General features: G+C 40.3%; 1 protein-coding gene and 1 long non-coding RNA gene across 2 annotated transcripts; one reads left to right on the forward strand and one right to left on the reverse strand.

Moving 5' to 3' along the window:
- Positions 1–878: 878 nt before the first annotated feature.
- Positions 879–2,275, forward strand: LOC138885697 (uncharacterized). Its single transcript, XM_070166674.1, has 3 exons — positions 879–1,227; positions 1,332–1,505; positions 2,076–2,275. Exons 1-3 carry the CDS (start codon positions 879–881, stop codon positions 2,273–2,275), a joined length of 723 nt encoding a protein of 240 aa, XP_070022775.1.
- A 9,993-nt stretch (positions 2,276–12,268) lies between these two features.
- LOC138886406 (uncharacterized) lies at positions 12,269–40,628 on the reverse strand. Its single transcript, XR_011405127.1, has 3 exons — positions 40,541–40,628; positions 23,052–23,114; positions 12,269–12,375 (listed from the first exon to the last, which is right to left on the reverse strand). It is a non-coding gene; the product is annotated as an uncharacterized lncRNA (long non-coding RNA).
- Positions 40,629–72,089: the final 31,461 nt, after the last annotated feature.

Raw genomic sequence — 72,089 nt, forward strand, 5'->3', positions numbered from 1 at the left:
TACCAAATCCTCTCTGAACTCAAACTGATCAATCCGATCACATAAAACTCGGATGGCGAAGCATAAAGAAGAGAAATGGGGGAAACAGAGTGGTAACTCATGAGACAACTGGTTGGGTCGTCACACACGACATCTTGAGTACTTAATATAAAAGAAATTGAGTTTATTAATCATATAACGTTTAGTGATTAAAGGTTATAATGACATCTATTTAGTCCATTTATATTATTAAAATGGTAACCCGGCCTGAGAGGGAGGTAACCATTTTGGTGAGATTAATTGAAGTGATATAGTAAACCTTTAAGTTAAAATTATCTTATGCCCACAGGTACGGATAAATTTTTATGTATTTTGGTTTACTAGTCTAATAAAGTTAGTAAATTCTATGCATGGGTTGCAACCTCTGCCCACAGGAAGGTCTAGAATTTACTATGAATCGGTATTTTACGTGATTCACCTTTGATGGATTGTACTTTATAGCTTATGTATGTTTATCCTTGTTTTGCAGTCTTAACCGCTATTTCTACTGCTATTTTTAATGAGAATGCTCGAATTCCAATACTTTCTGGTGACAATTATACTAAATGGAAGGAGAAAGTCCTTCTCACTTTAGGGTGCTCGGATCTGGACCTGGCGCTTTGTGTGGATGAACCACTTATCCCCACGGAATCAAGTACGCCAGCTGCTAAGGCTAATTATAAGCGGTGGAAGCGATCTAATCGCTTGAGTTTAATGCTCATAAAAGCTCACATAAGCCAAAGCATTAGGGGTTCTATCCCTAACAGCGATAAGGTCAAAGCTTACGTGAAGGCAATTGATGAACAATTCGTAAGCTCTGACAAGGCATTGGCCAGCACCCTTATGAATGGCTCTCAAGTATGACTTTCGATAGAAGTCGTACAGTGCGTGAGCACATTATGGGGATGAGAGACATTGCTGCTAAACTCAAGTCCCTTGTGGTGGATATGTCTGAACTATTTCATGTGCATTTCATTCTCAACTCCCTTCCTGCGGAATATGGTCCATTCAAGATTTCTTACAACACACATAAGGATAAATGGTCAATCAATGAACTTTTGACCATGTGTGTTCAAGAAGAAGAGAGGTTGAAGCATGAGATACCTGAAAGTGTTAATATGGTGACTCGTGGTAAGAGAAATGCAAAGAAGGGCAAAAGTGTTCCCATGAAGAAGAAAAACACCTTTGACAAAGATGTTTGTCGTTTCTGTAATAAGAAGGGAATTGGAAGAAGGATTGCCTGAAATACAAGAAATGGCTTGAGAAGAAAGGTAATTTTACCTTTGTATGTTATGAATCTAATTTTACTGAAGTTTCTGATAATACATGGTGGATTGATTCTGGTTCTACAATTCACATTGCCAAAATCATGCAGGGCTTTCTAACTCAGAGGAAGTCGATAGGAAGTGAACAATACGTCTATTCTGGCAATAGGACACGTTCACGTTTGGAAGAAGTGGGGATTTATTGGCTCATTTTGAAGGACGGTTTTTACTTAGATTTAGAAAATACTTTTTATATTCCAGAATATTCTAGAAATTTAATTTCTCTTTCAAGACTATCGATTAGTGGATATGATTTGAATTTTCATTATCCTTCTGTGAAACTTTTGAAAGATAATAAAGTTATTGGTTTGGGAAATTTGAATGAAAATTTATATAAATTTGAGATAGACCCCACATTTGAATGCAATGTTTTAACTTTGCATGATAAAGAAATTGGCACTAAGTGATGTATTATCAATGAGAACTCATCTAGTCTTTGGCACAATAGATTAGGACACATATCTATTGATAGAGTCAAAAGGTTGGTTAATTATGGAGTTCTAAAAGCTCTTGATTTTTCTGACTTTGGGACTTGTGTGGACTGCATAAAGGGTAAGCAGACCAACAAATCAACTAAAGGTGCCAAAAGGAGTTCTCAATTACTTGAGATCATACATACAGACATATGTGGACCTTTTCCTACCCCTTGCTTGAATGGTGAGAGATATGTTATCTCGTTTATTGATGACTATTCAAGATATATGTATCTCTATTTTTTGTTTAACAAATCAGAACAACTTGATGCTTTTAATGTTTACAAAACAGAAGTAGAGAAACAAACTGGTGCTCAGATCAAAATTGTAAGATCTGATAAGGGTGGAGAATATTACGGTAGGTACACAGATAAGGGACAAGTTAAGGGTCCATTTGCTGAGTTCCTTGAAAGTGAAGGTATAATTGCTCAATATACTATGCCAGGAACACCACAATAAAATGGTGTGGCAGAAAGAAGGAACCTGACATTAATAGATATTAAGAAGCATGATTAGCAGATCAAGTTTACCTTTATCCTTATGGAGTGAAGCCTTAAAAACCACTGTGTATATTTTAAATAAGGTTTCATCTAAGGCTGTCCCCAAGACACATTTTGAGTTATGGAAAGGATGGAAACCTAGTTTAAATCATTTACACATTTGAGGATGTCCAACTGAAGTGAGGGTTTATAACCTACAACTAAAGAAGTTGGATGAAAGAACAATAAGCGGTTATTTTATAGGCTATGCATTTAACTCTAAGGGATTTAGGTTTTATTGTCCTTCTCATTCTCCTAAAATTGTTGAAGCTAGAAACGCTAAATTTCTTGAGGAACATGAAGAGAGTGGGAGCGGTTTGACTCAAAGGGTGGAATTGGAGAAATAAGGAAACCACCTATGGTACCTTTATATATTGGGAACTTGAATGTTGCTCAGAAAAATTCTCATGAATTATCTGAACAACAACAAGTTCAAGAGCCACCACCACTTGAGGAGCCACATGAAGATCAACCTGCTTTACCTGAACCCACTGAAGAAGTGTCTGAACTAGTGGGAGTGAGAAAATCCTCAAGAATTAGAAAATCAGCAATTTCTAACGACTATGTTGTATATCTCCAAGAGTCTGATTATGATATTGGACTAAAAGATGATCCATGCTCATTTTCACAAGCCATGAGTGGAGAAAACTCTACACTTTGGTATGATGCCATGAAAGAAGAGTTAGAATCTATGGCTAAAAACAAAGTCTGTAATCTCGTCGAATTACCAAAAGGATCCTCCACCATAGGTTCCAAATGGGTTTTTAAAACTAAAAGAGACTCATTGGGTAATATCAAACAATATAAAGCCAGACTTGTAGCCAAAGGTTTTACTCAAAGGGAAGACATTAATTACCATGAAACCTTCTCTCTAGTATCAAAAAAGGATTCATTGAGAATAATTATGGAATTAGTAGCTCATACATCAATGTGAAAACTGCTTTCCTAAATGGAGATCTTGAAGAGGAAGTATACATGAGTCAGCCTAAAGGATTTTGTGATAAGGACAAAAGTCACCATGTTTGCAAGTTGAATAAATCCATTTATGGGCTAAAGCAGGCTTCCCGCCAATGGTATATTAAATTTCATAATGTTGTTTCTTAATTTGGATTTACGGAGAACATCATTGATCAGTGTATATACCTTAAGCTAAGTGGGAGCAAATATATTTTTCTAGTCTTATATGTGGATGATATTTTGCTTGCAAGTAGTGATTTGGGATTGTTGTACGAGACTAAACAGTTCCTTATCCAGAATTTTGAGATAAAGGATATGGGTGAAGCCTCTTATGTCATTGGCATAGAGATTCATAGAGATAGATCTCAAAGATTACTTGGACTATCTCAAAAGGACTACATTGAAAAAATTCTGGAAATATTCGGGATGAAGAACTGTTCACCTATAGCAGCACCCATAATTAAAGGTGACAAATTCTCATTGAATCAATGTCTACAAAATGCATTGGAAAAGGAGCAAATGAAAGACATTCCCTATGCTTCCCTTAGTGGGAGTCTTATGTATGCACAGGTCTGTACTAGACCTGATATTGCTTTTGCGGTAGGAATGCTTGGCAGATATCAAAGTAACCCTGGTCTTGACCATTGAAAAGCTGGTAAAAAGGGTCTTGAGATATTTGCAAGGAACCAAGGATTTTAAGCTCACATACAAATGCTCTGACTCATTGGAGGTGATTGGATATTCAGACTCTGATCTGGGTGGATGCAAAGACACTGGTAAATCTACTTCAGGACACATTTTCCTTCTTGTTGGAGGTGCTGTGTCTTGGAAAATGTCAAGCAGACCATTGTTGCAACATCTACAATGGAACCTGAATTTATAGCATGTTATGAAGATACATCACAGGCGTTATGGTTGAAAAACTTTATTTCCGGCCATAGGATTGTCGATTCCATTTCAAGGCCATTGAGATTTTTTTGTGACAATTCAGCTGCAGTTTTCTTTTCTAAGAATAATAAAACTGGCAGTTGAAGCAAGCACATCGACATAAAGTACTTGATGGTTAGAGACTATGTGAATAAGCAAGATGTGAATTTTGAGCATGTTAGTACTACCTTAATGATTGCTGATCCTATGACTAAAGGTTTACCGACTAATATTTTCAAGGATCATGTAACCCATATGGGTCTTAGTATCTCAATTTAGCCTTGCTTTATTCTCTAACAGTTTTTCTAGACATTATATTTATTTTGATATACATGACAGTGCACACTTTGATTTTTCATGTATTAATTATTTTGTGATCATTGGATCAATAAAGTTGGACTCTGAATGACATATATTAAGTTCATTCATAAAGTTGCTGACACTTTGTTAGAATGTATTGTGCATTGTAATACATGGAAGGAAGTGTTTGTTTAAGAGTATGACCGCCATGATTCATATAATGATATGTTCTAGCTAAAGTGATTGTTGTATAACTTTTAGTTGAGTGATAAAGTCTATGGTCATATTATGTGTTTATCTCTCATAAAGGATTATCTGATTTTAAATATGTGGTCCAAGTGGGAGAATGTAACAAATTCACCGTCTCTTTCTAGAGATTTCTAGTGTGGCCCACATATAAGGTAATAAATTATTTACCTTGTCTCCCAAAGAAAATAATATATCAGATAATATTCTGTAGTTATGCATATATGGTAGTTTCTTTGATGGAAAGAAATTACCATATATTAGGAGTCCCTAGGGTAATTATAATTTATGGAGAAGTCCCTAGAGCTAAAGTATTTTGCCTAAGAGTCCCTAACCTACCTATAAATACGTCTGTGACTCCATCAGTCTGGCATCCAACAATAGGCACAGGTTAGATGACTCCTAGGTTTTCTGTCAAAGTTTTTACAAGGCGATTCTACAACACTTCAACAACTATGGCTGAAGGTACGTTCCTTGTTTAATTTCCGCTGCGTTGGCTCTGTGTTTGTATTGGAATTTCAACAAAAATATCATATGACACACAAATTTTTTAGTTCAGGTCTTGGCTTCTCTACTCTTTTTTATATTTGTGGATACTTGTTTGAATATGAAAATGCCATGTAGCACGCACACTATATTTATCTCCTAAAGTTTTTCTAGAGTCGATGCTCACCTGGAGTTAAACACAGTCCTCTTGCTACTATTTTCTGGACCCATTCCCACTAATCTGAATTAATTATATGGCTAGATAGTTTTGAGTTTTTTTTCCTCTGGGATCAAGTTGGGTCGCTTGCTGACAGTTGTGTCTACTTACGAACTCAATATCAGCCTTGGAAAGGTTGCGTATTTTCTCCAGCTAGTCTTAATTTAAAAGAGTCTCTTGGATTATATATGTTACTAATATACGTAGTCACATACACATACAAACCGAGAGATTTTATTGACGTATTTCATATGTATTTCATGCATTTATATATGCATATTGACCCATAACCAAACGGCATTATATATGCGTATATATGTATATATATACATATATATGTATATATATATGTGTGTGTGTGTATATGTATATGTATATGGGATAAGGGAAAAGGTTAATGTAATTTCTACTTATGTGGAAGGGAAGTTATGGAAGAAACAGAACGTACAATGCAATATGAGTAAGATAAAGATGAAGAAGATACGAGATATTCAAGTACAAAAGGTTGTGAATAGTCTAGAGCTCAGGTAGAGGTTGGGTTTTAGTTTAATATACACATGAGACCCTAGCAAAAGTTTTGAAAATCTCAAAGAGTTAACATTTGCGGACGAATGTTTCTAAAAAGGGAAAGAATGTTACATCTCGTACCATAGCATTAGGATGTGTCGTAGTAAATCCACATGAGTTCAAAGGGATTATGTCATTAGGAGGTTATAGAAGGTTTAAGATATTATTATTATGAGACCCTGTAAGTTTACAACCTTGATACTGTTAGATATTATGTTAGTGTGGTATTTTCTTTTAAGTAAAGTATTTTAGTAAAAGTTTTATATGTATAACTTTGGATAGTTACCATTATTACTATTTTCTGATATGATAAATTATACACCTAATAAGAGTAAAGTTTGTAAACGAGATTTTCTTTATTGTAAAAATAGAAGTTTTTTCCTCACAAAAGAAGGTTATGTTTTTACCATTTTAAGAATTAAGCGTACGAAAATTGGTACTCTCATGAGATTAGGACAATTCGAAGTTGAGAAAATATATGTAATTTTACGTGAATGTTTTAATGAAATAATAGCGTATGTATTTATTTTATATGGTACCACATGACCACGATAGTAGGGTATATATATAAAGTACGTTAAAAGTGGTATATATATATTCTAAGCAATTTGAGATATTTCTTAATTATGTGGGTAATTAATTAATTATCGGGTAGCGGAATATTACTGAATTAACTAATTAATTGGCTAGTGGATAAAGATTTTAAATCTCCCTCCTCGTGGCAGTGGCAGCCATATGATATTCATTTGATGACTCCTAAACTATAAGTTGCAAGATGGTACTTTGATAAATGAAGTGAGAATTGGTATGCTGAGGTGGAACTGTAATGTGTAAAATATACTCTTTAAATTAATCTTACTATCTATCTATTTATTACTTTTTGAAGCTGGAGGACCAGGGGTGGCTTGGAAATCATTTTTATGCTTATCATACTTTGTAGTAGAAAATTTTTTCACTCTATAAAGTGAAATTTGAAGAGTTCTTTCGAAGCTAATAATTTCATAGATAACATACACACACACACACACACAAAAAAAAAAAAAAAAAACATATATATAGTATAGATCCAGAAGAGGCCTAATTTTCTGAAAGTTATAGGGTGACTTCTCTTTTTTTTATTGGCATTTTTCTTTTGGAAGCCATTATGGATTAAACGGCTGAAGTGTTGCTGCCATCCTCAATGCTTCCAACTTCTTGCTTTCTTTTAAATGGAAAACCGCTAGAGGGGACGTCTAAGGACAGTATGCAGCAGCCTCCCACCAATACCACTAAAATGCTCAAATATGGTGTAAATATTCTACAAGTTGTTGGACAATTTAATGGTCATTATATTGTTGTAATTGGCATAATGAGCTTACTACCTTCTTTAGAGTCTCATGGGATAAAAGATTGTGGTAGACCTCTTCCTTTAACTTGTTTAGATCTGGAAATTGTTGAATTCATTAATTGGCCCATCAGGTAAATTATCATATTTTATACTGACTCTGTGCATCTGCCAAATTTCGATTAATATGTCGTCTTCGTGCAATTGAGTAAGGACAGGACCTTCAAGTTGCTCGTTTTCACTACACGACCAATAAAATAATGAGTTTCTCAAATCCATATAAATTTTATCACTTCACTTACAAATCATAATGTGTTGATATCCCATGATGCACATTATCCTGTTGATGATGACTTATGGATGGACCACCATGATCCAACACACCAAAGCTAGGCATATTCCAACTGGTCGTTGGTTCATAACTTGTAAAATTCATATCTGGATGGTACTCATTGGGGAATATATGAGTGTTAATACAAATTCAATACATAAAAATAAACATCGTAACACAAGGAAAATTAAAGTTTACCACTCGGCTTGTGGATTATGTAAACTTGGGGAGAAATTATTTCCTCGCTCCTCATTCTCCCGTGGAGATAAGTTTAGATCAGGCTAAACTCTTTCACCCGGAACCTGTTCGGCTAAAATTGCTCCAAAATAACCATCTGAAACCTCATTATTGCGAACGTCTTCAGTCTTGACGTACATTTCCAATATTTTTATCACAAGAAGTCTCCGGTGTTCATCCAGGGTATGAGCGCCTTATATATGCGCGATATACCCTCCCGCCATTTTAAGCTCAAATATAACGCGGTTATTCACCACGCTATACCTTAACAGACAAATGTACCGTTAAAGTATAGCGCGGTGAATAACCGCGCTATATATATAATGGTGCCTAGTCTTTTTTTTAACCTATTTTGGTCGTTTGAGTCCAAAAAGACCACAGTTAGGTTTTGGACTCCTATTTTTTCAGCTAGGTCTTGTATATTCACTTTTATTACGTGGAAAAAAATGAAAATAAGAGAAACGTGAAAGGAAGAATCCCAGCTCATAACAAGAGCTTTTTGATGCTACAGTTGTACGACCCATGTAGACTTCTTTCTGCCTTTGGGACTGTCTAACGTATGCACTAATTCTGGGAGCAGCACGTCCACCTTCCTCTTTTCCTTTGCTCATGTCTGTGCGGGAAATTAAAAGTGAACTTTAATCCCATATAATCCCAACTTTGTAATTCAGTTAATTAGCTTTTCTCTCCAACATGTCTAACGTATGCACTAATTTTATTCATAGAACGAGGCCTTCAAGAAATCAACCATCTAATGCTTCAGAAGTATATATAGTTAACTAAATTTGTCGAATGATTGGTTTCTGGGTGCAGCACGTTCACTCTCCTCTTTTCCTTTTCTCATGTTTGTACGGGAAATTACAAGTGAACTTTAAAACCCCGTAATCCCAATCTCATAATACTACGAAAGGCTACAAAGTACAACATTGTGATCGAGTCTTTTCAAAGAATAATTAAGTACGTAGAGAGCCATCAAAGAAGAGAAGTCATTATTGTCATGAATTTATTATTTGAATGTCTTTATTTCTTATGTTGCAATAATAATGTATAGCATTGATACTATATATGTTGGTTCAAAAATTTCATGGCTGCAAGGGATGACTCATGGCTAAGGCGGATTTAAGCTATCAACATATAGCGCATGCAATCGGATTCACTGTCTTCGCTTCCAATGAAATTTTTCAATAAAGAAATAACAAAATATTTCTTCAAAACAGTGTTGGGACATTCTAATACAAATTAAATATACAATGTACTCTTCACTGTTGTAAGAGTCAGCAGCTCCCTGAAAAGGCCCAAATAGACTATGGAAACTTAGTCAGCAACAGGCTTATTGGGCTAAACATAGTAAAAATAGTATGGGCTAGCCAGTTTTCAGACTGGTCATTCAAAAATAGCCAGCATTTACAAAGTCATTGAAAAATAGTCACTATTTTGCTGCAACACGGAAAGTTCCAGTATAATATACTGGATATCGGTGCACCTGTGTATGAACTTCCAGTATATTATGATGAAACTCCAACACGCAGAAAGTTCTAGCATAATATACTGGAAATTGGAGCACTTATGTATGAACTTCAAACATATTATGCCGGACCGATATATTATACCGGAACTCCAGCATAATATACGAAAATTCCAGTATATTATGCTGGCGTATTTTCCGGATTTTGAACATTGTTTTCATCAGATTTATCTTTACATAAAAGAGTGGCTAAAATTCGATTATTTTTTAAACTGTGGCTATTTTTGAATGATCACTTATAAATCTGACTATTTTTGAATTTCTCCTCTATACATGTGTACCATGCCAGCCCAGTCACTTTTGCATTTTTAATTATTATTATTATTATTATTATTATTATTATTATTATTATTATTATTATTTAGGTTTAAGGAAGTACTAGAAAAAATATCCAACTAAAATACTAGGCTAAGTGGACAGGACAAACTCTAGAATCCAAGTATAGTAATGAGATTTTTATCTAGCTATATTATATTAAAAACTTATTTTATATTTTGTAGTTTTTAGTATTAAATTTTTCTTATAAATTGTATACATTGCTTCTTAAAAGGCTCACACCCCATTATTAGTGCCTTTAATTAAGGGATTCAATTACATCCTTTCATCTCTTTTTTCCCTCTCCTCTTCTCTCTCCTTCCTTTTCTTTTACATCAAAATCCCTTATCTACCCCGAGAATCTCCATCTTCTTTCTTTCCACCATTGCAGATAGCTTTATATTATTAAAAAACCATCAATTGCATCGTTCTTTTGCTGGGAGACTGGACAACACTGAAAATGAAGAAACATTCAGATTGTTTCTAGAATTATTCACAGTGTCATTTCATTAAAAAGCTTTGAAGCTTTGAATTTTATATTCAGATTTTCAGTTTTTGTGATTTATTTGGATTGAATATTCTTGCAAATGATTGAGAATATATTTTGGAGTTTATATCTCAATTTTGAGAGAGATTAATTAAGTATACAGTTGGTTTTAAGTAAAATTTCATATTGAAACTCGGGAAAAAAAAATTAGGAACTGCATGATAATTGTATTATAATTATATTTGAAATGTATCAGATACATCAATGCCTAAAACATATATTTATTGTATCATATTGTATCACAATCGTATCTAACTTGTATCTGGTGCATTAGTACCCAAGACTAAACCTGATTTAAAACTAATAAATTAATATACAACTATCATATATTTGCGATAAAAATTGTGAAAATGGTCACGAACTCACAATTGCTCGTAACGATATACAATGATTACACAATTATCATAAATTTATAATACAATTTATGCAACAATTATGACACATATGCAATATTAATACAATCGCGATGTATTTCTAAAACAATTATGATAAAATTATGATATTCATCTTCTTCAAGTTTCAATCACAACTCTACATTAAAAATCTAATATAATCGTATTATAATTGTATTAGTATTGCTTTGGGTATTGATGTATCATATACAAGTCACATACAATTTTGATATAGTTGCGATACAATTCTAAAACAAATATGATACAGTTATCATATAATTCAGATTTTTTACCTATCAGTGAAGAGAGTGCAACTGCAAATCGCAGTTCAAACCCGTAAGATTTTAGTGAAAATATAGCAATTTGGGAAAATTTCTATAAAAACAAGTCATATAATGATTCTTATTGTTAGTGAAGACATTTGTTAATGCAGAGTAAATCGTGAAAGAGAGACAAAATAAAAAAAGAAAACAAGAATTTTAGATCAATATTCTGAATTTCGTCTGCAATGTATCAATAATAAAGAGAGATTTTGGGTTATCAGTAAGAAAGAGAGAAATTAAGTTTGAAAACCTTTGAAAAAGGAAAAGAATTGACGATTTGGGGAGGGAGGGGAGTATAAAGAAATAAGAGAGATTTTGAGTGATTATTAAGAAAGGGAGAAAATATTTTAGAATTTTTTTGGAAAAGGAACATAATCTTAAATGTATGGGGGTTATTGAAAATAGGGATGGGTGTATGTGTAACTGATATACTAAAACTAAGGGATTTTGAATTTTCTTCTTTGTTTTATGGTTTTGCATATAACTTGTAAATATAGATATATATGCAAAGTAATTAATAAGAAACCTAAACAAAGATGATATATAAATTTCTATTATAATATAGCTAGGTAAATTTTCTATTAGTAATCCCTTTGTGTTTACTGCAAATGTAGGGGAGTAATAAGATGGGTGCCTAACGGCATGAGCCCAAGCCATAGCCCGTGTGAAAATTAAAGAACATGTTATTTAATTCAAAAGATAGCATATGGTATTTAATGACTACTATGATGTGTCAAACTCTTCTTCAAGCAACTCAATTAGAAAGTGCCCAATTAATTAAAAATTATGTGAAGGGAGAGAGCAACGAAAAACGTTTTAAGAAAAGAAAGGAGAAGTATTATGTATGCGATTGCGGAGGAAAGACAAACACCAGTAAAACCAGTTATCACGATCCAATTTTAACTATAGATCGTGATGACGCCCAACATCGCTTCTATAGGCAAGCCAATAGTGAACTACTTATTTAATATCTCATTTTAATGTTTTAAAAGTCTTTGATTTTTTATTTAATAAGGAAATGAATAGTAAGTGAGCTAGTAATGTAAAGCATAAAGTAAATGAGAAAGTAAGATAGTGAATTAAATAATCAAAATCATAAGTCTCTACTAAAATTCCCAAAACCCAGTGTCACAATTGTACGAGCATCCAGTAGAATATACAAAACTTCCTAAAATTACTGTCTGAACAGAATAGACATAAATGATAAACATAACAAGAGAAGGCTCCCGGTGCTGAAGAACGGAGCATGAGAAGTAGCTCACCACTAGGCCTCCGAGTAGTGCGAAAGCGCGCCCGGACGAACTTCAAATGTACCTGTTTCAGAACCTGCACAATATGTGCAGAAGTGTAGCGTGAGTATGTAAACAACGTGTACCCAGTAAGTATTTAGTCTAAGCTCGAAGAAGTAGTGACGAGGGGTCAACATCGATACTTACTAATAGACAATATATATAACGTACAAGAATATTAAATAGGCATGAAATACAACATCAATAATGGAATAAGTGGCAACAATTGAATGACCTTTAACAAAATAACAAGTAAAAGTCCCCAAATATCACATGCAAATCTCAACAAGTAAGGGCCAACATGTATTTATAAAGTCTCAAGTCATGAGAGATATGTCAAGTATAATCGGGCTCCTAGTGACAACATACACGAGTTATGCCGAGGTCATACGGAACGATCCATATATGTGTGTGTGTGTGTGTGTGTGTTGCCGAGGCGTTCGGCCCGAACCATAAGAATATAGAAATTTTTCAGATTACGAATTATGTATTAAAAGAATGTTTTAAGTTGCGTGTGGAACTGTCATTAATGTCTTTCGGCGAATTTTATATCGGTGTTCCCTTTTTTATCGATTGTTAACTTGTAGACAATAAATTTGCATCGAGAAAAATAAAATCAAGATCAAAAATATTGCAACAATCGTAGTATTATATTTCAAACAATATGAGTGTACAATCTCTATAAATCCTCTGATTCTACTTTTCAACAGTTAATAAAAGAGCCTTCGAGCTTAATCTTGAATTTTATTTTATTTTAATCAAAGTGCTTGCCCTTCAAAAAGTGCCTTAATTTCTGCTTCTAATGATCCATTTGCGTATGTAGATTTTTTAAAACCAACCACCCAACTTCCTTTTGTATTATGGAATACACCTCCCAGGTCACTCTTTTGATAGCTGTCTTTGAAGCTAGCATCAATATTTAATTTAAACCAGCCCTTACGAGGTTTATGTCATTTTACTTGGAAGGAAATTTTCTTTAGAGGGACAAAAAAATTCAGTAAGAAGAATTAATTCAGTCGCTTTTTGATTAATGAGGTTTATGTTAATGGGGTTGCTAGTGTTGTTTTGGTTGTTTGTATTTCTGTTTACCCATATATACCAATTGGGATCCTATTACTATAGGATGGAATAGTCAAAAATTCTCTCACTTATTTTTCACATACGATCTAACTTTGATGGCTAAGGCTAATGATAAATCTTATCAAGCCATAAAAAATAGTTTAAATAATTTTTGTAACTTATCAGGTCGAAGTATTACTATTACCAAGTCAAAAATTATCTTCTCTAACAATTGTCATCCAACAGTGTTAAGGACATCACAAACACCTTGGGTCTTAAAAAAGGTAACTCCTTTGGAACTTATATAGGATTTCTAATTTTAGAAAGTAACCCAAGACCTAAAGATTACCATTTCATCATATACAGGATGAGGGCTAGATTGGCAAACTGGAAAACAAAGTTTATCAATATAGCTGGAAGAACCACCCTAGCTCAAGCATGCCTAAATTCAATTCCGAATCACTACATGCAATACACCTTACTACTAAAAAAAAACTTAAAGAACATAGACAAGATCCAAAGAAACTTTATATGGGGTTCTACTACGGAGAAGAAAAAACTTCATTTAATTAAATGGTCTACAGTTTGCCAATATAAGCCCAATAGGGGGCTGGGTATAAAAAATGTCAGTGCAAAAAATCTCACCACCCTAAAAAGCTTAGCATGGAGATTGCTCACTAATACAACTATTATGTGGGCAAATTTAATTATCATCTCCTATGGTACTAGCAAAGCCAAAAATTACCACTTGTTTGTCTGGAAGAGCATTTTGAAAGGTTGGGAATATTGCAATAGAGGTATCATTTGGTCACCCCATCTGAATTTCAACATGGATATTTGGCATACAAGCTGGATTCCTAACATTAAAAATCTTAAAAGCACAGTAGAGGGTCCTCTCTCTTTCGATGATCTTTCTCTAAAAATTAAAGACATATATAGTAATCACGATTGGAACCTCGATAATTTATCAATAGAAATACCTGAGGATATTAAAGAAAATATTTATAAGGTTAATATTCGTACTAGGGGTGCGCGATGTGACACACCCATTTGGTCAAGAAATACAAAGGGTGTTTTCACTATAAAATCTTGTTATGAATTAATTGAATCACCTAAAGATAGTGATATAGATTTCGATTGGATTTGGAAATTAAATTGTCCAAAAAAAAAATTCACTTCTTCTTATGGCAATGCCTTCACAATAGACTTCCATGTAGAGCATACCTAGCATATATAGGGATCAACATAGACCCCATGTGTCCAATATGAAAGACAAAAGAAGAATCTATTGAGCACATTTTCTTTGATTGCAAAGCAACTAGTGCCTATTGGAATAACGTGGGATGATCAAAATATTGTAATCTAACACAAACAAATTGGCTTGCTAAAGTAAGAGATTTTAATATCGATTTACACCATAGTTGTATCAACTGGAATGGTCTTTTCCCTTTCCTTCTATGGAACATTTGGGTTAATAGAAATAATAATAATTAAAACAATATTTCCAACCCAATAAATATTGAATTCACCATGCAAAGATCCATAGAATACAAGCTGCTAACCGGGAATCATCACTACCCTCTCAAAACAAAATAACAATCAACATAAAATGGTTTAAACCCTAAAAAGATTGGTATAAATTAAATATTGATGCTAGCTATAAAGTAAACCACAAGAGCGGCCTAGGATGCGTATTCAGGAACTCCAATGGGAATTGGATAGTAGGATTTACAAAATGCACTCATACAAATGGCTCATTGGAAGCAGAACTAATGGCTCTACTGGAAGGACTATAAATTGCTCAAGAATGGAATTTGTTCCCGCTGGAAGTGGAATCAGACTCCACTGAGGTAATACAATCCATTCACCAAGGCAATCAAATGTATAATAATATTATTAACACATGCAGGTTGTTAATCCACCAAGAGAAGGAAGTGATTCTCAGGCACGTGTTCCGGCAAGGAAATTAATTGGCCCATCAACTAGCAAAGATGTATGAAGAGCAAACAAGGACAAAAAAATATTTTGTGCAATCCCTTTTTTGTGTTGAATCCTATGTAATCAACGACAAGAAGGAACAATATGTTTTTGTAAAGCATCTAACTACTGATGCTTGTAATGCATTAGCATCACTGGGGAATTAATGTGTCCAATGTGACACAAACAATATTTGCAATATTTTAATTCCGCCATAATACTAATATAAAATATCCTGTTTTGCTCCAAAAAAAATCCAAAGTAAGCCAATAAAATAATATAAATTTCCATCAATAATTAAACTTTCCGCCAAATCTCTAAGTAATGACGCTCCATTTCCATTAAACATAGTCTTTAACCAAATTTTCTAATTAATACAAGCAATTAAACTAGCAAGTTGAGTTCAAATAGTGCAAGTAATAGCATAACAAAGGCCTATGTCTACCTAGACATAACATGAATTTTAGCTACGCACGGACTCTCGTCACTTCGTGCGTATGTAGCACCCGCAATTTGTATTAAATAAAAATTTAAACACCTATGGGGTTAATTCTCTCTTACAAGGTTAAGCAAGAGACTTACTTCATTCCCAAGTCCTCTTTTCGGTCCACGAATCACTCTAAAAGCCTCAAGTCAGTTCCAAACAATCCGAAACTAGCCAAGGATTGTACAAACTAATCAATAATTGTTCAAAAGTTCATAATTTAACTTAGAGTGAGTACCCCAACCCAATTTGGAAGGTTCCTAAAATTCACCCTCGAGCCCACGTGCCCGAATTCTGAAATTTTTTGTAAATAATTGTTACAAACAACCTTACGAACACAGATATATAATTTTTACCCAATTCCGTAATAATATTCGTGATCTAATCTCATTTTAATCAAAATCTAAATTTTTTAATAATCTCCTAAAATTTTCACATTTTACATGTTAAAATCTACCCATAATCTATGTATTTAACTCACATTGTATAAAAATTACTTACCTTCAATAGCTAGGTGAAAACCCCTCTCCAAGAAGCTCTAGAATCAGCCAACAAATGAGAGAAATGAACAAAATGGCCAAATTCCCGATTTTATTAAGTCACTGCCCAGATGAGCCTTCTTCGTGATCACGAACAAGCCCTCACAAACATGAAGGCAAAACTCATAAACCCAGGAAAAGTCTTTTTCACGATCGCGAGAAGGCAGTCGCGAACGCGATGCACCGTGTCGCCTTCTCATCGCGAACGTGTGCCTCCACTCGCAAACGCGAAATGCAACTGAGTTGCCCAGGCCTAGGCCCATGTCTTCTACGCGAACGCGATGAGTCAATCGCGAACACGAAGGCCATTGGTTCCACGCCTCCGCGAATGCAACCCTTTCTTCGCGAATACAAAGAGCAAAAGCATCCATTTCCCAAATCCTTCATTGCAAACACGAGGATCCTTACGCATTTGCAAAGAAGGAACCAAAACCAGCACGCCAGCGGTTTTGGACTTAGCTTCGGGCAGTCCAAAATACACGCGAGCCCCCCGGGACCCTGTCCAAATGCACCAACTATCCATAACCATAGTACGGACCAGATCGAACCCTCAAAACACTTGAAAAAATAGTGGAACTAAGAATCGCACCTCAAAACCAAATTGAATTAGCTTATGAACTTCAAACATCTCAACAAGCTCTGAACGTGTCGAATCATACTTAGACTACTCGGAATGATATAAAATTTTGTGTACAAGTCATAAATCACCATACAGAACTATTTCCAGGATTGAAATACCAAACAGGACTCGATAACACAAAAGTCTACTCCAAACCAAATTTAAAGAACTAGAAAACCTTCAATGAACCAACTTTCGATATTAACTGCCGAAACACTCCCAGATCACCCGAAACCCGATCCGAATACATGCCCAAGTCCAAAATCATCAGTTGAACTATTGGAACCCTCAAATGCTGGTTCTAAGGTCATTTATTCAAAATGTTAACTCGAGTCAAACTTGGTCATCTTAGGCCACTATTAAGGAACTAAGTGTTCTGACTTCAACCCGGCCCCTTCCAAATCCAAACAACCATCCCCTTAAGTCATAAAACAATAAAAGTACATACGGGGAGTCTTAATTAGGGGAACGAGGACTAGAAAGCAAAACAATTGGGTCGTTACATTCTCCACCTCTTAAACAAACGTTCGTCCTCAAGCGGGTCTAGAATTATACATGGAGTGTTGAATAAGTGTGGATATATGTTTCTCATGTCCTTTTAGGCCACCCAAGTCGCTTCCTCGACTCGTTAACCCCTCCATTGGGCCTTCACTGCAGAAAATTTCTTGGACCTCAACTGGCGAACCTGCCTGTCAACAATAGCAACTGGCTTCTCCTCATAACCCAAGATCTCATCTAGCTGAACCATGTTGTAATCTAACGCATACGACCTGTCAGCATGGTACCTCCGAAGCATAGACACATGAAAGATCGGATGAACTCCCAATAGACTTGGAGGCAAAGAAAGCTTATAACAAACCTCCCCAACTTACCTCAACACCTCGAATTGGATAATAAACCTTGGGCTCAGCTTACCCTTCTTCCAAACCTCATGATACCCTTCATCAGCGAGACTTTCAAGAGAACCTTCTCGCCCACCATAAATGATAAATCACGCACCTTCTAATCCGCGTAACTCTTTTGTATGGAATGTACTGTGCGAAGCCGCTACTGAATCAACTTTGCCTTCTCCAAGGCATCCTCTACTAAATTAGTTCCATATAACCTAGCCGCGCTGGGCTCAAACCATCCGATGGTTGAACTACATCGCCGACCATATAAAGCCTCAAATGGAGCCATCTCGATGCTGGACTAATAACTGTTGTTATAAGAAAAATCGGCTAAAGTCAAGAATCGATCCCACTGCTCTCCAAAGTCAATCAAACACACTCTAAGCATATCCTCCAAAATCTGAACTGTCTGCTCTGACTGCCCGCCATTCTGCGGATGAAAGGACGTATTGAGCTTTACCCGGGTGCCCTACTCACTCTGCACTGCTCTCCAGAAATGCGAAGTGAACTGAGGGCCCCTATCTAAAATAATAAAATTAGGCACACCATGCAACCGGACGATCTCCGGAATGTTAATCTAGGCCAATCTCTCGAAAGAGTACGTGGTCACGATGTGAATAAAGTGTGCCGACTTAGTCTGCCTATCGATAATGACGCAAACGACATCAAACATCCTCAACATCCTCGGCAACCCAACTACAAAGTCCATAGTGATTTGCTCCCATTTCCACTCTGGTATAACAATCTGATGGAGTAGGCCTCTTGGCATCTGGTGCTCATACTTAACCTGTTGGCAATTTAGACACCTCGCCACATACTCAACTATGTCCTTCTTCATCCGCCACCACCAATAATGTTGCGTCAAGCCGCGATACATCTTAGTAGCAGCTCAGTGAATAGAATACCGAGAATTATGTGCCTCCTCTAGAATTTTCTCCCTCAAGCCATCAACATTTGGAACACATAGGCGACCCAAGGATCGCAGAACACCATCCTCGCCGATAGTAACCTCCTTGGCACCACCCTATAGTACCTTATCTCTAACAACCAGCAAGTGCGAATCATCGTACTGACGAGCCTTGATCCGCTCAAATAATAAAGACTGAGCCACAACACATGCAGGAACTCAACTTGGATTTGAAATATCCAACCTCAAAAGTCTATTAGCTAAGGAGTAAATGGCCAAAGCCAATGGCCTCTCCTCTACTGAAATAAATGCCAAACTACCCATACTCACGGCATTTTTGCTCAAGGAATCCGCTACCACATTCGCATGCCCGGATGGTTAAGGATGGTAATATCACAGTCCTTCAGTAACTCATGCCACTTACGCTGCCTCAAATTAAGATCTCTTTACTTAGACAAATGTTGTAAGCTACAATGATCGATGTAAACCTCATAGGACACCCCCATAAAGATAATCCCTCCAGATCTTGAGAGAATGAACTATCGCGGCCAACTTCAAATCATGTACGAGGTAATTCTTGTTGTAGGGCTTCAACTGAACTGAAGCATATGCGATTACTCGCCCATCCTGGATCAGTACACAACCTAGGCCAACGCATGAAGCGTCGCAATACACAATGTACATTCCTAAACTAGAAGGCAACACTAATACCAATGTTGTAGTCAATGTAGTCTTGAGCTTTTGAAAGCTCGCCTCACAATCATCGGACCATTGGAACGGAGCACCCTTCTGGGTTAATCTAGTCAAAGGTGCTACAATAAATGAGAAACCTTCCATGAACCGACGATAATAACCGGATAACCCCAAGAAACTCCTGATCTCAATCGCTGTGGTAGGACGAGGCCAACTCCAGACTGACTCAATCTTCTCGAGATCCACCTTAATACCCTCACCTGATACAACATGTCCCAAGAATGCTAAAAGAATCCAGCCATAACTCGCACTTGAAAAACTTTGCATATAGCTTATGTTCCCGTAAGGTCTGAAGCACAACTCTCAAATATTGCTCATGCTCATCCATACTACATGAGTAGATCAATATGTCTCAATGAAGACAATGAGAAATGGGTCAATATATGGCCTGAACACTCAGATCATCAAATCCATAAACGTCATCGGAGCATTGGTCAACGCGAAAGACATCACTAGGAAATCGTAGTGGCCATATCTAGTCCGAAAAGCCGTCTTCGGAACATTCGAAGAACAAATCTTCTGGTGATGATACCCCGATCTCAATTCATTCTTAGAGAACACCCTGACATCCTGCAACTGGTCAAACAAATCATCAACACGTGATAACGGGTACTTGTTCTTAATGGTAACTTTATTTAACTGGTGGTAATTAATGCACATCCGCATATACCCATCCTTCTTTTTCACAAACAACACTGATGCACCCCCAAGGCGACACAATCGGCTTGATGAACCCCTTCACTAGCAACTCCTCAAGTTGTTCCTTTAACTCTTTCAACTCTTTTGGAGCCATGCGGTACGGTGGAATAGAGATAGGCTGGGTACCTGGTGTCAAATCAATGCTGAAATTGATATCACAATCTAGTGGCATACCTGGTAAATTAGAAGGAAACACATCGGAAAACTCCCGTACCACGGGTTCTGAATCAATCGTGGGAGTCTTTGCAATAGTATCTCGAACATAAGCCAGATAAGCCAAACAAATCTTCTCCACTATGTGTCAAGCCTTCAATAAATTGATAACCCAAAAAGATGCATTGATAGATGAACCCCTCCATTCCAATCTAGGTAACTCTAGCATCGCCAAGGTAACATTTTGGCATGACAATCGAGGACGACATGATACAAAGCCAACCAGTTCATGCCCGAGATGACCTCAAAGTTGGTCATGTCAGCAATAAAAGATTCGCCCTGGTCTCATAACCACAAAAAGTCACAATAAAGGACCAATAAACACAATCCAGAACAATAGAATCGGCCACTAGCATAGACACATATACGGGAGCACCCAAGGACTCACGAGAGACATCTAGATAATGAGCAAATAAAGAAGAAACTTATGAATTTGTAGACCTTGGATCAAATATTGCTGAAGCATCCCTACAGCAGACAGAAATAATACCTCTGATCATGGCATCTGAGGCTACTACATCTGGTCTGGCTGGAAAGTCATAGAACCTATCTAGAGCGCCACCCGACTGGCCTCCACCTCTAGGGTGACCCCTACCCACCTGCCCTCTACCTTTGGTAGGCTGGACGGTTGGTGTAGCAGCTAATGCAGTAATTATGAGCTGATGGCCCTGCTGCACAGCCTTGAACCGGAAGCTGATGCAAGATCTCTTCATGTGACCAAACTGCCCCCACTCATATCAACCTCTCGGTACGGAAGATGACTGACCTTGAGTCTGACCTTAAGGACCTGAATACCAATTCAAAGAACCCTGAATAGCCGGTGGATGGTAGGAGCTCTTTGGAATATCAATGAAATAGGGCCGCACTAGTGCACCCCAAGAAAATAGGGGTGTTGAATAAGTGAGTCTGCTGGACTGACCCTTTACGAATTGACCTCTGCCTCTAGGCAAGCTGCCGCTGAATCCTATAGAATGCTGAGGCCTTTTCTCCCCCATCGTATACAATCGACCTTGGTTGTGGATATCCTCAATCCATCGAGCTATCTCCACAACCTGCTCGTAAGGAGTTCCCATCTCCACCTCTCAGGCTATAGTAACCTGAGTACCATAATACAAGCCCGATATACCTCTACACTCTCTTTGCATCGGTGGGGAGTATCATAAGTGCATGGTGGGACAACTCAGAGAATCTCACCTCATAATTGGTCACAGACATCTGGCCCTACTAGAGCCGCCTGAATTGACCTCGTAGCTCTTCCCTCTAAGAGGGTGGAATATATTTCTCAATAAAGTGACGTCTGAACTAATTCCATGTCAAGTGAGGAGAACCCATTAGTCTGCTAAGAAGATAGGACTACCACCATCTACGAGCCCTACCCTCCAACTGAAATATGGTGAAGTCTACTTCGTTGGACTCTAATACTCTTATGTTGTGCAGTTTGTCTCTGTAACGGTCAATAAAATCCTGGGGGTCCTCATGTCACTCACTGCCAAAGGTAGGAGGATGTGGTCTGGTCCATCTATCAAATAGCTTATGCGGCTCGACGGTCGCATCTGGCCTAGGCTCTAGTACAGCCGCTGCAACTGGCTAGGCTACGCCTACATGTAATGAACCTGGGGTTTGATATATGGTAGCAACATGCCCTAGAGTATGAGCGGTAAGGGTTTGTGCTCCCCCTCCCACCTAAGATGTGGCTGGGTCTGCTGGATATAAACCAACCTGCATCATGGAGTCCATGAATTGCAGTATATGGCCCATGACCTCCTGATATCCCAGCGCGGACATGAAATCGGTCGGGGCCGGCTCAGCTGCAGGCACCTTACCCTGCTGCTCCATGATAGGATCCTCCACTCGATCCACTGGTGGTACAATGGGACAAACTCTAAGACGCCCTTGACCTCTAGTAGGAGTTGGATCCTTCCCCCGGCATCTGCCTCGACCTCTAGTAATAGGGGAAGCAGCTCATCCACCACCGGGTACACCTGTCACGCGCATTCTCACCATATGTAAGAGAATAACAGAAAGATACTTAACACAACAATCAACTGCACGATATGAGATGAAGAAAGAGAAGTTTCCTAATACCTATAGCCTCTCGAAGATAAGTACAGACGTCTCCGCACCGATTCGCAAGACTCTATTAGGACCACTCATGACTTGTTAGATCTATGTGAACCTAGTGATCTGATACCAAGTTGTCATGACCCAATTACCAATATAGGTCGTAATGACGTCCAACGTCGCCGCTAGGCAAGCCAACAGTGAAATACCCATTTAATTGCTCATTTTAATGTTTTAAAAGTCTTTGATTTTATATTTAACACGGAAATAAATAGTAAGTGAGTGTAGTAATGTAAAGCACAAAATAAATGTGAATATAAGATAGTCAATTAAATAATCAAAACCATGAGTGTCAATTAGAATTCGCAAAATCCGGTTTCACAAGTGCACGAGCATCTAGTAGAATATACAAAATTCCCTAAAACTACTTTATGAACAAAATAAACAGAAATGATAAACATAACAAAAGAAAGCTCAGGGTGCTGCAGAATGGAGCATGAGAAGCAGCTTACCACTAGATCTCCGGGTAGTGCAGATGGGCGCCTGAACGAACTCCAGATGTACCTATCTCAGAACTTGCACAATATGTGCAGAAGTGTAGCGTGAGTACGTAAACAATATCTACCCAGTAAGTATCTAGTCTAACCTCGAAGAAGTAGTGACGAGGGGTCGACATCGACACTTACTAGTGGGAAATATACATAATGTACAAGAATATTAAATAGGCATGAAATACTACATCAATAATGGAATAAGAGGAAACAATTAAATGACCTTTACCAAAATAACAACTAAAATTCCCCAAAATATCACATGATAATCTCAACAAGTAAGGGTCAACATGTATTTATAAATTCTCAAGTCATGGGAGATATTTTAACTATAATTGGACTCCTAGTGACAACACGCACGAGTTATGCCGAGGTCGTACAGCCCGATCCATAATAATCATGTACATATACTACCGAGGTCGTACGATCCGGTCCATGGATGCATTCCATATATATTTCATGGGAAATTTAGTCGTAATGTAGTTTTTAATATCAATTTCAATATTTTAATTTTATTTAAGAAAACGAGGTACATGCCTTAGTGAACATTATTAATGATAAAAAGTCTCTAAATATTGATGAAAATGTAAACTTGTGTTTGTTGTCTGGCTTGGTCCATTTAACTACTTTAATTTACTGCCTCAACCCCTAGGGATCAAACCTTGATAGAAGCATTGCATATAGATTATAGGAGCAGAATAGAGATATGCCAAAGGTCTAAGTAATAACTTTTAACATAATCTTTAACCAAATTTTTCTTACTAATACAAGAAATTAAAATAGCAAGTTATGTTCAAATAGTTCAAGTAATAGCATAGAAAAGCCTATATCTACTCAGACATAATATGAATTTTAGCTACGTACGGATGATAACTAGGGATTTTAATACATTTTATGCTCCTTCTTGCTTAAGTTTTGATTAGAAATTTGTACAAAATAGTCCCAAAAGACTCACAAGTTGTGCTTGATTGCAGATTTGATCAACAAAGTGACAAGATGTCAAAGATCAGCTCAAAAGGAGTGAAACTTGCACAAGTGCCAAAGACAAGACAAGCTCAGGAAAAGCAGGCCCAGTGCGGCCGCACACCATTCAGTGCGGTCCACACTAGGAGATTCAGAGAGGTTGATTTCCAGGCAAAGATGCAATGCAGACGCACTAGGTTTTGTGCGGTCCGCACTGAAGGCAATGCGGCCGCAATCGATTTAGTGCGGTCCGCAGAACCCAAGATCAGAGAGGTGCTAGATTTAAGGATTGAAGCCTATGTTGTCCACAGTCCATTTTATGCGGACCGCATTAGAAGCCTATGCGTCCGCAATCCATTATGTGCAGTCCGCATTGCCCAAGTTCAGAGAGCTGTATTTTCAAGTTCAGAGCCCTAGTGCGGCTGCACACCATTTTGTGCGGTCTGCACTAACCCCACAGGGGCATTTTTGTCCAGAATTTTCAGTTTAGTATAAATAGCTTCTTTTCCCATTTTTAGGGTATCAGATAGTTTTGTAACATAGCTGCGCTCGTGGGTTCGACTTTGTTAGCCATTTTGGGCAATTTTATCTATCTTTCATCATTAAATCTTGTTATTTATCTTAGTGATTAATTAATATGAGTTGTTCTTCATCTATTTCTTGCTTTTCTTCTTTAATATAAGTAGCTAGACCCATAAGCTAGGGTTGTGGCTCAACCCTAGTGTGGGTAATTGATGGGTCTTGTATTTTAGGTCTAGATTGACTATGGGTGTTTGATATTTGGGAAAATTTCATGGTTAATTACTGAATTAGTGGTTGCAAACACTAGTTTGTGTTTAGTTGACTAGGGCTCTTCTTGAGAAAGAGATCCTAAGTCTCTGAAACTGGTCCAACAAGGAATTGGGGCGTACTCAAGAGATTGATATCCCCAATTAAAGGGGTAAACCTCGAGAGAGTAATACCCAACTTGAACCTTAGTTGCCTGTGCAAATTTGCATACCCAATTGGTCTTGAAAAAGTCAATTCGGGAAAAATCACTCGAACCACCGAGAGGTGTAGAGTGGGTAATATCGTGCAACGGTTATATCATACTCCCCAATTATGTCAATCGTGTCTTAGATTCAATTACCCGTTAATTAATCACTTAGGTGAAAATCATTACCCTAATGCCGTTTAAACCATTTGAACAACCCTTTTTAGATTAACTCTTAGCTTAATCTAGTTGCATTTACCATTTGTAGTTGATAATAGTAGAAGTAAAACGAAAGCCCCAAAAATGATTAGAAGTGTAATTTGGAACACATACGCAATCCTAAACTAGATAGATACTCGCTTCCAAATTCTAGTTCTGTGTGGAAATCAATCCCGACCCTAAATCAGGTAAAAGCTGCTCCGACCCTCTCTCGCTGCTCAATAGTAGTACGGAGTAGGCCGTGATTACTCTTTGGCACCGTTGTTGGGGAGCTAACGATTTTGGCTATCTATTTAGTTAGTTTTGTGTATTGTTCTTCTTTCCATCTTTGTTACTTACTTGTTTGTGTCACAACTTAGGTACCAAATGGCAGCGAACAACGCTAACGACCCTCTTGGAAATGTGATTGCGGGGGAGGAGGTAGATGATGTCGGAGATGATGAGGTGCCTCGTGTATCGCAAGGATAACGTAGAGGCCACCAGGACAATGCGAATGATAATAACAATGTTCCAGACCCTCCTCCGCCACCTCCAAGAGTGGCTCCCAGGGTACTTCCGAACCAAGGCTATGCGAGTGTTGTTGTCCCACCCCGAATCCGGGCGGGCAATTTTCAGATAACTAATGTGATGTTGACCTTACTAGAGCAACGTGGGTACTTCGTGGGCACTACAAATCAAAATGCTTACAAATATCTCAATGGGTTCGTGGATACATGTTGGGGGAGCAAGCAGACGAATGTGTCCGAGGATGCTCTTAGGTTGAGACTCTTCCCATTCTCACTTAGAGGGAAGGCATTGGATTGGCTCGAGCGACTTCCCAACCATTCCATCTCAACTTGGGATGAGTTGGTGGATACGTTCATTGCTAAATATTTCTCACCGGGGCATATGGCGGCATTGCGTGACGAGATATTGGCTTTCAAGCAAGAGCCCACAGAACCTTTGCATGAGATTTAGGAGCATTATAGAACAATGGTGAAAGAATTCCCCAACAATGATATGACCGAGGCTATGATACAACAAACCTTCTACCGGGGCATCAATACAACAAATCAATGCATAGTGAACCAACTTGCAAGGGGAAACTTTATGAAGCTGCCGTATGATGAGGCATGTGATATACTTGACGAGATGGCTGATACTTCTTCTGCATGGAAAAGTATATCTAATGTGCCTCAAGGTGAACCCATGGCTATTCATTTGCACGAGGAATTACATGATCATGGGTAGGCTATAGCAGAGTTAACAACTACTATGAACCAATTGGCAAAGGCACAATTGCAACAAGTCCAAAATCCTCGCCAAGTAAATGCCATGGAGGGTGTCAATATGCTTGTCAATAAGAGAAGACAACAAAACCAAGGGAATTCTGAGCAATTTGATGATGACTGTGATGGATTTCAAAATGATGGTTATGATGACCAAAGTGAAGAAGTTCAATATGTAAACAACTATCAAGGCCAACGGGGCAACTCTTCTAACCAACAACAATGGAGACCTCAAGGCAATTGGGGCAACCAACAACCAAACAGTGGTAACTGGGGGAACAACAACCAAAACAACAACTGGGGCAATCAGAACAACAATTAAGGCAACCAAAGGAATTGGAATGGTAATAACAACAATTGGGGTGGCAATAACAATTAGGGTGGATGGAACAATGGAAACCAAGAAAACCGGGGGCAAGGCTTTCAAAGGCCCCAATGTACCAACAACCGAACAATCCACCCCCATTTCTATCTCAAGGTCCTAGTTCTTCTGGAAATGACATGAGTAGAATTGAAATGATGTTCGAACAGATGATGAAGAAGAATGCGGATTCTAATGCACAATTGACTTCCCACAATACCTCTATCAGAAACTTGGAGGTACAATTAGGCCAAATCTCTTAGTCTTTAAATACTCGCCCTAAGGGTGCTCCACCAAGTGATATGGTAGTGAGCCCGAAGGGTAGGAACAATCATGTTATGGCGGTTACAACAAGAAGTGGGAGAGGCGGTGATATGAATGCCTCCAAACAAAAGCAAATCTTGGATGATGACGTTGAATTGTAAGAAATGAAGTCCCTTTGGTAGTTGAAGATGTGGTTGATGAAAATGTGAATAAAGAAGTGATGATTGATATTCAAGATATCGAGGTGGAAACTCAAAATGACGTGAACCCATCTAGGGAACACATAATAGACATGCTGGAGCCGGTTGTGCCTGAAGCCAAGGCTCCTTTGCCAAGGCCACCTCCACCTTATCCTCAAAGGCTGACGAAGCAGAAAAATGATAATCAGTTTAAAAAGTTTATTGATATGATGAAGATTTTGTCCATCAATGTGCCTTTGGTGGAGGCTCTTGAACAAATGCCGGGCTATGCAAAATTCATGAAAGACTTGGTCACAAAGAAGCGTTCTATGGATTGTGAAACTATAAAGATGACTCACCAAGTTAGTGCTATAGTGCATTCAATGGCCCCGAAGCTTGAAGATCCCAGTGCTTTCACCATTCCTTGCACCATTGGGAGTGCGAATTTTACCAAGGCTCTATGTGATTTGGGAGCTAGTATCAATTTGATGCCCTACTCAGTGTTCAAAACCTTGGGTATTGGGCAACCTAGGCTGACTTCCATGAGGTTACAAATGGCGGATAGATCGATGAAGAGACCATTGGGTATTATTGATGATGTGCTTGTCTGTGTGGAAAAATTCATCTTGCCAGCTGACTTTGTGATCTTGGACTACGAGGTGGACTATAAAGTTCTGATCATATTGGGAAGACCTTTTCTAGCTACGGGGAAGGCATTGGTAGATGTGGAAACAGGGGAACTCACCTCCCGGGTGGGTGATAAAAAATTGATTTTTCATGTGTGCAAGTCTATGAAGCAGCCCAACAGTACCGAGGTGTGCTCTTTTGTTGACCTCATCACAGCAGTGATAATTGATGACACCAGTGCAATGATCAATGTGGAAGACCCATTGGAGGCCGTATTGCTGAATCTTGATGTCAATGAGGATGCAGGCCGAGTGGAGTGTGTGAATGCTTTACATGGAATGGACTCTTATTCTTATGAGCCTAGGAAATTGTCTTTGGATCTTGAGAATAGAAAGACTCCGTCAACTAAACCTTCAATTGAGGAGCCTTCGGTATTGGAGTTGAAATCAATGCCTCCACACCCACAGGTATGAGTTCTTAGGCTCAAATTCTACTTTGCGAGTTATTCTTTCTTCTTGCCTTACTAGCATGCAGGTTGATGCCACATTGGCGGTGCTTCAAAAGTGGAAAAAGACAATTTGATGGACTTTAACTGATATTCGGGGAATAATCCCCACATTCTGTATGCACAAGATTATTCTGGAAAATGATGCAAAGCCTTCCTTGGAGCATCAAAGGAGGTCAAACGAGGCAATGCAAAAAGTTGTGAAAAAGGAGGTGATCAAGTGGTTGGATGTCGGGGTTGTGTACCCCATCTCTGATAGCTCTTGGACTTCACCGGTGCAATGTGTACCCAAGAACAGTCACTGGTTGGAGGGTATGCATGGATTACCGCAAGTTGAATAAAGTGACCCGCAAGGATCACTTTCCTTTGCCTTTCCTTGACCAAATGTTAGACCGACTTGCTGGGCATGCCTTCTATTGCTTCTTGGATGGGTATTCTGGGTACAACCAAATCTTGATTGCTCCAGAAGATCAGGAGAAGACCACATTCACTTGTCCATATGGCACTTTTGCTTTCTCTAGGATGCCTTTTGGGTTGTGTAATATACCGACTACATTTCAGCGGTGTATGATGGCCATTTTTACCGATATGGTGGAAGACATTTTGGAGGTGTTCGTGGACGATTTTAGTGTTGTGGGGAATTCATTTGATGAGTGATTGAAGAATATTGACAGGGTGTTGGCCCATTGTGAAGAAACTAATCTTGTCCTCAATTGGAAGAAATGCCACTTTATGGTGGAAGAAGGAATAATTATTGGGCATAAAATTTCGAAGCATGGTATTGAGGTAGATAAAGCAAAGATCGATGTGATTTCAAGGCTCCCTCCCTCTACATCTGTCAAAGGAGTTCAACGTTTTCTTGGGCATGCTGGGTTCTACCAGAGATTTTCGAAAGTAGTGAACCCCTTGTGCAAGTTGTTGGAAAAAGATGCCAAGTTCGTGTTTGATGAAAAATGTATACAAGCCTTTGAACTTCTCAAGCAAAAGTTGACCACCACTCCTATAATTACCGCACCTAATTGGAGCTTACCCTTTGAGCTCATGTGTGATGCGAGCGATCTTGCGGTTGGGGCGGTTTTGGGTCAAAGAGTGAACAAAATGTTTCTTTCGGTGTACTATGCAAAAGACACTAAATGATGCTCAAATGAACTACACGGTACCTGATAAAGAACTTTTGGCTATTGTGTTTGCAATGGAAAAATTCCAGTCGTATCTTATGGGTGCTAAGGTTATTATTCATACCGACCATGCCGCACTCCGGTACTTGATGACGAAGAAAGATTCCAAAGCTAGACTAATGCGATGGGTCTTGTTACTTCAAGAGTTTGATTTGGAGATTATGGACCGGAAGGGTAGTGAGAACCAAGTGGCAGACCACTTGTCCCATTTGGAGGAGGAGAGGAGGCCTTGTGACGACCTAGAGATTAATGATTCATTTCTCGATGAACAACTCCTTTCGGTGTCGATGAATGATATGCCATGGTTTGCGGATGTTGCTAATTTTCTTGTGACTGGTATAATCCCGTGTGAGCTCTCTTCTAACCAAAGGAAGAAGCTCAAGCGGGATAGTTTGAATTTCTATTGGGATGAGCCTTACATGTTTAAGATTTGCATGGATGCTGTGATCCGAAGGTGTGTCCCGGAGGAAGAGCAATTGAGTATCTTGGAGTCTTGTCATTCCTCTCCCTATGGTGACCATCATGGCGGGGCGAGGACGGCCTCTAAAGTTCTTAGTTGTGGGTTTTATTGGCCAACTTTGTTCAAAGATGCAGGCGATTTGGTGAAGAGATGCGACGAATGCCCAAGAGCGGGTGGAATTTTCGAAGAAAGATGAGATGCCTCTCAATACCATCCTTGAAGTTGATATTCTTGATGTATGGGGCATTGATTTCATGGGCCCATTTATTAGCTCTTGTGGGAACACTTACATTCTTGTGGCGGTGGACTATGTTTCAAAGTGGGTTGAAGCGTGGCTTTGCCCAACAATGAGGCCCGGAGTGTTGTTGTATTTCTCAAAAAGAGCATTTTTACAAGGTTTGGTACTTCTCGTGCAATCTTAAGTGATGGGGGGTTTTATTTTTTCAATAAAGCTTTCGACACTTTGCTTTCAAAGTATGGTGTCAATCACAAAGTTTCTACTCCCTATCATCCTCAACCAAGTGGTCAAGTTGAAGTTTCCAACAGGGAAATCAAAAGCATATTGCCAAAGATAGTCAATGCAAATAGGACCGATTGGTCAAAGAAGTTGGATGACGCTCTATGGGCTTACAGGACTGCTTACAAGACTCTGATTGGTATGTCTTCGTATCGGTTGGTGTTTGGTAAAGCTTGCCATATACCGGTTGAGGTAGAGCACAAGGCCATGTGGGCTTTGAGGAAGCTAAATCTTAAGTGAGATGTTGCAGCCTATCTTCATGTGGAGTAGCTCAATGAATTTGATGAATTCAGATTCCATGCCTACTCCAGTTCGTCCTTATATAAGGACAAGATAAAGTACCTTCATGATAAATATGCTCGTGGAAAGGAGATCAAAGTAGGTGATTTGGTTCTCTTGTTCAACTCCCGGTTACGTCTGTTTTCGGGAAAGCTCAAGTCAAAATGGAGTGGACATTTTGAAGTGGTGTGTGTGAGCTCGTTTGGTGCTTTTGATTTAAAGAACAAAAATGGTGAAGTATTCAGAGTTAACGGGCACCGGGTCAAGCATTATCTTAGTAAAATTGATGACAGCCACGTGGTGGCACTTCTTTATTTCAAATGATGTAATGGTAACCTGTGTCGTGTCGCGACGTTAAATCAGGTGCTTCTTGGGAGGTAACCCATGTGTTTTTCTTCTTGTTTTTATTTGATTTTCATTTGTAGAGTAGGATTGATTTTGGGGCTAACTGGTTGTGAGATGTTACAGGATTGTGTTGGTGCAGTGCAGAAAATAGTGGAAAAAAGTGCCAGGTCTCTGAAGTTGTTAATGCGGTCGCACTACATTTAGTGCGGACCGCACTGGTAAGTATGAAATGTAGACCTCTCTGAAGTTTGCCACTGCGGTCGCACTACATTTTGTGCGGTCTACAGTGGACCACTGCGGCCACAGTTCACTTTGTGCGGACCGCAGTGTGTTGCCTCCTCAAGCTTGAAAATAGATGTGTTGTGCGGACCGCGGTCGATTTTGTGCGGTCCGCACTGGTTGATGAGACTAGGCCCCAGGTCCTTTTCTATAAATAGGGCCTAAGGCCCTCCTTTTACCCTTTTCGAACCTTTGAATCTCAGAAGTTTTAAGACATTGTTAATCACTTCCTTTGCTTGTAACTAATTGTTTGGACTTGTTATTCTTCATTTCATCTCACATCTGGTACCATTACATTCCTTTTACTTGTTCTCTTTTCTTAATTTCTTTTAATTTGTGTTTTTCTTGATTTCCTTTCTCTTCTTCCCGTATTTTCTTTTGTAGAATAGATTAGGGTAGTTAATCTTTGGATTAATATATACATAGTTAGTTACATATGCTGGACAAACTCTTAGGGACAAGACTTGGGTGTTAATTAAGCTTAAAATCAAAAATCCATGAACTCTAATTTAGTGCCACTACTAGGCACTCAGTGCGGACCGAGGTCATTTTTATGCGGTCCGCGGTGCCCCTGTGCGGTCCGCAGTACCATTTTGTGCGGACTACACTGCTTATTATTCAGAAAGCTGAATCTTAGGGAATGCGGCCGCACTACATTTTGTGTGGATCGTATTGCCCCTTGTGTGGCCGCACTACATTTTGTGTGGTCCGCACAGCCGGGATATAGAGAGTGGGTAGTCTGAACCCCACCTCTGTGCGGACTGCATGGCCATTTTGTGCGGTCCGCATTGACCCCTGTGCGGTTGCACACCATTTTGTACGGTCTGCACTGGGTGAATCCTGCAACCTGTCTGCAATTTTCCCTTTCTGATTCTGCAACTCTGTTCTTAACTGCTGCAACTGATACTAATAGGTTCATTTGGATTGTGTTTGCAGACAATGGTGAAACAACAAGGTAAAAGATCTAAACAACCGGGCAGAGGAGGATCCTCCCGGGGAGGGAAATAGAAAATGATTAAACTCACTCCCCAAGCCAGGAAAAACATCAAAAACATGAGGAAGATGATTAAAGCAGCTGATAGAGCTATTGATATGTCGAGGAGTGAGTACGAGCCCTTCCGGGAGATTTCTTCAGATTCCGTGCCAAAATACATCCCTGAGTAGCTGGAGAGGAATAGACTAAGAGACACACCTCCAGCATCCCCCACTGCCCACGCGTCAGTGAATGTATCTTCTGGGTCATCTGAGGGCTGAGCATTAGGTAGTGGGGATGAATACTCCACCTCTCCCACAACTTTATTATCTAGAGGGAGTGTAGTAGGTGATGAGGGGGAAGTAGGAGGAGAAGAAGTAGGAGAAGGAGATGAACCACAAGGGGGTATTGCTAGAACTAGGAAGTCGGAGGTATGGCAGGACCGGTTTGTTAGTGAGGTAGCATATCATAAATTCCGGGAATGGTGGCCGGTGAGGAAGTTGATCCCGAAGAGGAGTTTTATAGATAGAGACTTGCTACCTCACAACCACAATGTGAGGAGGTAGTTTAGGACAAGAGTAGGCTGGGAACATTTTCTATATGAGTGTGTGGATGCTAATGAACACTTGGTCAAGGAATTCTACACCAACGTTGCCCACATCAAAAAGGGCTTCAAGGTGTCCAAGGTTTGAAACCTAAAAGTGTTGTTTGACGGGAAGACAATAAATGATTACCTTGGCTTCAATGAGGAGGATGATACCATATACATGGGAAAGATGGAAATGGGTGAGGAGGTTCGTCCCTGGCTAGCACAATATCTGGAAATCCCGGGTACCACCCCTGACTGGTTGACTGTGGGCGTCAAGATTCTGAGACGTTGTCTGAATTTCGAGGCACGAGGGTGGGAGATATTTGTATGTAGCAGGTTGGACCCCCCGACACATGACAACTCCCTACCTCTTCACCGGGCAGTTTTGGTGGCGTCGATCATGGCGGGGTACCAAAAAAATATGGGGAATGTGATGTCAAGAATTATTACAATTGTGGGTGCTGAGCATGACAGAAACTACCCATTCCCCAGTTTTCTCACTATGTACTTCCGGGATCTAAAAGTGGAAAAGAGGCCCTTCGACATCAAAGTCAAAGCGAAGGCCCCTTTTTCCTTGTACAGCATGCAGGGGGATGATAACCCCAAGAGCAAGAATTTCAAGGTTACAGTTACTGCTCTAACTAGCCAGTCTGAAGAGCCAGTTGTGGTAGTGACTCCTGCTGAGCCTGCCTCTACTTCCACTGCTATCCCTCTTGGTCTATCTACCTTAGTGGACCCGGAGATTCCATCCTCTCGTGCATATCTAATTACTGCCCACCGACTGAGCCATGCACTTCTTAGTATCAACAACTGGATGCAGAGTGCGTCCTCCCAGTTGTCTACACTCACTACCACGGTAGAGGCTCAGTCGACACCTCTACCCCCACAGGTTCCCCAGTCGATAGAGGATGCTCTCAAGGAGATACTAGACAACCAAAAGAAAATCCTTGACACTCAGAAGGTACTGACTGAGGCAGTTGATTCACATAGCAAGGCTCTCAAGGAGCTTGCTCTGGAGCACAAGAAGACGAGGAAGACAGGGCATCCAAGGAGTCCGTGAAGCAGTTGAGAGCTGATGTTGACAGACTAAAGGCAGATCAGCTGCCTTTAGACTTACTACTCTAGGACCCAGTACCTGCAGCTCATTCCCAGCCAGAGCAGTCACAGAGGCCTCCCAAGATGAAGAGGTTGATTTCTAGAGCAGATGATGCAGTAATCCAGTTGGACGACCCACCAGAGGCTTCCTCCAGTCAGCCACAGGATGCACTTTAGGAGCCTGTCCAGGCCCAGGTCCCAGCAGCACAGCAGTATGCCACCGGGATCCAGTCTCAGGTTCCCGAGCACAGTGAGGACCCTGGGACCACTCAGGAGCCTATGTAGACAGACAGGCCATAGGGAGTCCCTATATCCTTTTTCCTTCCTCTTTTGATACTTTATTTGGTTTAGTTGGCATTGGGGACAATGACAGCTTTCATTTGAGGGGGTAGGCCATACATTCGGATGATTGTATATATTTGACATTTTTTTTATGCTTTCTTGATTTTTCATCTTTGGGTTGTATATAATTTTAATATTTCGTTATATTTATCGCACTTTTATTTTACTTTGGGTCTGTATATAAAGTTATGTTACATTGTACATATTCATCCCATCTATTGTATATTCAAATCCCCTCTTGTATGTATTCATTCTACTTTTCGTAAATTTTTCGTTCTTAGCTTTTTATTTGTGATTCGTAGCTTCTTGTTTTTAAAGTTTGCAATAAGCCTTTGGTTTTCTTAATACCACGGTTCTTTCCAAAGGGGGATTTTGTGTGAACCGTGTGGCTCTTCCAAATGATGGATGGCGTGACAACCTTCTTAAGGGTTTAAGTTCGTTTTTCTTTTTGTTTTTAGTAGTTTTGGTAGTTAAGGGTGCCTCAAGCAAAGCTTCACTTGGGCCTAGCACATTTGCCTTTAATCTTATGGTTAAAAATAAATTGTTGTGTTTAGGATGGTGAAAGTAGTGACCTTGAGACTCTTGTGTTGACCGATAATCATCAAGTGGTTTTTTGGGACCATGGTTTGCTCAAATCTTATATAAGGTCGTTGTGGCCCCCCGACTTTGCATATTTAGCAATCTCATAGCTCGTGTGGTGAGTAATCGCATTGCAAGTCCAAGTCCCAAGCCATTAGTCTAGAACTTGCCCTGAATGTTTGTTGAGGCGAAATCCTAAGTGAATTTTGACTTGAGACATGATTATAGGCTCTCTTTGGTCCAAATGATAGTTGAACACACCCATAACCTACCAATGATAAGATCCCTAGTCAATCCTTTTGAGCCTTAGACCTGTTTCCTTCAAGAACCATGATACAAGCCTATACCCGTTCTGAAAGATACCCTCTCTTGGCACCTGATCTTTTCTTTAGCACATGGCAAACGTATAAGTTTGGGGGGGAGAGAAGAGGATTGCAACAAAGTGGTAAAAATGCACAAAAATGAAGAAAAGGAAAGGCAATGAAAAATAAAGAAAAGCAAAATGACAAATAGAATGTTTAATATGAAAAAGAACCAAAAATGGATTCAAGAAAAGTAAAGAATAAAATGTGTGGAAAGTTGAAAAAGGAGAAAAGGTTTGAAATGTATAAGAAAGAGTGACAATGTGTCTCTCTAACCCCCTCAGAAAGAAGTGAAATGACTCAAATAGTCAAGTGAATGTGTGCCAAATGAATCAAAAGAAGTGCTTAAGGGAAGATGGAACCTACTTAGACCAAAACATTTCCTACCATGAGCCAAAAGCCTTCACAATGTCTCCACAAAAGCCCTATATGATCTTGAGTTAAATGAAGCTTACATTAGTGGATACTCACATAAGGGGAAAGCATATGGTACCTTGATCCGGACTTGTGGGTTTTTCTTGAGAGAGATGAGTGACTTTCCATTATCCTCGTTTTGAGTGCTACTATCTTAAAGGTGAGGATTGATTAGGGAGAGTTGAGGATGTGCGAGTCTGGATTCCACAATGACCGAAGTAATAGAAAAGAGTTCTTTGATGTGTTGAGTCAATTCTTGATGCTCGTGTCGCACTTAATCCATGGTGCTTAAAGGAGTAAAAGTTGTTAATGATTCATTTGTATTGTGGACAATTGTTAGTCCCAATTGATGCTAGATAAGGTTACTTTAGGACAACTAAAAATTTCTTGGTATTTTCCCTTAAGGGGTGGGTTTTATTTTGTTTGCTTGAGGACAAGCTAAAACTTAAGTTTTGGAGAGTTGATAACTAGGGATTTTAATATATTTTATACTCCTTCTTGCTTAAGTTTTGATTAGAAATTTGTACAAAATAGTCCCAAAAGGCTCACTAGTTGTGTTTGATTGCAGGTTTGATCAACAAAGTGACAAAATGTCAAAGATCAGCTCAAAAGGAGTGAAACTTGCACAAGTGCCAAAGACAAGACAAGCTCAGACAAAGCAGGCCCAGTGCGGCCGCACACATTTCTATGCGGTCCGCACTAGGAGATTTAGAGAGGTTGATTTCCAGGCAAAGATGCAATGTGGACGCACTAGGTTTTGTGCGTTCCGCACTGAAGGCAATGCGGTCGTACTCGATTTAGTGTGGTCCGCAGAACCCAAGATCAGAGAGGTGCCAGATTTGAGGATTGAAGCCTATGCGGTCTGCAGTCCATTTTATACGGACCGCACTAGAAGCCTATGCGGCCGCAGTCCATTATGTGCGGTCCACATTGCCCAAGTTTAGAGAGCTGTATTTTCAAGTTCAGAGCCCTAGTGCGGCCGCACACTATTTTGTGTTGTCCGCACTAACCCCGTAGGGGCATTTTTGTCCAGAATTTTCAGCTTAGTATAAATAGCTTATTTTCCCATTTTTAGGGTATCAGATAGTTTTGTAACGTAGTTGTGCTTGTGGGTTCGACTTTCTTAGCCATTTTGGGCAATTTTATCTACCTTTCATCATTGAATCTTGTTATTTATCTTAGTGATTAATTAATATGAGTTGTTCTTCATCTATTTCTTGATTTTCTTCTTTAATTATGAGTAGCTAGACCCATAAGCTAGGGTTGTGGCTCAATCCTAGTGTGGGTAATTGATGAGTCTTGTATTTTAGGGCTAGATTGACTATGGGTGTTTGATATTTGGGCAAATTTCATAGTTAATTGCTGAATTAGTGGTTGCAAACACTAGTTTGTGTTTAGTTGACTAGGGCTCTTCTTGAGAAAGAGAGCCTAAGTCTCCGAAATTGGTCCAACAAGGAATTGGGGCGTACTCAAGAGATTGATAGCCCCAATTAAAGGGTTGAACCTCGAGAGAGTAATACCCGACTTGAACCCTAGTTGCTTGTGAAAATTTGCATACCCAATTGGTCTTAAGAAAGTCAATTCGGGCAAAATCACTCGAACCACGGAGAGGTATAGAGTGGGTAATATCGTGCAACGGTTATATCATACTCCCCAATTATGTCAATCGTGTCTTAGATTCAATTACCCGTCAATTAACCACCTAGGTGAAAGTCATTACCCTAGTACCTTTTTAACCATTTGAAAAACCCTTTTTAGATTAATCTAGCTGCATTTACCATTTGTAGTTGATAATAGTAGAAGTAAAAAGAGACCCCAAAAATGATTAGAAGTGTAATTTGGAACACATACGCAATATAGACACTCGCTTCCAAATTCTAGCTCTATGTGGAAATCGATCCCGACCCTAAATCGGGTAAAAGCTGCTTCGACCCTCTTTCGCTACTCAATAGTAGTACGGAGTAGGCCGTGATCAACGGATTCTCTTCACTTCGTGCGTACGTAGCACCCGTAATTTGTGGCAAATAACAATTTAAATGCCCATGGGGTTAATTCCATCATACAAGGTCAGGCAAGAGACTTACCTCATTTCCACGTCAACTTTCTGGTTCACAAATCACTCTAAAAGCCTCAAGTCGGTGCTGAACTATCCAAAACTAGCCAAAGACTGTACAAACTAATCAATAATTGCTCAAAAATTCAGAATTTAACTACTTGAGTGATTAGCCAACCCAATTTGGAAAGCTCCTAAAATTCACCCCCGGGCGCACGTGCCCAGATTCTGAAATTTTTTTTATAATTAATTATTATCCACAACCTTACAAACACAAATATATAATTTTTACCCAATTCCATAATTAGTTTCGTGGTCTAATCTCATTTTTATCAAAATCTAGGTTTTTCAACAATCTCCTAAAATTTTCACATTTTACATTTTAAAATCTACCCATAATCTATGTATTCAACTCACATTGTATAAAAATCACTTACTTTCAATAGCTAGATGAAAACCCCTCTCCAAGAAGCTCTAGAATCGGCCAGTAAATGAGAGAAATGAACAAAATGGCCAAATTCCCAATTTTTATTAAGTCACTGCCCAGACGAGCCTGTTTCGCGATCGCGAACAAGCCCTTGTGATCATGAAGGCAAAACTCACAAACCCAGGGAAAGGCTTCTTCGTGATCGCAAGAAGGCATTCACGAACGCGATGCACTAAGTCGCCCTCTCATCGCGAACATGTGCCTCCACTCGCGAACGCGAAAGGCAACTGAGTTGCCCAAGCCCAGGTCTTCTACGTGAATGCGACGAGTCAATCGCGAACGCAAAGGCCACTGGTTCGAAGCCTCTGCGAAAGTGAAGGGCAAAGGCATCTAGTCCCCAAATCCTTTATCGCGAACACGAGGGTCCTTCCGCGTTCGTAAAGAAGGAAACAAGAACCAGCACAGCAACAGTTTTGGACTTAGTTTCAGGCGGTCCGAAATGCACCTGAGCCTTCGGGACCCCATCCAAATGCACCAACAAGTCCATAACCATAATATGGACCTGCTCGAACCCTCAGAGCACATGAAACAACAACGAAACTAAGACTCGCACCTCAAAACCAAATTGAATCAACTTATGAACTTAAAACTTCTCAACTAGCTCCGAATGCGCCGAATCACACTTAGACTACTCATAATGACACCAAATTTTGCTTACAAGTCATAAATCACCATATGAAAATATTTTCGAGCTTGAATCCCAAATGGACCTCGATAACACCAAAGTCTACTCCAAACAAAATTTAAAGAACTAGAAAACCTTCAATAAACCAACTTTCGACATTAAGCGCTGAAATGCTCCCGGATCACCCGAAACCCAATCCGAACACACGCCCAAATCTAAAATCATTATACGAACCTATTGGAACCCTTAAATCTCAGTTCCGAGGTCGTTTACTCAAAATGTTTACTCAAGTCAATCTTGGCCATCTTAGGTCACTATTAAGGAACTAAGTGTCCCGACTTCAACCTGACCCCTTCCAAAACCAAATCAACTATCCCCGCACATACGAGAAGTCTTAATAAGGGGAGCAGGGACCTAGAAAGAAAAACGACCGGTCAGGTCGTTACGCCCGTCGACATGTAATTTGTGTGCAATTTGTGTGCAATTGGTGAAGAACACTACTACTTTCATATACTACTTAAAAAGAAGTATATATTTGCTTCCTCTTGGACTGATTACCAGAAATTAAAAAAGGAGCAAATTTAGTGTGTTTAGCATTTTTGACTTAATATTAGCACACAGCTGTGCACCAAGAAGAAAAGTCTCACTTGGTTGCTGATATGTGACTCAATTCTACGTGATACGATAGTAGTCAAATAAATTTATACCGGTAGATGAGAATAAGACAAATGAAAAATATTCTAGCATGCAAATGAAGAGGCATTTGACAAATCAAATTAAATGATGGAAAAGTCGAAATTGAATACTACTGCTGACTGATTAATGAGGAAAATACAAAGTATGCTGGAGCCATAGACACGGGAGGAAGGGGACATGGAAAATGCAAGTGGGGACAGCTGACACAAAAGTCACTCAGTAAGTCAACTAAACAGCAGTTGTACAAAACAGTAACCAACAGCTAATCCTCCAAACTTGCACAGCTCTCTCGTGAATCATTATTCTCTTCTTTCCAGCACTCACTCTAGAAACAGAAGAGAAAAATTGGGCCGTGGGAATAGGGGGTTTCTACTCCATAATTTAAAGGGATTTTTAAATTTTTATACACTATTAAAAAATTTATTATCTTTAATGTTCATGTTTAATTAATTACCCGACATAAACAAATTTTATTTACAAAATATATACAATTCACCTTAAAAGGCTCCTAATCCATTATTTATGCCTTCAATCAAGGGATTAAGCATAGCTTTAGAGGGCACAAGTCTTAATGATACTTGAATTTAAATGACTTTGGGCAATGCTTACATAACGATAACCGAGGAGATTGAAAACCAGAAGATGATTTGTGAGGAAACATATGAATGGAAACATAAAGAAAGAGAAGAGGAGAAAGAAAAGGAAATATTGATAATTTTTCTTTCTTTGTTTTCAGTCAGGAGGACCATATTGGCCAGTGTTACTTGGTCGACGAGATGGTCTAACTGCAAGTGATAAAGCAGCAAATGAATAATTACCTTCACCCTTTGAGCCTCTGGATAAAATCGCTGCCAAGTTTACTGCTAAGGGTCTTGATCTTAAGCATGTAGCAGTCGCACCTTTAATCTTCTTGAATAAGTAGTATTAATTTAGATTGAAAGAGTAATTAGCTCTATGTTTGAGCTCAGAATGTCTAAGGAAGCAACTCCCCAGTTCAAAAATATAAAGAGATCAAACATATAATTCTCTATTTTCAGACAATTCACGTGTAAAGTTAATCTGCATTGGATTGATGATCCAACCAATTTGTACAGTAAAAGTTTTTCCTAATGAAAAAATGTTTCCGTGCAAGTCATTAGAGATATTCAGTTAAATACAACTACAATAACATACTACTTAAATACAAAATTTATACAATATGTCTTTTGTATATTTTGTATCTGATTTATACATAGTAAAAATAAATTTCATACAACTAATTATATATTATACAATTTATCTACAACTTTCACACATTATTTCTACCCAGTTAAATACAACTACAATAACATACAACTTAAATACAAATTTTATATAATATGTCTTTTGTATATTTTGTATCTGATTTATACATAGTAAAAATAAATTTCATACAACTAATTATATATTATACAACTTATCTATAATTTTCATACATTATTTTTATTCAGCTATATACAACTACAATATCATACAACTTAAATATAATTTTTATACAATGTTGTTCAACTTTCAGTTAAATAAATAAATAAAAATATATAAACAACATAATATAATTTTTCTACAATTTTATTACAATTTCGTAAATATAATGTATATCATGTCTTCTTCTTCTTCTTCTTCGAAAATTCAGCCAATTCAGCCAAAACCACGTCTAATCTTCACCAAAACCCCTTAAAATTGAGATATAAACTTCAAACCATATTCCCAATTGTTTGCAACACCCAATCCAAATAAATAATGGTTTTTGAAAACTCAAATTCGAATTCAAAGCTTCAAAGCTTTTTAATGGCTGTCAATGATGGAATTGCTGTTCTCTTTTCCTTTGCTTTACATTACTGAAATTAGGGATTGAGAGATAGAGAGAGACGTAGAGAGAATTTCTAATTCTTTGCAACAACACTCAATTCAAACAAATAATATTTTTTGAAAACTCAAATTCAAATTCAAAGCTTCAAATTTTTTTAATGGTTTTCAATGGTGGAATCGTGAGTGAGTTCAAGATACGTGGGGGAGGGGGGAGGGGATGTGGAGAGAGAAACGTGGGGGAGTGGAATATACGTTAGAGTAATTTTAGGACACTAATTATTATTATTATTATTATTAATTCCCTTAAAATATACATAAATGGTAATTGTGTATATAAAATGTAATTATAGTAAAACATGAGTAGAGGGAGTAATATAGTTTCATATAGTGTATAAGAATGTAAAATTTCCTAATTTAACCCCTTTTTAAAGGCCAAAATCGGGTATTTGGTCTGATATTAGTCGCACCTAATTTCCGGAGGTAAATATTAAGTGGTGGTCCTAGATGAACAATAATATAATGTAAAGTACAGTTATAATTATTATATGGAGTTGTAGTACGTACCTACATATGACCAATACATACGTGTCAATATTAACTATCTCGTGTTGTATCAAGTACACTTATAAGCCAATGACTATTTGAAGTACGCAATATTAACATTAAGTATACTAATGATAATCAAACCAAAAACAAATATTAATACTTTCCCCTGTTGTATTTTATATGATTGTAAAAATATTATGACATTTCAATAATCATGTGAGCAGTGGTAAATATACGAATCTCGCCAAGGGTGTTCAACTTTAAGGTAGTCGATAATATTTTCTTTATGAATGGGTACTATCTTCGTTTTTTTATGAACGGGTGCTATTTTTTTATAAGGTAGTCGATAATAGCTATCTCCATTTTATTTTGGAAAATAAAATTAGCACATAATTCGGAACAGAGAAAATTTTTAAAAAAAATAGTCTCTTTGGGGAAAAAAGTCAAATTCGCTAAAATGTTTAGGCAGGGATTTGAATCCATGAACAAACATCTTACTTTGAATAAGGGTGTTCAAATTATCAGGACTCGGAATCCCAACCTTGGGGTCATTATGACGCCTAACATTCACTTGCTAGGTACAATGTTAAATAAATAACTAACCAATTTTAACAGTTAAAAATAAATTAATGATATTCAACGAGAAATAAATGTCAATTCTGACACTGAGAATATAAACCACTTGATAATATTTACTCCTAGTAATCCGGAGTCACGAGTGCACGAGCAACTAGAAGACTACAAACAAAGTCTGAAATAAATACAACTGTTCGAAAGAGTTAAAGTATAGAAGTGGAAAATGGAAGGGAACTTCTAGGTCTGCGAACATCAGCAGATCAACCTCAAGCCTCTATATGAAAATGATCCGAGCCGATGCACCTCAGTATCGAGCCTAACCTCGACAAGATGGTGATGAGGCTATGACAAGACACCTACGTAAATAAATCTGTACAGGTATATATAAAACAACAGAATAACAAGAAGAATGATAAAATACAAACTAGGATGGGACATGCCAAAGGGGAAAATATCACAAAAACGGCAAATACGAAATCACGAAATAACATCCTTCGAACTAAGCAACAATATAACCAAATAAATCACCAAAATTGAAAATCAAATAACTCAATGATATGAACATGGCACGACATCACCCGTCGTGTTTTTACTCTCGTCCTGATCATGCAATATCATGAATATAATGGCACGACATTATCCTTGGCACGACATCGCCATTCGTGCTTTTACTCCCATCTTCACCATGCAATAATATGAACATAATGGCACGGCATCACCTATTATATTTTTACTCTCGTCCCCAGCATGTAATATCATGAATATAATGGCACGACATCACTGTTTACCTTGAAAATAGTAATTACAATTAGATTTGATTTTGTGGTTCTAAAAATATGTGATCTATTTTTATGCTAGTTGTTAGGCAATTGATACTAAGTAAGAGATTAGAAAACGAGATAACAGCCTGTAGATAGTGTAATAATCAAACCAAATGGCTGGAGATCGGGGCCTCAAGCTTGCGTACACAGGGCCTCGAAGTCGAATCGAACGCCCGAGCGAGGGCAATTGATGGAGGATTAAGAGTTATGATAGCTTTGATGGAAGCCTTTTGTGACCAATAATGAGCAATAAATGAAGAACAATAAATAGAAGACAATGAATATAAGCAATAAATGTAAGTAATGAGATCAAGAGAATATGTTAAAGAGTAGAGAGAATATTCTTGTGTATTCAATATTAAGTATCAGATAACTTACAAAATGAGAAGGATCCCCTTTATATATGAGGGGGAATTCCAACATAGTACAAATACATTTATTATAAAGATATGGGGCTGGTACAACCATTTAATGCCTTGATTCGGGTCTGAACTAGCCCACTAGACTTTGTCAGCTCTAGTCGCGCGCTTAGGGAACTTCCCACTTTTTCACCATAACTGTCGATCTGCACTGTCTCAAGGTCGGATATCTATAACCCCTCGGGTGTAAATCTCGACCGTAGCCTCGAGCCTTTGCAAAATGTGCTTACGAAGCATCATAATGGCCGAAAATTGGACCCTCCGATTTTACTGCATACAGATAGTCCCCGCATTTTTTGGATAAAAATGATAAGAAACGGCTCTGACACCGATCTCCTTGAGCCTCCTATGATAATGTCACGTATGTGACATCAGCTTTTGTGATAACTGAGATGTCCCATCTTTCCTAGGAACACTTGTTGCATTGTCAGTTTATTTTTGCAAAGCAATAACGCTGCCGTCGATCCGTCTCCCAAAAATATTGATTGCGCCTGTCGATACGTTTTCCAAAGAGTATTGATTGCGCCTGTTGGTTGCGCTACCCTCTCTATAAATGGAAGCTTTCTTTAATCAAAACTTCGCGCAGTCATTCCTCACCATTTTTCAACTCCTTTCTTCTCATCGCTCCTATCCAATTTTATTTCTCATGTTTAACGTTTATGGCCATAGGGTCATACGGCAGTGCTTTCACCGGCTTTGCAATGGCCCTTTCTCAGAGTTGTCTTCCTCCGAGCGGGATTGTGCTAACTAATTGCTGTTGTTGTTGCTACTGCTGTCGTCGTTGGCTCGAGACGATGAGATAGGGGCACCGATATTTTCCTACTCAGGAGGATATTCAGACTCTACATTGCTGCTCAGGAGGATGTTCGGACTTTACACCGCTGCTCACCTCCCTACTTGATCACGGCCTACTCCGTACTACTATTGAGTAGCGAGAGAGGGTCGGAGCAGCTTTTACCCGATCTAGGGTCGGAATCGATTTCCATAGAGAGCTAGAATTTGGAATCGAGTATCTATCTAGGTTTGGATTGCGTATGTGTTCCAAATTACACTTCTAATCATTTTGGGGTTTTCTTTTTACTTCTATTATTATCAAACTACAAATGGTAAATGCATCTAGATTAAGCTAAGAGTTAATGCTACGGGTTGTTCAAATGATTTAAAAGGCACTAGGGTAGTGACTTCCGCCTAGGTGGTCAATTGAGGGTACTTGAGTCAAAGGCACAATTGACATGATTGGGGAGTATGATATAACCGTTACACTATTTTACCTACTCTACACCTCTCAGTGGTTCGAGTGATTTTGCCCGAATTGACTTTCTCAATACCAATTGGGTATGCAAATTTGCACAAGCAACTAAGGTTCAAGTTGGGTATTACTCTCTCGAGGTTTAACCCTTTAATTGGGGCTATCAATATCTTGAGTACGCCCCAATTCCTTGTTGGACCAATTTCGGAGACTTAGGCTCTCTTTCTCAAGAAGAATCCAAGTCAACTAACCTCAAACTAGTATTTATAACCACTAATTCAGAAATTAACCATGAAATAGTCCCAAATATCAAACACCCATAGGCAATTTAGCCCTAAAATACAAGAACCATCAATTATCCACACTAGGGTTGAGCCACAACCCTAGCTTATGGGTCTAGCTACTCATAATTAAAGAAGGAAAGCAAGAAATAGATGAAGAACAACTCATATTAATTAATTGCTAAGCTAAATAACAAGATTCAATGATGAAAAGTAGATAAAAGTGCCCAAAATAGCTAAGAATCTCGAACCCACAAACGCAACTGCTTAATTACAATATCTGATACCCTAAAAATGGGAAAAGAAGCTATTTATACTAAGCTAAAAATTATGGACAAAAATGCCCCTGCAGGGTTAGTGCGGACCGCACAAAATGGTGTGCGGCCGCACTAGGTCTCTGAATCTAAATATCTGACTCTCTGAACTCAAGCACTGCAAACCGCAGAGAATGGACTGCAGCCGCGATGGCTACTAGTGCGGTCCGCAGAAAATGGAATGCGGACCGCATTGACTTGCATTCTTGAAACTGGCACTTCTCTGATATTGGTTCTATGGACCGCACAAAATTGAGTGCGGCCGCATTGCCTTCAGTGCGGACCGCACAAATCCTATTGCGGCCGCATTGCCTTTATGCCTTAAAAGTCATGATCTCCGAACCTCATAGTGCGGACCGCACAGAATGTAGTGCTGCCGCACTGGCCTTGCTTTTCCCGAGCTTTATCTTGCCTTGGTACTTGTGCGAGTTTCACTCATTTTGAGTTGATCTTTGACACCTTGTCACTTTGTTGATTAAACCTGCAATCAAGCACAACTTGTGAGCCTTTTGGGACTATTTTGTATGATTTTCTAATCAAAGCATAAGCAAGAAGGAGTAAAAAATGTGTTAAAATCCCTAGTTATCAACTCCCCCAAACTAAAGCTTTTGCTTGTCCTCAAGCAAACAAAATAAGACCCACCCCTTAAGGGAAAATCTAAGAAGTTTTTAGCTAACCTAAAGTAACCTCATCTAGCATCAATTGGGACTAACAATTGCCCTTAATACAAATGAATCATTAACAACTTTTACTCTTTGAAACACCATGGATTAAGTGCGACACAAGAACATCAAGAGTTGGCTCAACACATCAAAGGACTCTTTCTATTACTTTGGTCATTGTAGAACCCAAACTCACACATCCTCAACTTTCCCTAAGCAAACCTCACCTTTAGAATAGTGGCACTCAAAATGAGGTTAATGGAAGTTCACTCATCTCTCTCAAGAAAAAGCCACAAGTCCGGCTCTAGGTACCATATGCTTGCCCCTTATGTGAGTATCCACTAATGTAAGCTTCATTCAACTCAAGATCATATATTGCTTTTGTGAAGACATTGTGAAGGCTTTTGGTTCAGGGTAGGAAATATTTTGGTCTAAGTAAGTTCCATCTTCCCTTAAGCACTTCTTTTGATTCATTTGGCACACATTCACTTGACTCTTTGAGTCATTTCACTTCTTTCTAAGGGGTTAGAGAGACACACTGTCACTCTTTCTTATGCATTTCAAACCTTTTCTGCTTTTTCAACTTTCCACACCTTTCATTCTTTGCTTTTCTTGAATCCCTTTTTTTATTCTTTTTCACATTGAACATTCTATTTGTCTTTTTGCTTTTCTTTCTTTTTTCATTGCCTTTCCTTTTCTTCATTTTTGTGCTTTTTTACCACTTTGTTGCAATCCTCGTCTCTCCCCCCAAACTTATACTTTTTCCAAGTTCTAAAGGAAAGATCGGGTGCCAAGAAAGGGTATCTTTTAGAACGGGTATAGGCTTGTATTATGGTTCTTGAAGGAAGAAGGTCTAAGGCTTAAAAGGTTGACTAGGGATCTTATCATTGGTAGGTTATGGAAGTGTTCAAGCTATCATTTGGACCAAGGAGAGCCTCTAATTATGTCTCAAGTCAAAATTCACTTAGGATTTCGCCTCAACAAACATTCAGGGCAAGTTCTAGACCAATGGCTCGGGACATGGACTTGCAATACGATTACTCACCACACAAGCTATGGGGTTGATAAAGACACAGAGTAGGGGGCCCACAACGACCTTAGATAAGATTTGAGCACACAATGGTCCCAAAAAACCACTTGATGATTATCGGTCAACACAAGAGTCTCAAGGTCACTACTTTCACCATCCTAAACACAACAATTTGTTTTGACCATAAGATCAAAGACAAATGTGCTAGGCCCAAGTGAAGCTTTGCTTGAGGCACACTTAACTACTAACTACTAAAAACGAAAAGAAAAACTGACTCAAACCCTTAAGAAGGTTGTCACGCCATCCATCATTGGGAAGAGTCACCCGGTTTACACAACACTCCACCTTTGGAAAGAACCGTGGCATTAAGAAAACTAAAGTCTTATTGCAAACTTGAGAAACAAAAAGCTATGAATCACAAATAAGAAGCTAAGAACGAAAAATTTGTGGAAAGTAGAATGACTATATACAAGAGGGGATTTCAAAATACAAATAGATGGGATGAATATGTACAATGCAACATAACTTTATATACAAACCCAAAGTAAAATAAAAGTGCAATAAATGTACGAAATGTTAAAATTATATACAACCCATAGGTGAAAAATCAAGAAAGCATAAAAAAAGTATCAAATATATATACAATCATCCGAATGAATAAAAAGTAGGGTCTACCCCCTCAAATGAAAGCTTACATTGTCCCCAATACCAACTAAACCAAATAAAGCATCAAAAGAGAAAGGAAAAAGGATATAGGGACTCCTTATGGCTTGTCTGTCTACATAGGCTTCTGAGTGGTCCCAAGGCCCTCACTATGCTCGAGAACCTCAAACTAGTTCCCGGTGGCCTGCTTCTCTGCTACTGCTGGGACCTGGGCCTAGACCTGGACAGGCTCCTGAAGTGCATCCTGAGGTTGACTAGAGGAAGCCTCCGCTAGGTCGGCCAACTGGATGACTGCATCATCCACTCTAGGAATCATCCTCTTCCTCTTGGGAAGCCTCTATGACTGCTCTGGCTGGGAATGAGTTGCGGGTACTAGGTCATGGAGCAGTAAGTCTAAAGGCAGCTGATCTGCCTTCAGTCTGTCAACATCAGCTCTCAACGCCTTCACGGACTCCTTAGATGCCCGTGTCTTTCTCAGCTTCTTGTGCTCCCGAGCAAGCTACTTAAGAGCTTTGCTATGTGAATCAACTGTCTCAGTCAGTACCATTTGAGTGTCGAGGATTTTCTTCTAGTTGTTTAATATCTCTTTGAAATCATCCTCTATCGACTGGGAAACCTGTGGGGCTGGAGGTGCCGACTGAGCCTCTACCGTGGTAGTCAGGATGGACAACTTGGATGAGGCAGTCTGCATCCAGTTGTTGATACTCAAAAGTGCCTGGCTCAGTCGGTGGGCAGTAATAGGATGGGCCCGGGAAGATGGAATCTTCAGGTCCGCTAAGGTGGATAGACCAGGAGGGGCAGCAGTGGAAGTAGAGGCAGGCTAGGCTGGAGTCATTACCACAACTGGAGTCATTACCACAACTGGCTCTTTAGACTAGCCAGTTGGAGCAGTAACTATACTCTTGAAGTTCTTACTCTTGGGGTTTGTCATCCCCCTGCATGTTGTACTAGGAGAAAGCGGCCTTCGCTTTGACTTTGATGTCGAAGGGCCTCTTCTCCACTTTCAGGTCCCAAAAGTACATAGTAAGGAAACTGGGGAACGAGTAGTTTTTGTCATGATCGGGACCCACAATAGTAATAATCCGCGACATCACATTCCCTACATTAATTGGGTACCTCACCATGATCGAAGCCACTAACACAGCCCATTGGAGAGGGAGGGAGTTGTCATGTATCGTGGGATCCAACCTGCTATATACAAAGGTCTCCCACCCTCGTGCCTCAAAGTTTAAACTTCGTCTCAAGATCTTGACTCCAGGAGTCAACCAGTCGGGGGTGGTACCTGGGATTGCTAGGTACTGTGCTAGCCAGGGACGAACCTCCTCGCCCATTTCCATCTTTGCCATGCGCAGGGTCTCATATTCCTCATTAAACCCAAGATAGTCATTGATTGTCTTGCCGTCGAACAACACCTTCAGATTTCGAACCTTGGCCACTTTGGACCCTTTTTTATGTGGGCTACGTTGCTGTAAAATTCCTTGACCAAGTGTTCGTTGGCATCTACACACTCATCTAGAAAATGTTCCCAGCCCACTCTTGTCCTAAACTGCCTCCTCACATTGGGGTTGTGAGGTATCAAGTCTCTATCAATAAAACTCCGCTCCGGGATTAACTTCCTCACCGGCCACCATTCCCGAAACTTGTGGTATGCTACCTCACTAACAAATCGGTCCTGCCACACCTCCGGCTTCCTAGTTTAGGCAATGCCCCCCACTTGTGGTTCACCTCCTTCTCCTACTTCTTCGTCTCCCCTTACTTCCTCCTCATCACCTATTGCACCCTCCAGATAATGAAGCTGCAGGAGAGGTGGAGTATTCCCCACTACCATCACCTGAGCCCTCAGATGACCTAGAAGAGATGTTCACTGATGCTTGGGCAGTGGGGGATGCTGGAGGTGTATCTCTCAGTCTATGCCTCCCCGGCCAGTCAGGGATGTAGTTTGGCACAGAGTCCGAAGAGATCTCCTGGGAAGGCTCGTACTCACTCCCCGACATGTCAATGGATCTGTCAGTAGCTTTTATCGCTTTCCTCATGTTCTTGATGTTTTGCCTAGCTTGGGGAGTGAGTTTTATCATTTTTTGCTTCCCTCCCCGGGAAGTTTTACCTTTGCCAGGTTGTTTAGATCCTCTGCCTTGTTGTTTTACCATTGTCTACAACCACAATTCAAATGACTTTGTTAGTATCAATAGCAGCAGGAAAGAAACAGAATTGCAGACAGAAGAAAAGAGTTGCAAACATGTTGCAGAAGGTACCTAGTGCGGGCCACACAAAATGGTGTGTGGTCGCACTAGGGTCAATGCGGACCGCACAAAATGGTCACGTGGTCCGCACATGGGTGGGGTTCAAACTACCCACCCTCTATATCTAGGCAGTGCGGACCACACAAAAGGGTAGTGCGACCACACAGGGTCCAATGCGGATCGCACAAAATGTAGTGCGACCGCATTGCCCAAAGATCAGCTTCCAGGAATTTCATCAATGTGGTCCTCATAAAATGGCATTGCGGACCTCACCGGGGCACTGCGGACTGCACAGAAATGACTGGAGTCCGCATTGAGTGTCCAGTTATGGCACTAAGTTAGGTTTTAATGGATTTTTGATTTTAAGCATAATTAATACCTAAACAATGCCCCTAAGTGATTCCCATTGTTTTTAACTACAGGAGCCTACTCTAATCAAGAAATTTACAACCCTAACCTAATCAATTGAAGAAAAACTACGGGAAACATAGAGAGGGAAATAAGAAGAACTAAAATTAAAAGAAATTAACAAAATTAAACAATTAAAAAGCAAGTAATGGTACCAGATGTGAGAGTTAATGAAGAGTAACAAGTCCAAGCAATTAATTACGAACAAAGGTGGTGATGAACAGTGCTTGTAGAGTTTTAAGAGTCAGGGTCCGAAAAGGGTAAAATGAGGGCCTTAGGCCCTATTTATAGAAAAGGACCTGGGGCCCAGTCTCACCAACCAGTGCAGACCGCACACAATCGACCGCGGTCCGACTATACAGCTTTTGCCAAGTTTGTCCAAGTAACCCACTGCGGCCCGCAAGAAATGGATAGCGGCCGCAGTGGTCCATTGCGGACAGCACAAAATGTAGTGCGGTCGCAGTGGCAACATTCAGAGAGGTCATCATTTCACCCTTCACTAGTGCGGTCTGTACTAAATATAGTGCGGCCGCACTAACAACTTCAGAGACCTGGCACTTTTTTCCACTATGTCCTGCACCAACACAATCCTGTAACATCTCACAACCAGTTAGCCCAAAAATAAATCCTATCCGGCAATGAAAATCAAAGAAAAACAAGAAGAAAAACACATGGGTTGCCTCCCAAGAAGCGCCTGATTTAACATCGCGGCACGACGCAGGTTACCATCACATCATTTGAAATGAAGAAGTGCCACCACGTGGCTGCCATCAATTTTTCCAAGATAATGCTTGACCCGATGCCCATTAAATCTAAAAACTTCACCATTTTTGTTCTTTAAATCAAGAGCACCAAACGGGGTCACACACACCACTTCAAAAGGTCCACTCCATTTTGACTTGAGCTTTCCCGGAAACAGACATAAACGGGAGTTGAACAAGAGAACCAAATCACCTACTTTGAACTCCTTTCCACGAGCATATTTATCATGAAGGTACTTCATCTTGTCCTTATACAAGGACGAACTGGAGTAGGCATAGAATCTAAATTCATCAAGTTCATTGAGATGCTCCACACGAAGATTGGCTGCAACATCCCACTCAAGATTTAGCTTCCTCAAAGCCCACACGGCCTTTTGCTCTAACTCAACCGGTAGATGGCAAGCTTTCCCAAACACCAACCGATACAGAGACATACCAATAGGAGTCTTGTAAGCAGTCCTATAAGCCCATAGAGCGTCATCCAACTTCTTCGACCAATCAGTCCTATTTGCATTGACCGTCTTTGATAATATGCTTTTGATTTATCTGTTGGAGACTTCAACTTGACCACCTACTTGAGGATGATAGGGGGTAGAAACTTTATGATTGACACTATACTTTGAAAGCAAAGTGTCTAAAAGCTCTATTACAAAAATGAGACCCCCATTACTGATGATTGCATGCGGAGTACCAAATCTTGTAAAAATGCTTTTCTTGAGGAATGCAACAACACTCCATGCCTCATTGTTGGGCAAAGCCACGACTTCAACCCACTTTGAAACATAGTCAACCGCCACAAGAATGTAAGTGTTCCCACAATAGCTAACAAATGGGCCCATGAAATCAATGCCTCATACATCAAAAATATCAACCTCAATGATGGTATTGAGAGGCATCTCATCTTTCTTCAAAATTCCACCCACTCTTTAGCATTCGTCGCATCTCTTCACAAAATCACCCACATCTTTGAACAAGGTTGGCCAATAAAACCCACAACTAAGAACATTAGAAGCCGTCCTCACCCCGCCATGATGGCCACCATAGGGAGAGAAATGACAAGCCTCCGAGATATTCAATTGCTCCTCCTCCGGGAACACCTTCGGATCACACCATCCATGAAAATCTTGAACAAGTACGGCTAATCCCAATAGAAGTCCAAACTATCCCGCTTGAGCTTCTTCCTTTGGTTAGAAGAGAGCTCACACGGGATTACCAGTCACAAGGAAATTAGAAACATCGGCAAACCATGGCATATAATTCATCGACATCGAAAGGAGTTGCTCGATCATTGATCTCTAGGCCATCACGAGGCCTCCTCTCCTCCTCCAAGCAGGACAAGTGGTCTGCCACTTGGTTCTCACTACCCTTCCGGTCCACAATCTCTAAATCAAACTCTTGAAGTAACAAGACCCATCGCATCAGTCTAGCTTTGGAGTCCTTCTTCGTCATCAAGTATCGGAGTGCGGCATGGTCAGTATGAATAATAACCTTAGCACCCATAAGATACGGCCAGAATTTTTCCATAGAAAACACAATAGCCAAAAGTTATTTCTCGGTTACCGTGTAGTTCACTTGAGTATCATTCATTGTCTTGATTGCATAGTACACTGGATGAAACATTTTGTTCACTCTTTGACCCAAAACCGCCCCAACCGCAACATCGCTCGCATCACACATGAGCTCAAATGGTAAGCTCCATTTAGGCGCGGTAATGATAGGAGTGGTGGTCAACTTATGCTTGAGAAGTTCAAAGGCTTGCATACATTTTTCATCAAACACGAACTTAACATCTTTTTCCAACAACTTGCACAAGGGGTTCACTACCTTCGATAAGTCTTTGATAAATCTCTAGTAGAACCCTACATGCCCAAGAAAACTTCAAACTCCCTTGACGGATGTAGGGGAGGGAGCCTTGAAATCACATCGATCTTTGTTTTATCTACCTCAATACCATGCTTCAAAATTTTATGCCCAAGAACTATTCCTTCTTCCACCATAAAGTGGCATCTCTCCTAATTGAGGACAAGATTGGTTTCTTTACAATGGGCCAACACCCTATCAAGATTCTTCAGGCACTCATCAAATGAATCCTCCACAACACTAAAATCGTCCATGAACACCTCCAAAATGTCTTCCACCATATCGGTAAAAATAGCCATCATACACCGCTGAAATGTTGCCGATGCATTACACAACCCAAAAGGCATCCTAGAGAAAGCAAAAGTGCCATATGGACAAGTGAATGTGGTCATCTCCTGATCTTTCGGAGAAATCAAGATTTGGTTGTACCCAGAATACCCATCTAAGAAGCAATAGAAGGCACGCCCAGCAAGTCGGTCTAACATCTGATCAAGGAAAGGCTAAGGGAAGTGATCCTTGCAGGTCACTTTATTCAACTTGCGGTAGTCCATGCATACCCTCCAACCAGTGACTGTTCTTGTAGGAATAAACTCATTTTGAGAAATTGTAACCATGGTCATGCCACCCTTCTATGGTATACATTGCACCGGCGAAGTCCAAGAGCTATCAGAGATGGGGTACACAACCCCAGCATCTAACCACTTGATCACCTATTTTTTCACTACTTCTTGCATTGCTTCGTTTAATCTTCTTTGATGCTCTAAGGAAGGCTTTGCATCATCCTCCAAGATAATTTTGTGCATACAAAATACAGGGCTTATTCCCCAAATATCAGCTAGAGTCCATCCAATTGCCTTTTTTCGCTTTTGAAGCACCACCAATGTGGCATCAACCTGCATGTTAGTAAGGCAAGAAGAAAGAATAACTAGCAAAGTAGAATTTGAGCCTAAGAACTCATACCTAAGGTGTGGAGGAAGTGGTTTCAACTCCAACACCAGAGGCTCCTCAATTGACGGTTTGGTTGGTGGAGTCTTTCTATTTTTGAGATCCAAAGACAATTTCCTAGGCTCATAAGAATAAGAGCCCCTTCCATGTAAATCATTCACGCACTCCACTCGACTTGCATCCTCATTGACATCAAGATTCAACAATACTGCCTCCATTGGGTCCTCCACATTGATCATTGCACTAGTGTCATCAATTATCACTGCTGTGACGAGGTCAACAAAAGAGCACACCTCGGTATTGTTAGTCTGCTTCATAGATTTGCACACATGAAAGACCACCTTTTCATCACCCACCCGGAAGGTGAGTTCCCCTGCTTCCACATCTACCAATGCCTTCCCCGTAGCTAGAAAAGGTCTGCCCAGTATGATAGGAACTTTATAGTCCACCTCGCAATCCAAGATCACAAAATCAGCTGGCAAGATAAATTTGTCCACCCAGACAAGCACATCATCAATAATACCCAAAGGGTCTCTACATCGATCTATCTGCCATTTGTAACCTCATGGAAGTCAGCCTAGGTTGCCCAATACCCAATGTTTTAAAAACTGAGTAGGGCATCAAATTTATACTAGCTCCCAAATCACATAGAGCCTTGGCAAAATCTACACTCCCAATGGTGCAAGGAATGGTGAAAGCACCTGGATCTTCAAGCTTCGAGGCCATTAAATGCACTATAGAAATAACTTGGTGAGTCATCTTTATAGTTTCACAATCCATAGAATGCTTCTTTGTGACCAAGTCTTTCATAAATTTTGTATAGCCCAACATTTGTTCAAGTGCCTCCACCAAAGGCACATTAATAGATAAACTCTTCATCATGTTAATGAACTTTTTAAACTGATTATCATTCTTTTTCTTTGCGAGCCTTTGAGGATAAGATGGAGGTGGCTTTGGCAGAGGTGCCTTGGCTTTAGGCACAACCGACTCTGGCATGTCAATTATGTGTTCCCTAGACGGGTTCACATCATTTTGAGTTTTCACCTAGATATCTTGAATATCAATCCTCACTTTGTTGTTCACATTTTCTTCAACCACATCTTCAAATACCAAAGGGACTTCATCTTCTTGTAACTCAACATCATCATCCAAGATTTGTTTTTGTTTGGAGGCATTCACATCACCGCCTCTCACACTTCTCATTGTTACTACCATGACATGATTGTTTCCACCCTTCGGGTTCACAACCATATCACTTGGTAGAGCTCTCTTAGGGTTAGTATTTAAAGACTGAGAGATTTGGCCTAACTGTACCTCCAAATTTCTGATAGAGGTATTGCGGGAAACCAACTATGCATCTGAATCCGCATTCTTCTTCATCATCTATTCGAACATCATTTCAATTCTACTCATATCATTGCCAGAAGAACTAGGACCTTGAGATGGAAATGGTGGTGGATTGTTCGGTTGTTGATACATTGGGGGCCTTTGAAAGCCTTGCCCCCGATTTCCTTGGTTTCCATTGTTCCATCCACCTTGACTGTTATTGCCACCCCAATTGTTGTTATTACTATTCCAATTCCCTTGGTTGCCTTGATTGTTGTTCTGATTTCCCTAGTTGTTGTTCCCCCAATTACTATTGTTTTGTTATTGATTTCCCCAATTGTTATTGCTTTGTTGTTGATTGCCCCAATTGCCTTGAGGTCTCCACTGTTGTTGGTTGGAAGAGTTGCCCTGTTAGCCTTGATAATTGTTCATATATTGAACCTCTTCACTTTGTTCATCATAACCATCATTTTGAAACCCATCACAGTCATCATCAAATTGCTCAGAATTCGCTTGGTTTTGTTGCCTTCTTTTGTTGACAAGCATATAAAAACCCTCCATGGCATTGACTTGGCGAGGATTTTGAACTTGTTGCAACTGTGCCTTTGTCAATTGGTTCATAGTAGTTGTAAGCTCAGATATAGCTTGCTCGTGATCATGTAGTTCCTTGTGCAAATGAATAACCAGGGGGTCACCCTGAGGCACATTGGCTCTACTTTGCCATGCAGAAGAAGTGTCAGCCATCTCGTCAAGTACATCGCATGCCTCATCATATGACAGCTTCATAAAATTGCCCCCGACAAGTTGGATCACTATGCATTGATTTGTTGTATTGATACCCCGGTAGAAGGTTTGTTGGATCATAGCCTCGGTCATATCATTGTTGGGGCATTCTTTCACCATTGTTCTATAACGCTCCCAAATCTCATGCAAAGGTTCCGTGGGCTCTTGTTTGAAAGCCAATATCTCATCATGCAATGCCGTCATGTGTCCCGGCGAGAAAAATTTAGCAATGAATTCATCCGCCAACTCATCCCAAGGTGTGATGGAATGGTTGAGAAGTCTCTCGAGCCAATCTAATGCCTTACCCCGAAGTGAGAATGGGAAGAGTCTCAACCAAAGAGCATCCTCGGACACATTCGTCTGCTTGCTCCCCCAACATGTATCCACGAACCATTTGAAATGTTTGTAGGCATTTTGATTTGCAGTGCCCGTGAAATACCCACGCTGCTCAAGTAAGGTCAACATCACATTAGTTATCTGAAAATTGCTCGTCCGGATTCGGAGTGGGACAATAGCACTCGCATAGCCCTAGTTCGGAAGTACTCTGGGAGCCACTCTTAGAGGTGGCAGAGGAGGGTCTGGAATATCACCATTTGGATTAGCATTGGCGTTGCGGCCTCTTCGTTGTCCTTGAGGTACAAGAGGCACCTCATCTTTCTCGACATCATCTACCTCCTCCCCCGCAATCACGTTTCCAAGAGGGTCATTAGCGTTATTCGCTGCCATTTGGTACCTAAGTTGTGATACAAACAAGTTAGTAACAAAGAAGGAAAGAAGAACAATATACAAAACTAACTAAATAGATAGCCAAAATCGTTAGCTCCCCGGCAAAGGCGCCAAAAAGGTTATCGCGGCCTACTTTGCACTACTATTGAGTAGCGAGAGAGGCTCGGAGCAGCTTTTACCTGATCTAGGGTCGGGATCGATTTCCACAGAGAGCTAGAATTTGAAATCGAGTATCTATCTAGGTTAGGATTGCGTATGTGTTCCAAATTACACTTTTAATCATTTTTGGGGTTTTCTTTTTACTTCTACTATTATCAAATTACAAATGATAAATGCAACTAGATTAAGCTAATAGTTAATACTACGGGTTGTTCAAATGATTTAAAAGGCACTAGGGTAGTGACTTCCGTCTAGGTGGTCAATTGACGGGTACTTGAGGCTAAGGCACAATTGACATGATGGGGGAGTATGATATAACCGTTGCACTATTTTACCCACTCTATACCTCTCGGTGGTTCGAGTGATTTTGCCCGAATTGACTTTATCAATACCAATTGGGTATGCAAATTTGCACAAGCAACTAGGGTTCAAGTTGGGTATTACTCTCTCGAGGTTTAACCCTTTAATTGGGGCTATCAATCTCTTAAGTATTCCCTAATTCCTTGTTGGACCAATTTCGGAGACTTAGGCTCTCTTTCTCAAGAAGAACCCAAGTCAACTAACCACAAGCTTGTGTTTGCAACCACTAATTCAGAAATTAACCATGAAATAGGCCCAAACATCAAACACCCATAGGCAATTTAGCCCTAAAATACAAGACCCATCAATTACCCATACTAGGGTTGAGCGATAACCCTAGCTTATGGGTCTAGCTACTCATAATTAAAGAAGGAAAGCAAGAAATAGATGAAGAACAACTCATATTATTTAATTGCTAAGCTAAATAACAAGATTTAATGATGAAAAGTAGATAAAAGTGCCCAAAATAGCTAAGAATCTCGAACCCACGAGCGTAGCTGCTTAATTACAATATTTGATACCCTAAAAATGGGAAAAGAAGCTATTTATACTAAGCTAAAAATTCTGGACAAAAATGCCCATGCGGGGTTAGTGCGGACCGCACAAAATGGTGTGCAGCTGCACTAGGGCTCTGAATCTGAAGATGTGACTCTCAGAACTCAGGCACTGCGGACCGCAGAGAATGGACTGCGGCCGCGGAGGCTTCTAGTGCGGTCCGCACAAAATGGAATGCGGACCGCATTGACTTGCATCCTTGAAACTGTCACTTCTCTGATCTTGGGTTCTGCGGACCGCACAAAATTGAGTGTGGCTACATTTCCTTCAGTGCGGACCACCCAAATCCTAATGCGGTTGCATTGCCTTTGTGCCTTGAAAGTCATGCTCTCTGAACCTCACAGTGCGGACCGCACAGAATGTAGTGCAGCCATACTGGCCTTGCTTTGCCTGAGCTTTGTCTTGTCTTGGTACTTGTGCAAGTTTCACTCCTTTTGAGCTGATCTTTGACACCTTGTCACTTTGTTGATTAAACCTGCAATCACGCACAACTTTGTTGATTAAAATGCATTAAAATCCCTAGTTATCACTACTCCAGCCTGGTGTGGCCCTTCATCCCTTTTGCTTTCCGTGGGGTGAAGCGGCACTACCGGCCATTAACTTGCACGACACAATGTTCCAAGAAGTGGACTCAAAGTAGTCGTGCAGGTAAGGCATACGCCCGACAAGTCTTCCGTCAGGCTGTAATTTTCTCGGCCTGGTAAAATCTTTTGCTCTTTGGCGGGCTATGGCTTTTTCTTCATCTTTTTTTTGCTTCTTCTCCATCATTTTGCTGACTCTTCCTCATCCTTGAAAACACCGTTGGGAAGGCCTAGATGAAGCCCCAAAGAAAATGGTTCTTAAAGGCATTGCTCCCGAGGATATACCACCGAGAGTAGATTAGATCTTTAGCTGTTACTTTTGCTTCTTTGTTTCTATATATGGACCCTTCGTGGGCTTTTGTAATCATATGCAAGGTCCTTTTCTGGGCTTTTTGTAATCATCGTTTATGAGTACAAAGATATTTTTCAATTTGTCTCTGATTTATGCTACATTTTCCTTTGTTTGCGTTTGTGAAGAATCTGAGTGCATGACTCTACCGATCGGTACGAATACCAAGCATGGGTGTAAGTATTTCCCTATCTCTTGATTGATTAACATGATACCCTGTGGAACCCTTTGCTGTTCCTCGAACTGAGCTCGGATTGGATTGATAAACTTAGGCCGTCGGGGCCCTCGATTTCGGGTTGAGTGAGGATAGGGCTTCGAAATTTTAGAATGAAACTTAGCCTTTTAGGCCCTGGTGATAGTCCTCGTGTGGAACTTTCTCGGACGTCTTGAGAATAAATATAGCCTTTAGGATTTTGAAAGTAGTCCCCGAGTGAGAGCTCGCCCAAGTTCGGGCGACCTAGAAACTTGTTTTGAACTTAGAGTGAAGATAGCCTTAAGGCATTGCAGAGAGATCCCGGAGGAGGGCTCACCCGGATTCGGATGGTCCCTGGGTTAAAGTAACCGAGAGGATGGTTTTAACTCAACCCAAGGGTGAGCAATAATCCTAAGGATATATTAGTAGTTTTCGAGCGAAAATTGGCTTAGGATCCGGTAGCTCGAGGGCCGAAGGATCAGGTAGATGACTCGCATTTGCAATAGCAGAAATCCTTGAGGTAGGGTACCACCTCGAAATCAGGCCTGTATGAGTAGATTTTTAGAGCTTATCTTCTTTTTGGCAGAAGTCCTCGAGATCGGGTACCATCTCGAGGCTTTTAATGATACTAATGGCTCCTTCGAGACTATCTTCTTCTTGACATAGGTCATTGAGATCGGGTACCATCTCGAGGCTTGTACTGATATCGATGGATTCTTGGAGCCTATCTTCCTCTTGACATAGGTCCTAGAGATCGGGTACCATCTCGAGGCTTGTAATGATGTCAATGGCTTCTTGTAGTCTATCTTCTTTTTGACAGAGATCCTCGAGATCGGGTACCATCTCGAGGCTTGTAATGATGTCAATGGCTCATTGGAGCCTATCTTCTTTTTGACAAAGATCCTCGAGATCGAGTACTATCTCGAGGCTTGTAATGATGCCAATGGCTCATTGGAGCCTATCTTCTTCTTGGCAGAGATCCTCAAGATTAGGTACCATCTCGAGGCTTGTAATGATGTCAATGGCTCATTGGAGCCTATCTTCTTCTTGACAGAGATCATCGATATCGGGTACCATCTCGAGGCTTGTAATGATGTGAATGGCTCATTGGAGCCTATCTCTTTCTTTACATAGGTCCTCGAGATCTAGTACCATCTCGAGGCTTGTTGATGCGGGGGTCTTTGATCCCCAAAGCATCGTACGATAGCGTTAATTGCATGACATGGTTATGAAATGACCAAGGCAATTCCACTGGTACATCTTCCCAAAGTGAAAATGGCTTAGTCAGCATTTTTAATTGCCTTCGAGGCAGGCGGATAGTCACCGCTTTCTCCATATATAGGGTTGTCTTACCTTTTTTGAGGATTATGCTATTCCGAGTAGTTATCCTCATTTATAGAGTTCTTTTTTCCTGCGTTAGGTCCTTCACCATTTCAATTTTGAAGCCCTTGCTCAAATTTCTTCTCCAATTCCCTAGTTTTACCATAGTTATGGCTGCTACACCAGGGTCTGCTCGGTAAGGTGAAGGGAGTTCCGCCTTCGAAGGCTTCTTGAACCAAAATGTTCGGGGTCATTGGGAGTATGCCTCGAAGTTTATTTCTTTAAAAGATTGTGGATGGGGGACAAAGGTAGTACTGTGGGCTCCTTCCCTGGAAGAGAGCATCATGGACTATGCCAAGGGGTTTTTGAACGTATACACATACTCCTTTACGTTGGGCCCCCCTGTTATGGTTGTGCTTGACTTCTGTCGAAAGTGTCAGGTTACCTTGGCTCAGGTTCACCCATCATTTTGGAGGATAGTATTTATGATTAGGTTCTTTGCGGAAGAAGCAGGGCTTGAATTCACTCTTAGTTATCTCATCATGCTGTACCGACCTTTTCACCATCGAGGTCTGCTAACCCTACGATGCCGATACACCACGCCTTTCATTGTTGATGATGAAGAAAACGCGGATTGGGGATAGATGAGTCGATTTGTCCAAGTACAAACTATCGATATTATCCTTGTGGAGTTTGTTCCATTTCCCGAGGAATAGAATTTTACACGTAAGTGGTACCCTTGTGCCTTTGTAGTTTTGCTTATGGCGTAGGCGGGCTCCGTAAATGCGCTTTCCTTTCCCTTTCTGCAGCAAGTTCATGGATACCGTGCGAGGTCCCCTACCTGACGGATTGGGCTCAGAAGCTGGCAACCCACTCGACTTATAATAAGCGTAAGTGGCGAGCTTCGTCTAAGGGCAGATGGGAGGCAAAACACCATGGTACGTGATATGCGATTTTCTCCTTTTTTGAAAGGCACTTTGTTTTTATGCGTACTAACTCCGTCATCATAGGCATTGGGGAGTTCTTTGAGGCAAGATCGTGCCCTTTCGGAGAGGGAGAAGGATCGTTGGCTTTAGGGCCGAGGGGTAATAATAATAATAATAATAATAATAATAATAATAATAAGCAAAAAAGGCCTTTGTAGGGCAACGGTGATTATAGCAAGATGAGCTCAGCTCGGAGGCTCAAAGAGGGTGTATCAACTGAACCCCCAGCTCCCGAGATTTCTGGTTCTAGAAAAACGGTCCCTCATCTACTGCCGTCTTCTTTTACCGTCAAATATACTTCTAGGAATGAGGGTTTTCTTCCACTGACTTCATCTCCCATCGAAGTCACTTCGAGGGATGTTCGACGCTAGGGGCCGCATATATCGGGCGATCGTATCCCAACCGGGGGAGGTTCTACTAGGGTAGATGGATCCAGACTAGTAGATGTGTGCTCAACTTTCGAGGAAGCTCAGTCGCTCTACTCTGAGGTGAGTTTTGGCCATTCGTATTAATTTTATAGTTTTGTAATTTTTACTCTCTTATCGAGTTTCTCTTTCATAGGATTTAAGAAGCTCGAGTCCGAGCTGCTCCGTCGCGAGACCAAGTTGCGAGAAACTATGGAAGTGGAGAAATCCCTTAGGCTTCTTTGCGATGAAAGGGAAGATGAGTTGGCACTCTTGCGGTATGAGGCGAGTCGAAGTCTGAACTACGAGAGCTACCTCGATGAGTAGGTAATGTTTGTTTTGAGGGAGTGCGTGTTTCTTCTTCTACCTTCTGAGGCTAATGTCTAGTTTATTTTAGTTGCAGAAAAAGACAGAGGACCTGGAATGCCTTAGGAGCAAAATTGGTCAAGCCAAGTGCTAGCCTGATGAGCTAAAGGCTCGGGTGGACACCCATATATAGACTAAGAAAGATGTTTTGGCCAAGGCTTCCGCCCTCGAAGTGCAACTTCGCAACGCTCATGAGAACAGCTTGGTCTGAACAGACATGATTTCAAGGCTCGAGTCTGAGCTCCTGAAGGCGAAGGCCGAAATCGTGGATGCTCGGGCTGAAGCTGAAGTAATCCAAAATAAGGTTGATAAGAAGGTGGCTGTCTATTTGAAGGGCACTGCCGACACTCGTGCTCAGCTATGGGGGGATCTTGACTAGGAGAGTAGGAACAAAGAGTTTGTGAGGTGTAAATATCGGAGGGAAACCCTCGAGGAAATTCATGCTAGGGGCTTCGATCTCTCGGAAGAGATAAAACAGGGAAAATTCATGCTAGGGGCTTAGAATATGATGCTAAGTTCCTTCTGTCCGATGCCAGAGATAGCGAGAAAGAGGTCAACTGCCATAGTCCCCAAGGGGGACATAGATTAGGCCTTTCCTTTCTTGTTTTGTGTATACTGCGTTCAAAGAACTTTGCATATAAAGCTTGTATTCTCTCACATATATGTATAAAAGGAAGTCTTGCGGCTTTATTTTTCATGCATTTCCCTTTGCCTTGATGTTTGTCGGTCATTAGCTAGATGAATTGATCTTTGATTTAAAAGGAATCCTCAGATTCATAGTATGGCCATGGGGCTCATTGGGCTGGCCCGTAGGCTCTACGCGCTTGGTTGGTACGATCTTTTAGTATAAGTCGACGTTTGAGCTCTTTTGCTTTTGCTCTTAGGCATATTTAGTTAAATGTTTCGGGTTCAGTCTCCGAGTCGGGTTTCTACTCGAGCTTATTTGACCCTCAAGTGTTTGAGTTTAAAACTGGCCCTTAGGCTCTTACGCGTTTGGTCGGTACAACCTTTTATATGGACTGGCGGAAGTGGCTCTTACGCATTGGGTCGGTACAACCTCTTATATGGGCTGGCGGTAGTGGCTCTTATGTATTGGGTTGGTATGACCTTTTATATGGGCTGGCGGCAGTGGCTCTTATGAATTGGGTTGGTACGACCTCTAGTATGGGCTGGCGGCAGTGGCTCTTACGCATTGTGTCGGTACGACCTCTAGTAGGCTTTATTTTTCCCTTGTTAAGGACTTTAGAAATTGTGTTTGCCTGACTCTTTGATGGTTTGATAAAAACATCGATTGCGAGTCATTATGTGGCGATGATTGACCACCTCAGGAGGTTTAGCTTGGTGGCTGAGTATCTCAAATCCTGTAGTTAGGAGCTAACATGGTCGAAGCTCTTTTGCCTATATAGAGGGTAGCCTATTTAACCGGTTATTTTCGAAGTACTTTCAATGCAATTGAAGGTGTATAATTTTATAGCGACGGGCGGGCGTCCCCGAGTTGCGTTAGTTTGGCTGGTACAGCCTTGTGACCATAGTCATTGTGTTTGGCTAGAGCCTTTAAGTTCCCGAGTAAAGTAGTTTCGGCATCTATATCGAGGGTATACCTTTTTAGGGGTCTTACAAGTTCGATATATAGCCTTAACATTAAGATCGGGATTATGCCTTTTGTAAGGTCTTACAAATTTTTACATGCCTTTGAGGTCTTACAGTTTTGGTTACTTGATACAAGTATGGTTTATGCCTTGCTTGCGGTCTTACAGTTTTGGTTACTTGGTACAAGTATGGTTCATGCCTTGCTTGAGGGCTTACAGATATTGTTTTTGCCTTATATAGGTCTTACGAGACTGAGGCTGCCCACATTTGGTCTTATGGCCTCGGGGTTTTTGATAAGTCGATGGGGGTGGCAATTGGCAGTAGTCCCCCAGTCATCGAAAGTTTCTTTGCTCAGGATACATTCCTTGTAAACTTGGTATTGCCTTATTCAGGGCTTACGATTTCGGAGTTTCCAACCCGGAGGTCATATAGACTTGAGTTTTCGATGCCAGTGCCCGAGTGCCCGGGACGTTTTTTGGCTTCTAGAGCCATTTTGTGAAATTGATGTTACCTCATTAAGGGCTTATGAGTTCGAAGCTCCGACCTAGAGGTCGTACGGTTTCGAGTTGTTGATGCCAGTCCCCGAGTGTTTAGGACGTTTTTGGCTCTGGAGCCATTTTTGTAAAAATACCGAGCTTCTTTGAAACGTGAAATGCTTTGGAAAGTATTCTTTGATTACTTGGTACAAGTATACACGTTTTCGCTATTAAGGGCTCGATTATTCTTTACGGACACGGTTTGTTTGACCGTTTGGCCCGGTACATTATTTTCCTATTGAGGCCCCTTTCAACATATCTTGGTTTCTTTGAGGAGGTGACCTTCCGGGGGGATGCCCCCCAGTATTCGAGGTTGATTGAAAAAGAAGCCTTGAATACTTGTTGAGTCTTCCTTAGATAGCATATAGATGTTGCCTCGTTAAAAACCTTGCCGGTAAAACCCTTCTTGGGATAAAAACCCAGTCGAAGGAAAAGAGTGCAACATATGCCTTTGGAACCTAAGAACTTCGAGTTGAAAAGCGCTTCGACCATTTCAATTGGATACCTGCATTTAGGTTAGTATAAAATGTAACTGAAAAAGGAAGATGACCATACCTTAGTGCTGACGGCGCTTCGGACCTTGATGAGATTCAATCATTTGTTATGAGGACTCGGTACGGTCCTTTGTCTTGTTTAGTCGGGTTTAGTCGAGAATGTAGCTTGTTATCGCTATCTTACTGTTTGCTTATCCTTCGTCTCCTTCGATGGTGGAGGTATTAGTGTTGGTGTCATATCGTGCACCGCGAACATCTCTTTTGCTGCATGTTGTTCCCCGTAGACGATTTTTACCCCATCCTTTGTCGGGAATTTCATCACTTGATGGAGGGTGGATGGTACTGCTCTCATGCAGTGTATCCATGGCCTCCCGAACAAGGCGTTGTACCTCATTTCTCCTTTGATGACATGGAATTTGGCATTTTGGGTTGTGCCGGCCACGTTGACTGGGAGGGTGATTTCCCCTTTCGTTGTTTCGCTCGCCATGTTGAACCCATTGAGGACTCGAGAAGTGGGCATGATTTGGTCAAGCAGTCTAAGCTTCTCTACCACCCTCTACCTGATAATATTGGCCGAGCTGCCTGGATCCACAAGTACACATTTAATTTGAAATGTATTTACAAGAAAAGAAATTACCAGTGTGTCGTTATTGGGCTGGGATAGAGCCTCGATGTCTTCATCGCTGAATGTAAGGGCGTCCTCGGGTATATAACCTTGAGTTTTCTTTTCTCTGGTGATGGATATTTTTGTTCTTATGATCATGGGTTCTTGTGGGGCATTGATGCCTCCTAACATCATACGGATGACATGTTGTGGCTCATTCGTTTCATTATTCTTGGTCTCCTCTCTTTCCCGAAACTGATTTTTAGCCCGGTCGCTGACGAATTCTCGGAGGTAACCTTTGCTGAGTAGTCGGGCTACTTCTTCCCGGAGTTGTTGGCAATCCTCGGTCATGTGACCGTGCGTGTTGTGAAATTCACACACTAAGTTATGGTTTCTTTGCAAAGGATCTGATTGTACAGGCCTTGACCACCTGGTGTCTCTAATTTTACTGATGGCCAATATGATGTCTGAAACGGCAATGTTGAAGTTGTATTCCGACAAGTGGGGCGCCTCCGTCGACCCTGTGTGCCTATCGAATCTAGCTCTGCTAGCAATTCCCCGAGGATTCTGGCCTCAATCCATCCTCCGGTCATTGAGGGGTATGTTGCACCTTGGGGCGTTTCTTCTATCTTCAGTGTATGGTTGGTAACTCTCTTTATTCGGCTTTGGCTCCTTTGCGGGAGCCTGCTGATATACCGAGCCCGAGGGGACTCCTATTTGGTCGTCTTCGACCATGATCATTGATTGGTATTGGTTATGGACATCCGACCAAGTCACGGTGGGATACTCGACTAAGTTCTGCTTCAGTTGTTTCGAAGCTACCGAGCTTCGCTCGTTCAAACCTTGAGTGAAGGCCTGCACCACCCAGTTGTCGGAGACTGGTGGTAGTTCCATTTGATCCATTTGAAAGCGAGATACTAACTCTCGCAACATCTCGTTCTCCCTTTGCTTGATTTTGAAGACGTAGGATTTCCTTATAGCTACTTTGATGGCACCAGCATGTGCCTTTATGAAAGAATATGCCAGCATGGTAAATGAATTTATCGAGTTTGGGGCCGGGTTGTGATACCACATCATTTCCCCTTTTCAAAGCGTCTCTCCAAACTTTTTTAGTAGGACGGACTTAATCTCGTCGTCCTTTAGGTCATTGCCCTTCACTGCACAAGTGTAAGCAGTGGCGTGCTCGTTGGGGTCCGAGGTTCCATTATACTTCAAAAGGTCGGGCATTCTAAACTTATTTGGAATGGGTTTTGGGTCCGCTTCCTGTGGGAACGGCTTTTGTACAAACTTCTTCGAATCTACACCTTTCAGGATCGGGGGTGTGCCCGAAATTTGATCAACCCAAGAATTGTAGGTCTCTACTTTCTTGTCGTTGGCTTTTATTTTCTTCTCGCCCGATTCGATCCTCTTTGTGAGGTCCTCGAGCATCTTTATGATGGCAGGGTTGGCTGCCGACCCGTTGTTGCTTGATCTTTCTGGTACTTGTTCAGCTTGGGGAGTCGTTTCTGGTGCTACCGTGATGGGAGTCTTTTGGTGGCTTTGCAGCTGAGTAATCGCCAGCTGTTGTACTTGTAACATTTCGTAGATGACGTGAAGGCTAACCCCTTGATCTTCCTGAGCCGGGGCTTTTTGAGCTTCTTGTTGATCTTCCTAGTGTATGCTCTTGTTGGTGTGGGAGTTTATTTCGACGTGTTGAGCGTTGTGTGAGACCACATCTACGGGAATTGGTTCTGGTGCATTCTCAGGGTTTCGTGGTGGTACACCAACACCTGGAACATCCATACCATTCTCTCCATGGTCTTTAAGATTGTTGTTTTCACGTGTGTTTATTGAGTTAGACATTTTGACCTAAAATCAAAGATCTTGGATAAGAAAAAGTCTGAAAGGTAACTTGCGTTATGGAGTGAACCAGTAAGAAAATAATCACTATTACCGTTTACCTTGAAAATGGTGATTACAATTATATTTGATTTTGTGGCTCTAAAAATACGTAATCTATTTTTATGCTAGTTGTTAGGCAATGGATGCGAAGTAAGAGATTAGAAAACGAGATAACTGCCTGTAGATAGTATAATAATCAAACCAAATGGCTAGAGATCAAGGCCTCGAGCTTGCGTACACGGGGCCTCGAAGTCGAATCGAACGCCCGATCGAGGGCAATCGATGGAGGATTAACAGTTATGGTAGCTTTGATGGAAGCCTTTTATGACCAATAATGAGCAATAATTGAAGAACAATAAATAGAACACAATGAATATAAGCAATAAATGTAAGTAATGAGATCAAGAGAATATGTTAGAGAGCAGAGAGAATATTTATGTGTATTCAATATTGAGTATCAGATAGCTTACAAAATGATAAGGATCCCCTTTTATATATGAGGGGGAATCCCAACATAATACAAATGTATTTATTATAAAGATATGGAGTTGGTACAGCCATTTAATGCCTTGATTCGGGTCTGAACTAGCCCATTAGACTTCGTCAGCTCTAGTCATGCGCCTAGGGAACTTTCCACTTTTTTACCATAACTGTCGATCTGCACTGACTCGAGGTCGGACGTCGATAACCCCTCGGGTGTAAATCTCAACCGTAGCCTCGAGCCTTTGCAAAACGTGCTTACGAAGCATCGTAATGGCCGAAAATTGTACCTTCCGATTTTACCGCATACAATCACCCTCGTGCTTTTACTCTCAACCCTCACAATATATGATAGTGAATGCAAATAAGGCACGACAACACCCTTCGTGCTTTTCTCTCTTCCTCACCAAGCAATTGTCACGACCCCGGTTCGCCCCCCGTGAACCATCGTGGCGGCACCTAGTCTCTACGACTAGATAAGCCTAAAATGCAGAAGATAAACCAAATTTGCGGAAGAAAATAATTTAAAATAGAAATAGAGTAATAAAACATGGTTTAAAAGTGCCGCTCGGCATAAACAATATTAAATCTTAAAACCAATACATTTTCTCAAAACCCGAAAAATAATGAATCACAAGCTAAGAGATACATAAGAAGCTCTAACTCCAGAAATATCTAACCAAAAGGAGAATACTGAAGGGCTATACTATTACAAAAAGATAGAAAGGGACTCCTCAGTCTGCGGACGCGGTAGATATAGCTCAAAGTCTCTACAGAAGCGCCTCGCCTCAAGGATGATAAGACAGAGTGAAGGTACCTGGATCTGCACATGAAAAACATGTGCAGAAGGGGCATGAGTACACCACAGCGGTACTCAGTAAGTACCAAGCCTAAACTCGGTCGGGTAGTGACGAGGAAGGTCAAGGCCTTACTGAGATAAAATAAAGAATATAAGACATGACAGTACAAGATAAGCAGTACAATTGAAAACTAACGATAAGAATTTAATACAGGAAAACGAGAAATTCAATAACTGAAACAGAGGCAAAACAATCACAAGGAAATAACCGGAGATCTCTCAGTATCCCGAGGATCTCTTAGTACCCTCAATATATGCTAGGGATCTCTTGGTATCCCGAGGATCTCTCAGTATCCTCAATATATGCTAGGGATCTCTTGGTATCCCGAGGATCTCTCGGTATCCTCAATGTATGCTAGGGATCTCTTGGTATCCCGAGGATCCCTTGGTATCCTCAATGTATGATAGGGATCTCTTGGTATCCCGAGGATCTCTTGGTATCCTCAATATATGCTAGGGATCTCTTGGTATCCCGAGGATCTCTTGGTATCCTCAATGTATGATAGAGATCTCTTGGTATTCTCAATGTATGATAGGGATCTCTTGGTATCCCGAGGATATCTTGGTATCCTCAATGTACGTGTCGGGGATGTCTCGGTATCCCGAGGATATCTTGGTATCCTCAATGTACGTGTCGGGGATGTCTCGGTATCCCGCACTTCAGCTCAAATCGTAAATGCGTACAGGGGATCTCCCAGGATGTCGTTCCATAGTCCCAAAGTAAAACACATAAAAATGGCACAAGGAATACTCAAATAAACTCAACTTCATAACAAGGTAACACAGACAATTCTAACCTTACATGCTTCACGTAATACAAATAAGGCAGTTAAAGCAAATAAGGCAATTAAGTCAATTAGACATGCTTCTCTAACTAACAGCAGGTTTAAAAGTGCAAATAGAATAAATAGAAAGGGAAAACACAATTAAAGTTACTTAATGAAAACTAGATTTTCAACAATTAGCACAAGTACGAACTCGTCACCTCACGTACAAGGCATTTCAACTATCACAATACCAATCCTAAGGGGAAAGTCCCTCACACAAAGTTAGACAAGACACTTACCTCGAACCAGCTCAATAATCAATTTGATACCACGCTCTTGCCACGAGTACTCGATTCCAAATGGCCAAAATCTATTCAATTCAATTGCTTAATGTAAATAACACTTCAAGTAACTAATTCTACAAAGAAATTCTAAGCTGATACGCAAAATTACTTAAAATGACCAAAACGCCCCTCAGGCCCACGTCTCGGAATCGGGTAAAATTTACATTTTCATAATCCTCATACTCTCATGAGTCTAACCATACCAAAATTATCCAATTCCAATATTATTTGGTCCTTCAAATCATCATTTTACATTTTTGAAAGATTTCACAATTTTCTTCCCAAATTCCATCCCAAATCACGAATTAAATGATGAATTCAATGATATATTCATGCACTCTAGCCAAATCTGAGTTAGAATCACTTATCCCGATGAATTTCTTGAAAAACCTTCGAAAAATTGCCAAAATCCGAGCTCTCTAGGTCAAAATATGAAATAAAAACCTAAACCTCGTATTTATAGTGCACCTCATCGATTTCCACCACTGTTGACCGCACAAAAACCATCACTAGCCGCGGTGGAGCACCGTTGACCGCACGAAAACCAGTGTTGTCCGTAGTGGATTTGACTACAGTGACAGACTTTAGAATTTTGGCCATAAATTTCTCTATAGATGTCCAAATTGTGATATCTTTACCTTTCTGGAAACTAGACACGAAGGGCTACAACTTTTCTTTTTGAATCATCTCAACATTCCTTGTAGATCAAAAGATATATGCTTCCGAAATTAGACCAGTGAAACTTTCCTCACCCCGAACCACACTGGATTTTGTGCGGCCGCAAAGCCCCCACTGCGGCAACATAAAATCCTGTGCGGATTGCACTGGTGGGTTCAGAAGTCTGCAACTCCTCTGGACCTACAACCGCTATGATTTTAGGCCTAAAACATCGCGGAACCTACCCGAAACTCACCCGAGTCCCGCGGGATTTCAAACCAAATGTACCAACACATCCTGTGAAATCATTCAAAGTTGTTCAAAACTTTGGAACGCTCACAACAACATCAAATTACCAATTTAACATAGGATTCAAGCCTAATAACTCCAAGAACTCTTAAATTATACTTTTGATCAAAAAGTCTATCAAACCTCGCCTGAATGACCTAAAATTTTGCAAGCACGTCACATTCAACACTACGGAGCTACTCGAACTTTCGGAATTCTATTCCGACCCTTAGATCAAAATCTCACTATCGAACCGGAAACTTCAAAAATTCGACTTTCGTCATTTCAAGCCTAAATTAGCTACGAACTTCCAAAACAAAATTCGAACACGCCCCTAAGCCCGAGATCACCCAACAGAGCTAACGAAACCATCAGATTTCCATTCCGAAGCCGTCTTCACACTGTTCCGACTACGGTCAACTTTCCAACACTTAAACTCTCATTTAGGGACTAAGTATCCCAAAACTCTCCGAAACTCAAAACCAAACATCCCGGCAAATCAAAATAGCAGAAATAAACTTAGGGAATGCAGTTAATAGGGGATCGGGGCATTAATTCTTAAGACGACCAGCCGGGTCGTCACATCCTCCTACACTTAAACATTCGTTCGTCCTCGAACGAGCATAGAGATATACCTGAAGTAGTGAAAAGATGAGGGTAATGGATGCACATATCCTGCTCGGTCTCCCAGGTCGCCTCCTCGACCGGCTGACCCCGCCACTGAACCTTTACTGTAGCAGTGTTCTTTGACCTCAGCTTTCTAACTCGTCTGTCCAATATTGCTATTGGCTCCTCAACATAATATAGATACCTGTCCAACTAGACTAAATTGAAATACAACACATGAAACAAATCACCGTGATACCTCTGGAGAATCGAAACATGAAATACCGGATGAACTCCTGCCAAGTTGGGAGGTAAGGCAAGCTCATAAGCAACCTCCCCAACATGCCTCAATATCTCAAAAGGGCCAATAAACCTCGGAATCAACTTCCCTTTCTCCCTAAATCTCATAATTCCCTTCATAGGCGAAACCCGAAGCAGAACCCGCTCTTCAACCATATAAGAAACATCACGAACCTTCCGGTTCACGTAACTCTTCTAACTGGGATGGGCTGCATGGAGTCTATCCTGAATCACCTCAACCTTCTCCAAAG

Source organism: Nicotiana sylvestris, chromosome 2 (assembly GCF_000393655.2).
Source record: "Nicotiana sylvestris chromosome 2, ASM39365v2, whole genome shotgun sequence".
NCBI lineage: Eukaryota > Viridiplantae > Streptophyta > Magnoliopsida > Solanales > Solanaceae > Nicotiana > Nicotiana sylvestris.

Excerpts from the sequence above, each read along its gene's own strand:
- LOC138885697 (XM_070166674.1), top strand. The coding sequence starts at position 879 with ATGACTTTCGATAGAAGTCGTACAGTGCGTGAGCACATTATGGGGATG. Across the intron at positions 1,228-1,331 it reads CAAAGATGTTTGTCGTTTCT|TTTCTGATAATACATGGTGG; the intron begins GTAATAAGAAGG and ends ATTTTACTGAAG. Across the intron at positions 1,506-2,075 it reads TTGGCTCATTTTGAAGGACG|AACAACTTGATGCTTTTAAT; the intron begins GTTTTTACTTAG and ends TTAACAAATCAG.